The sequence below is a fragment of the Tursiops truncatus genome, chromosome 16 (assembly GCF_011762595.2).
Source record: "Tursiops truncatus isolate mTurTru1 chromosome 16, mTurTru1.mat.Y, whole genome shotgun sequence".
Classification (NCBI taxonomy): Eukaryota; Metazoa; Chordata; class Mammalia; order Artiodactyla; family Delphinidae; genus Tursiops; species Tursiops truncatus.
The window spans coordinates 40,267,069-40,339,157 of record NC_047049.1 but is presented as its reverse complement, the minus strand read 5'-3'; the positions used below and the strand labels follow the sequence as shown (position 1 = coordinate 40,339,157).

General features: G+C 39.4%; 1 protein-coding gene across 1 annotated transcript; it reads left to right on the top strand.

Annotated features, from left to right (window-relative positions):
* Positions 1-33,566: 33,566 nt before the first annotated feature.
* On the top strand, positions 33,567-36,864 carry MBL2 (mannose binding lectin 2). Its single transcript, XM_004331761.1, is given in 4 exon segments — positions 33,567-33,750; positions 34,147-34,263; positions 35,643-35,711; positions 36,491-36,864. Coding segments are annotated over 4 exon segments (744 nt in total).
* The last annotated feature ends 35,225 nt before the right edge of the window (positions 36,865-72,089 follow it).

Below are 72,089 nucleotides of genomic sequence, written 5' to 3'. Positions count from 1 at the left end.
AAGTCTAAGTGAATCATGGGAGTTCAGAGAAAGCATGTTTGAGGTAAGTTCTAGACGTGATGAGTTTGAGATTTATACTTGTTTCTCACTCTAGACTGTAGCTCCATGTGAACAGGGACCTTATTTATCTTGTTCCCATGATATCTCCATCATTAACCACAGTGTCTGGGATATAGTAAATGCTCAAAAAATATTTGTTGACTGAAAGAATTCAAGGGAAGATGCATGTAAAAGAATAGAAATAACATAACCAATAAGTGAATTTTTTCAATAAATTCTGGTAGGCCATATAATGCATCATCTTATATATATACGTATATAAAATATAATAGTATAATATTTAATAACAAAAAGATTCATGTCATAAGAAGTAGAAAAAAATAAGTAACAAAACTATATGTATTTAAGTACAATAAAATACTTTTTTTGTAAATAATTTATTAAATAGGCAGCAACATATAATGTTGTTTATATTTGGATGGTAGAATAATGAGTGGTATTTATTTTCTTGTTCCTGATCATCTCTATTTCTAAATGTTCACATAGGCGTACTGTTATGATTGACAGAGTTTTAGTTTCCTTTTGTTTTTATTAAAGATAAGCATAAGCCAAATTGGAATCAAACAGAAATACCTCTGTTACAGTCACTGGTTAATCTGCTAATGTTCTAAGCAACTAGCAAAAGTTGACTTTCGTTAATGCTATCCCCAAGAACTGGTAAGTGACTCTCTAAGGTGAAGCCACTTGCTTGAAGGGGAAACAATTCAGAGATTTCAGGTTTTGATTTTGTTGGTGTCACTTTGTTTAGTTTAATTTTGTCTTGTTTGGGCAGCAAATGGCTGATGAAATCTGCTTTATAGCATTAATTTGTTAGTCACAATAATAATGACGGCCCTGGCACAGATAGGATCTTACTTTCACTTATTTTTTTTATTTTTTTTTTTTGGTGGGGGGGGGTGTTGGGTCTTTGTTTCTGGGTGAGGGCTTTCTCTAGTTGCGGTGAGCGGGGGCCACTCTTCATCGCAGTGCACAGGCCTCTCACTATCGCAGCCTCTCTTGTTGCGGAGCACAGGCTCCAGACGCGCAGGCTCAGTAGTTGTGGCTCATGGGCCTAGTTGCTCTGCCGCATGTGGGATCTTCCCAGACCAGGGCTCGAACCCGTGTCCCCTGCATTGGCAGGCAGATTCTCAACCACTGCGCCACCAGGGAAGCCCTCACCAGCAGTTTTGTGATAAATCTTTGTTGCAAAAGGACTTTTAAAACACAATAAAAAAGATCATTTCTTCTTTCTTATATACTCAATAATTTTCTTTCCACTCTTCAGGAGCTTATATGACCTTAAATGATCTTATCATCTCTAGCTAATATTTTTTTATCCAGTCCTTTATAATTGGTTGATGGGACTCAAAACTGTAGGAGATAAAAATGAGGTTGCCAAATTCCAAAATATAGAATAATTGAGTCTAAAATGACCTTAAGGCTAATCTTAACCAACGACCTTATTTTATGAATGAGAAAACTGAGGCAAAGAGAGAGTAAAAGAAAAAATGCTGGTTAATTCCTACTTTACAAGTTAGTGCCTACATGACTAATTAGTGCCTTCTTCACTAGGTTGTTGCTACGGCTATTTCCTTTAGGAAGAGGAAATTAGTCTTTGTGAAATCCATATGCCAAATGCCAAGACCGTCTCAAAACTTTGAGAATGTCAAAGCTGAATTGCATTATCAAGCTCATTCTTTATTCTACGAAAAACATATTTTTAAACATTACCAACTAACTTTCAGCAGCCCCTATCATTCAAGTAGTTTTCCTACCTCCAACTGATGCAGAAGCAAATAATTGTTTGGTAGAAATTAAGCAGCCTTTCCCTTAAAATACACTTAGAAAGTTTTACCCGAGGAGTTCTACCAAAACAACAACGAAAAAATGTTTTTGAGCATGGTCCTGAATATTAACATTCTCAAGATAAATGAGCTCTCTGACTCTCCTACTCTTTGTTTCCTATAGGAAAAGACTGTCAAACTACACACAACAGAAATACTCAGAGAAGTAAGCAATATTATTAGGAGGTCCCAAAGAGTGACTTTAAATTCAAGGTTCCAGCTTCTCTGTTGGACAATATGATGAATAAAGATATTTAAAAACTTATCTATATTTCCCCAGTTAACACTCATATTTGACTATTTAAAATGACCCTGATATATTGCCAGTGTTATGATAGCCTTAACTGGCATTGAATAAATGGTACTTACAAGAAGAATTTAGACTTGCCTTAACCCTCTGTGAAATAAATGTACAGACCATAAAAGAGAGTCCTATTAATAACTGATCTTTTGCATTTAGCAGTAATAATGAGTGAATAAAATAGCTGATTTAACCTTAAGGTTCATAAAATTATAAAGCTGAATATAGAGATTAAAATGAATGACACTGTCATCATTTGTTTAATACCTGAAATGTTTGCTTTACTACCTAAGCTCTAAACTCTACCAACAGCCACATCTCTATTTGGCCATATTCTTTGCTACTACTATTTATTAAAAGTGCTACAACTGATTTTTAGATGACTAGCTAGAAAATCACTAGTACTATTCACTTGAAATGTATCGTGATACCAAAGCACTCAGGACAAAAACAAAAGGAGAGTTATTACCTGATTCTAAATGTCTGTGAATGAAATGGAATTCAGTGAAAGGAGGGAAAGGAAAGGGATTTTTCCCTCCAGCTCCATTGGTGAGACAGTGAGATTGTTAAAGGATAATTTTTTTTAAAGGTAAAATCATGACTCTCGTACAGATATAAGATGAACACATGACAATGATTTTATTTAACTCATTATAGAGAGCTAGGCATGTTTTACAACCAGCTCAAAGGAAAATCCAAAGAGAGGGACATATATAAACCAGAAACACTGACACAAATTTACAAATGGATGCAATACTGGCTTTTCCACAGGAGAGCTGGATTTGTCCCTCCACTGAACCAAATTATTTGCTTTTCTATGAAAAGAAATTATTTATTTTGCTATCTAAAATGTAAAGAGTTGTAAAATAGCTCAAAATCAATGAAAAGCACATATTCTCTATAGAATCAGAATCAGATAACTGGGAAGGTTGTGCTATAAAAATGCATAGTATTTGTAGAAGCACAATATTTTCCCTAGAATACATGGATCCTTTTCTTAAATCCAAGCACAAAATCAGCTTATCCAAGAGGATAAGGCAGTAGAAATTATGGAATGTTAAGTTGAAAACTGCATTGAGATATAGTTTATACTATTGTTTCTAACTATATTAGAAAATATCAGAGTCAATGATAGAAGGGCAATTAAATACCCTGCTGCATGATCTCCATTTAAATGAGATCTGCTTCTGATTGAAAGAAATTTGCAGGATTGGGTGAGGGGAGGTAAAAATACATCCCATCCTAATAAAAGGATAACATCAGGAAACCTGCATGAAGAAGATATGACATTACTTTCATGATATATGAACATTATGGTACTGCAACTCTGTTATGATTCCCTTTAATGGATTTTCAATCCCACTACTTCAGATTCTAGCTACTGGCTGATAGCAGCTTGCAAAACACCAGCATCGCTTTTACATAGGAGGATCGCATAACCCTGAATGCTATAAATTGAAAAGGTTTGGCTTTTTCACTCTATGTTTAAAGTATAACATGTTAGAAAATCCTTCTCAAAGAGGAAAAAGTCACTCTGTTGTAAGTAAACAAAGAATGTCTGAAATATAATTATCTTAAATAAATAAGGATGAAAGGAAATGGATGGCTGAGAAATATAACTTTTGTAACTGACTTTGCTGAGTTTTTGAATAACCAGTAAGCACTCACACACATAATATAATAAATGAATGAATGAATGAATGAGTGCGATACCCCTGTGCTCTGGCAGCTCACAATCAAGTTGAGGTGAGACACATGAATAAAAAATAATTAGTAATAAGAAAGGAAGCAAGACCAACACTCTATGGAAGACATGCTGATCACTATCTAGTACCATTAATTATGATGTTCTCACTTAATGGTTATCTGCAAGGGTCAGTCCAGGACCCAACAGGGTCATTTTTCATTGGTGATACATTTTACACATACAAGAACAGAAAGAGAACATAAGAAGCAGTTTCAAAAAATCAGAATTTGGAATATTCAAAAAATCTCCTGCCTATGTCTAGGGTATCATAAACAGAGTCTATTTTGATGAGAACACATACTTTTAAACTTATTTGGGGGGACTTCCCTGGTGGCGCAGTGGTTAAGAATCTGCCTACCAGTGCAGGGGACACAGGTTCAAGCCCTGGTCTGGGAAGATCCCACATGCCTCAGAGCAACTAAGCCCGTGCACCACAACTACTGAGCTCTAGAGCCCGCGAGTCACAACTACTGAGCCCACGTGCCACAACTACTGAAGCCCGCACGCCTAGAGCCCGTGCTCTGCAACAAGAGAAGCCACCGCAATGAGAAGCCTTCGCACTGCAACGAAGAGTAGCCCCGCTCGCCACAACTAGAGAAAGCCTGCACAGAGCAACAAAGACCCGACGCAGCCAAAAGTGAATTAATTAATTAATTTAAAAAATAAACTTATTTGGGAGAACAAAAGAAACATGGTCATATGTACAAGATACTTCTATCTGTACTACCTGAAATGGCTATAGAGTTTGCCTTCAAAAAGCAACTTTGATTCCTTACCTGGCCAATCGCTTCTCTTTTCTCTTCTCTTGAAGAGAAATCAAATTACTTCCCAAAGGTCAACATAGCCAGTCATTTGTGAATCTGAATCCTGGGCCTATGTTCATATTTTGCCTCACATAAAGCACTAATGTGCTTCAAGAAAAAAAATAGAGGATGTGTGACTTTTTGGTGTATAATATGGCTTTGGGGTTAGTCTTTAAAAAGCTTTCGCAGCAAGATCAGAGGTATTCATGAAAGTTTTAAGAAACTGACCAGCCCATGTCACTTGTAACAGGTACAGAGACAGGAACTGAACCAATGGTCCATGAAAGTAAGATGAAAGTTCTCTGAAGTTTTCATGGGTTTCTCTCACCTAGCTCCTAGGGACAAGAGCTGATTACTTAATTTTCAGGAATTTTATGAGCCAGTTGTTGAACAGAGCCATTATTAAAATTTTAATTATATAAACTTACCATCAAGTTAATTTTGTTAAAATCGAAGGTAATAAATACTCAAAACTCAGCACTTTGTAATTAGATTACTACATCTTACCAATATCTATGCTCTTGTGATTCATTACTTCTATTGTGTCTGTATGGTAGAAATACTATAAAACCATGTCCCACACACACAAATAATGTCCCACTTCTTAACTGCATGTTCAATAATGTCATGTTGATACCTTGATATCAGCCTTGATGGTAGTATTTACAGCATGAAAATCATCAAATAAATAACTCAAAGCTTGATTTATCATTTTGTTGATTGTCTTTGACTAAGAAAGTAATGGAAAGATGCAAGTTAAAGTTTAAAATGTGTTGTACCTGTAGCTGCATTGTGCATAGCACAAAAAATTGAGGATGTGTTATGGTATTCAAAAATTATATTTTGATTATTTTTAGCAAAGTCCCTTGCTTCACTGATGAATGAGTAAATTTCTGGCATACATCTTTGTTGTTTCATTTTCATCTTATTCATTAATGTAAATGAAAATATCAATCAACATTTATGTTGCAACTATTTTCATTTATCAACTGCAACCACAGTTTGGCAATGGATACATGAGTTTAGCAAAAACCGATGAAAGCTTTCTGGAAGAATCAATTGGCAATGTGGAATTTACAATGAAAACTTTCAGATATTTTATTATTATTTACGAATTGAGTGCTATACATGCTTTATATTAGTAAAATTAATAAAATTGGTAATGAGCTTATATATATATATGTGTGTGTATATATATATATATATATATATATGCTGTTGTTCATTTGAAGAGCCTGCACTCAGTTCATCCTCAAGGAATCTGTCTCTGGATCAGACAATTGTCCTTGGATGGGCATCATTCAAAAGAGTTTAAGAGTATGCACATAAATATCTGTTCTGGATTCTGATACTCTAGTTCCATGAAACCTGAGAAGTAAGGCAGCAACAGGCTAAAAACCTGGCCATCTCTGTTTTACTTGGCTGCCTTCTCCCTTTTTAGACCTACTTCATTCCACTTGGTGGAAAAAAGTGGGCCTGAGAACTACTGCAACTGCTGCTTCTAGCTGCCTCTGACCCTTCCCATTGAAGCAGGAAGATCTGAGACTAAGGGGTGGGTGCCAGGGAAAGGAAGTAGATGAGGTTGCATAACCTGCATTGATAAGAGACTTCCAAGCCTTCTCTTGGTATAGGCAGATTGTTTCTCTGTGTGCAATAAAGTTCTACATTGTGTTTTGGAGCCAAGGCTACAGCATAATGAAAAACGCTTTCTCCATCATTTTACTCTGGCAATATATATCCCCTTTGGAAACTTGGAGTACCTCAATTAGATTTTTTTTTTTAGTCTCACCCTCTTTCACCATTACAGTTCTCACAAATCATAGAAACAAGAAATCTTTTCGATTATAAGTGTGCCCATCTCCCTACCCTGAGCTCAGTCTTCAGTAACATTTGAACTAGAAAACAAAGTCTGTTTGACTCCAGATCTCAATGATCATAATATGGTTCCTTGAGACACGAAGAATGATAAATAAAGAACCATGAAAATTCCAGAGGTGGAAAAAGGAATTGTCAAAATCTCCATTAGCTCTGTAGTTTGTCATGGTGCTAAACAAAAACAAAGTCAAGTGCAAATTGTTCTTCAACAAGGCAAAAAACCACAGATTCTTTTTCAAGATAGAAAATTAAACAAAGCAAAAACTAACCATAGTGGGAGAATTTTGACAGTTGTCATCAGTACTTCCTATTGTTAGGAAGAACAACTGTGTCCTTGATGGTTCAGACAGTATCAGTGCCATAAAATCTACAAATGGGAGGAGAAGAAGTTTCAAGACATGAAGCACAGTACCCAGGAGCTGCTTTTGAATGTGGACATTTTTGCTCTATGGATGAGTGGATGTAAGAAATCCAGAAAGATACATTTCACAAGAAAATCACATGACTATTTCTGAAAACATATGATGCTCTTACTCTGGCTTTTATTTCCCCACTTTTGATGAGCAAGTTTTATAAGCAATGCTTTATTTTCCTTTTAGCCCTACTATAACAGAAGCAACTACAAGCATGATTATAAACAGCAACTAAAAATCTCATCAGAGTAAACATTAGAAAAAAGAGGATAATGTGGCAGACTAGAGAACTCTAAATGTTGCAGCTCTCATTCAATTTTATACAATTGTTGTATGTAGAAGTACAGGGCCAGTGTTGCCAGATCTTTCGTTATTTTACAGAGCCAGAAATACAGTTATTATTAGAAATACCTGAACTTTAAGTGTTGAGAATTGCCAATAATTAAAAAAAAAAACACAAATAAAAACTTTGTAGACCATAAACATGCAGCCTAAACAAAACCTACCTGAAGGTCAGTTTTGAGACATCAATTCGCAGCTGCTATTAGAAATTCATAAGGTATTCAAAAGGCCATGAAACTTATCATCTCATTTTACTACAAAAACTAAACACAAACTATTTATGAGGACATACAATGCTATGAATTAAGGATGATCGAAAGGAGTGAGCTCTTCACTACGTAGAATCACCTTTCCGACTTCCAAGTCGAATATGTTAATGATTTTCTACTGTTCCAAAGTGCCTGATGGCTTGATTACTACAGCTCAAATCAGGCAAAGCAGTGATTCAATTACCTGATAATGCAAGATGAGCTGGACATTCACAAAGATTTCATGCACTCCATGGACATTTTAATTACAAATTTGATAGATTCATTCATTGACACACCAGATAAAGGTATTCACACTTACCAGGCAAAACCATGGAGCTATGTAAATTCATCATGTGATATTTCAGGCAGCCAGTGTTTGTAAATGCCTTTCATTATGAAATGGGTATTTATTCTGATGGCCTAAAACAAAGAACTCTCTTATCTAATCGATCATTAGTATATAAGAAATGTTCACATTAATTACAACCAATTACTTAACCATGAAAGACAAGATTGAAATTTGTCTTCTTGAATAAAGTAAATCTTTGCATTCAGTACAAACAAACAAGCAAATCATTGACTAAATAATAAAGACAGATAAGGGTCTGTCCATCATCTGCTTCATTTTTACCACTGGCAGCCTGCTCTTGATACCGAGCAGGACCCTGTGGGGCTCCTGGGCACAAGAGCCTTCCTGTGTCCCCCATTTCTTTGATTACAGGAAATAGGCTTCATTCAGCCTCCATCACCTTCCCTGAATTCCAACAGTCAAGTTCAAACAGTTGTTAATTAGGGAAGGGAGAAAATGCAAGACAAGGGAGGAACAGTCAAGAGAAACAACGGTGCAGCCTTGGGACAAGGTCCTGGCTCTGCATCAAGGGATACACACAAGAATATCTTTGAGTTGTTTTGCAGATACTGAAACCCCCACCAGGTGGGAGAAGTTAATGGTTAACAAAGGTTTGCTGCCCACAAGCATGTAGACCCCAGACCAGTTGGAACCAGAAGGTTGATGATGCTGACTCCCTCTTGCCTCACCACCAAGCAATTAGATGAATGTCCACAAGCGGATCACACCCTCTTTGAACCAGTACTATAAAAACTCTCACCAAGCCCTCCAGGTTGGGACACATAATTTTGAGGGCACTAGCCTGCTGTGCCTCCTTTGCCTGGCAAAACAATAAAGCTTTCTTTTCTGTTTCACCCAAAGCTCTGTCTCCGAGATTTAATTTGGTGTCAGGGTACAGAGGCCAGATTCAGCTTTACTCTCTAATGATTTTAAACTTTCAGTAACTATATTACCAATAAAAACAGCTCTTCCTGATAAACTTAGAAGCCAGTTTTCAAAAGTAACACATTGCCACTTCTATACTACCCAATGAGCCTTTTTGTACTGTTCTCCTTCAATGGGAATAAGAAACACAAATGCAGAACAATGTTTCCTGTACTGTGAGGAGAATATTATTCAACACTAATGGCAAATATATTCACGTTGCCAACAGGTCTATCTCCAAGCTAAAACTATAAATGTTTGGCTAACTTCCAATGAAATATTTATAACAGTTTCCCCCTGAGAAATAATTGCAATCTCCATAAATGCCTGCAATAAGAAAATGTAGTTTGAGAATTATATGTTTCTTTACAGCTCAGCAGAAGTTTAGAATCAATCAGAATATCAGTGAACAAGGAGTTGTGGTCACTCCAACTCTATAGTCTGCACAGTAGTAACCCGAAAAACTTAAAGATCCAGGCTGCTATAAAAATTTGAATATCTTTCTTAGTGAAGCTTTCCTGTAGATTTTATGCTTTTATTGTTTCTGAAATCTAGCCATCATAGGTGAACTAGATCAAGATCACCATAAATTTTGGAAGGCTGAGCAAGAGTGTTTTCTAAGGCATATGCATTTATGACATTGATTAAACATAGAATACACAATGTCACCAGCATAAATGCTTATTTCTTGAATTCAGTGTTTACTCTCCTTGGGGTGGTAATAACTGATGTGTTATTAAACACATCAAGAGAGGCAGATTCTGGTAAAATTTAATTTAAAATTCCCAAAAAACAGAGGTGTGTTTAGCTAGTTCAAAGTTAACATACGTTTTCCCCAAAATGGAAAACGCTGTTTCTCTGGATATTTTTCAATACCTGAGGCTAGCTAGGGCTACCTTGTCAACACATGTACTTAAAACGTAAAAACTAAGTGAATCAGAGGAGTGTTTGGTACTTCATGTTATCAAATTACAGGTTCAGTTGATTTTTTTTTTACTGAAGTTGATTTCGGACGCATGCAGCAGTAAGCGGCAGCTTGCAGCAACCAACAGCAAGCAGTAGCTGGAAGCAAGATTTTAGTTGCCATACTGGGAGTCCTAACCACTAGACCACAGGGGCCAGCAGCTAGGGCCTGGGTCCCTACTTCTTGCCTGCCTTGTCAGGAAAGAATTCAGGCGAGGAGGCAGAAGGTAAAGAGAAAAGAAAAAGTTTATTGGAAAAGCAAAGGACATGTGGAAAGACGCATGGGCAAACTCAGAGAGAGAGAGTTGCACCTTCGGGAAGTTTAAATTCTTTATAAAGGGGCAGTTTTCCCCGTCTTAGTCTTCCTTCTGGCCAGTCATCTTGCTTTGTCCCCCCTGGCTAATTTGTCTCATGACCCTCCCCTTAGGTGCGCACGCACCTCTCAGCCAAGACAGATCTCAACACAAAGGATTCTGGGGGAAGCAAGACTCATTATGGCCTGGCGTTGTCCCCTGACTTTTGACCCCCGAGGAGCCTTTCTATGCAGGTGCAGTGTCTCCCTGGACCCAAAGATGGGAAATACGTGACCTCTTGATCTTTATTCAAACAGGGTTTAGCCCCTCTCCGTCCCTGCCATGACTATTATCGTAAGGTGTCCACAGGAGACAAAGCCTGGCTGTTTACCCTGTTTCTGTCATTGCTTCCATTTCAGAGAGCAAACAGGAGACTGAGTGTAAACGGCTGATCTGGAGCCCACTTATCTCCTGTCTCAGGAAATGCAAACAGGAGGCTAGTTGTAAGTGGCCTGAAGCCCACTCTTTTCTGCCTCATGAAATGTAAACGGGAGGCCAGTTGTAAATGTCTAACCTGGGGCCCATCTATCTCCTGCCTCAAAGTGACTAGTTGTTAAACACAATTTACTTAAATTGACTGGCAATTTAAACTGTACCAACATAATACTAAAATAGTTCAACTCGAAGGAAGAGTAAAATCAAGAAGATTGGTTACACACTTATGGGTGATTGACAGAACTTTTCACTTTTTAACCTTCTGTTGCAGTGTCTTAGAGACACAGGCCAAGCAGCAACCCCATAAAACCCCAAGAGTTGTTCTCAGAGAAAAGTGAATGTTCAGGATGAGAAGACAGAAGTTTTCCTCTAAGGCTGCCCAGGAGTTAAACATACCATTGGGAATATTTCATTTAGCTTCTCTATTCCTGCCCTCCTTATTATTGAGCCCTGCATACTAAGCAGAGAGCCTAGCCAGGTGAAATCTGAGGATGCTCAAGTCCCTTATATAAAGTGGCACAGTATTTGCACATAACCTACTCATATCCTCCCATCTAGTTTAAATCATCTCTAGATTACTTATAATAAGTGATATTTACATAGTTATAGTTGCCTGCATGGGGCAAATTCAAGTTTTGCTTTTTGGAACTTTCTGGAGGTTTTGCTTTGTTTTGTTTTGTTTTTATCTGTGGTTGGTTGAATCAGCAGATGCAGACCTGGGGATACCACAGGGCTGAATGTACTCCATTACTGAAATGAATACGTAGGCCTCATAAAAAGCATCCCTGGCCAAGCCACTGATATTGTAAAAACAAATTCCCTGTAGATGGCAAAGTACATGTCTCTTTCAGTCAGAACATCCTGTGTGGGTTTAATGTGTATGGGTTACTAATTAAGACAGCTCATCCTTGTCAGAATAAAAGTGATCTCCTAGACAGCTGAGCCAATCTTAACAAGAGCACTTCTGGACTTCCCTGGTAGTGCAGTGGTTAAGAATCTGCTTGCCAATGCAGGGGAACACGAGTCCTAGCCCTGGTCCTGGAAGATCCCACATGCCATGGAGCAATTAAGCCTGTGCACCGCAACTACTGAGCCTGTGCTCTGGAGCCCACGAGCCACAACTACTGAAGCCTACGTCTAGAGCCTGTGCTCCGCAACAAGAGAATCACAGCATACACGTATATATAGAATCTAAGATAAAAAATAAAAAGGTCATGAAGTAGCTAGGGGTAAGACGGGAATAAAGACACAGACCTACTAGAGTATGGACTTGAGTATATGGGGAGGGGGAAGGGTAAGCTGTGACAAAGTGAGAGAGTGGCATGGACCTTGGAGAGCAATTATACTCCAATAAAGATGTTAAAAAAAAAAAAGAGAGAAGCCACAGCAATGAGAAGCCCACGCACCACAACCAAGAGTAGCCCCCACTCCCCGCAACTAGAGAAAGCCCTTGCACAGCAAGGAAGACCCAATGCAGCCAAAAATAAATAAATAAATAAAAGAGCACTTCTGCCACCTAGCGTCCAAAGAGTGCAAAAATATTCTCAGCATTTGGAGAGAAGCAGCTCTTCTATCAGGCTTAATTTTTTTTTTTTTACTTTTTTATTGGAGTATAATTGCTTTACAATGGTGTGTTAGTTTCTGCTTTATAACAAAGTGAATCAGTTACACATATATCCCCTTATCTCCTCCCTCTTGCGTCTTCCTCCCACCCTCCCTATCCCACCCCTCTAAGTGGTCACAAAGCACGGAGTTGATCTCCCTGTGCTATGCGACTGCTTCCCACTAGCTATCTATTTTACATTTGGTAGTGTACATATGTCCATGCCACTCTCTCACTTTGTCCCAGGTTACCATCCCCCTCCCTGTGTCCTCAAGCCCTTTCTCTAGTAGTTCTGCGTCTTTTTTTTTTTGCGGTACGCGTGCCTCTCACTGTTGTGGCCTCTCCCGTTACGGAGCACAGGCTCCGGACTCGCAGGCTCAGCGGCCATGGCTCACGGGCCCAGCTGCTCCACGGCATGTGGGATCTTCCCAGACCGGGGCACGAACCTGTGTCCCCTGCATCGGCAGGCGGACTCTCAACCACTGCACCACCAGGGAAGCCAACATGACTCTTTTTGAATTATGGTTTTCTCAAGGTCTATGCCCAGTAGTGGGATTGCTGGGTCGTATGGGAGTTCAATTTTTAGTTTTTCTAAGGAACCTCCATACTGTTCTCCATAATGGCTGTTATCAATTTACATTCCCACCAACAGTGTATGAGGGTTCTGTTTTCTCCACACCCTCTCCAGCATGTATTGTTTGTAGATTTTTTGATGATGGCCATTCTAACCGGTATGCAATGATATTTCATTGTAGTTTTGATTTGTATTTCTCTAATGATTAATGATGTTGAACATTCTTTCATGTGTTTGTTGGCAATCTGTATATCTTCTTTGGAGAAATGTCTATTTAGGTCTTCTGCCAAATTTTGGATTGGGTTGTTTGTTTTTCTGATATTAAGCTGCAGGAGCTGCTTGTAAATTTTGGAGATTAATCCTTTGTCAGTTGCTTCATTTGCAAATATTTTCTCCCATTCTGAGGGTTGTCTTTTCGTCTTGCTTATGGTTTCCTTTGCTGTGCAAAAGCTTTAAAGTTTCATTAGGCCTCATTTGTTTATTTTTGTTTTTATTTCCATTTCTCTAGGAGGTGGGTCAAAAAGTATCTTGCTGTGATTTATGTCATAGAGTGTTCTGCCTATGTTTTCCTCTAAGAGTGTGAGAGTGTCTGGCCTTACATTTAGGTCTTTAATCCATTTTGAGTTTGTTTTTGTGTACGGTGTTAGGGAGTTTTCTAATATCATTCTTTTACATGTAGCTGTCCAGTTTTCCCAGCACCACTTATTGAAGAGGCTTTTTCTCCATTGTACATTCTTGCCTCCTTTATCAAAGATAAGGTGACCATATGTGCGTGGGTTTATCTCTAGGCTTTCTATCCTGTTCCATTGATCTACATTTCTGATTTTGTGCAAGTACCATACTGCCTTGATTACTGTAGCTTTATAGTATAGTCTGAAGTCTGGGAGCCTGATTCCTCAGGCTCCGTTTTTCTCTCTCAAAATTGCTTTGGCTATTCGGGGTCTTTTGTGTTTCCATACAAATTGTGAAAATTTTTGTTCTAGTTCTGTGAAAAATGCCAGTGGTAGTTTCATAAGGATTGCATTGAATCTGTAGATTGCTTTGGGTAGTATAGTCATTCTCACAATGTTGATTCTTCCAATCCAAGAACATGGTATATCTCTCCATCTATTTGTATCATCTTTAATTTCTTTCATCAGTGTCTTATAATTTTCTGTATACAGGTCTTTTGTCTCCTTAGGTAGGCTTATTCCTAGGTATTTTATTCTTTTTGTTGCAGTAGTTAATGGGGGTGTTTTCTTAATTTCACTTTCAGATTTTTCATCATTAGTGTATAGGAATGCCAGAGATTTCTGTGCATTAATTTTGTGTCCTGCAACTTTACCAAATTCATTGATTAGCTCTGGTAGTTTTCTGGTAGCATCTTTAGGATTCTCTATGTATAGTATCATGTCACCTGCAAACAGTGACAGCTTTACTTCTTCTTTTCTGATTTGGATTCCTTTTATTTCTTCTTCTTCTCTGACTGCTGTGGCTAAAACTTCCAAAACTATGTTGAATGATAGCGGTAAGAGTGGGCAACCTTGTCTTGTTGCTGATCTTAGTGGAAATGCTTTCAGTTTTTCACCATTGAGGACGATGTTGGCTATGGGTTTGTTATATATGGCCTTTATTATGTTGAGGTAAGTTCCCTCTGTGCCTACTTTCTGGAGTAAATCGGTGTTGAATTTTGTCGAAAGCTTTCTTTGCATCTATTGAGATGATCATATGGTTTTTCTCCTTCAATTTGTTAATATGGTGTATCACATTGATTGATTTGCGTATATTGAACAATCCTTGCATTCCTGGGATAAACCCCACTTGATCATGGTGTATAATCCTTTTAATGTGCTGTTGGATTCTGTTTGCTAGTAATTTGTTGAGAATTTTTGCATCTATGTTCATCAGTGATATTGGTCTGTAGTTTTCTTTTTCTTTTTTTTTTTTGTTTTTTTGTGGTACGCGGGCCTCTCACTGTTGTGGCCTCTCCCGTTGCGGAGCACAGGCTCCGGACGCACAGGCTCAGTGGCCATAGCTCCCGGGCCAAGCAACTCCGCGGCATGTGGGATCCTCCCGGACCGGGGCACGAACCCGTGTCCCCTGCATCAGCAAGCGGACTCTCAACCACTGCGCCACCAGGGAAGCCCCTGTAGTTTTCTTTTTTTGTGACATCTTTGTATGGTTTTGGTTTCAGGGTGATGGTGGCCTCACAGAATGAGTTTGGGAGTGTTCCTCCCTCTGCTATATTTTGGAAGAGTTTGAGAAGGATAGGTGTTAGTTCTTCTCTAAATGTTTGATAATATTTGCCTGTGAAGCCATCTGGTCCTGGGCTTTTGTTTGTTGGAAGATTTTTATTTAGAGTTTCAATTTCAGTACTTGTGATTGGTCTGTTAATATTTCTTCCTGGTTCAGTCTCAAAAGGTTGTGCATTTCTAAGAATTTGTCCATTTCTTCCAGGTTGTCCATTTTATTGGCATAGAGTTGCTTGTAGTAATCTCTCATGATCTTTTGTATTTCTGCAGTGTCAGTTTTTACTTCCCCTTTTTCTTTCTAATTCTATTGATTTGAGTCTCCTCCCTTTTTTCTTGATGAGTCTGGCTAATGGTTTATCTATTTTGTTTATCTTCTCAAAGAACCAGCTTTTAGTTTTATTGATCTTTGCTATAGTTTCCTTCATTTTTTTTTTCATTTATTTCTGATCTGATCTTTATGATTTCTTTCCTTTTGCTAACTTTGGGGTTTTTTTGTTCTTCTTCCTCTAATTGCTTTAGGTGTAAATTAGGTTGTTTATTTGAGATGTTTCTTGTTTCTTAAAGTAGGATTATATTGGTACAAATTTCTCTCTTAGAACTGTTTTTGCTGCATCCCATAGGTTTTGGATCATTGTGTTTTCATTGTCATTTGTCTCTAGATATTTTTTGATTTCCTCTTTGATTTCTTCAGTGATCACCTGGTTATTAAGTAGTGTACTGTTTAGCCTCCATGTGTTTGTATTTTTTACAGATCTTTTCCTGTAATTGATATCCAGTCTCATAGCGTTGTGGTCAGAAAAGATACTCGATATGATTTCAATTTTCTTAAATTTACCAAGGCTTGATTTGTGACCCAAGATATGATCCTAGAGAATGTTCCATGAGCACTTGAGAAGAAAGTGCATTCTGTTGTTTGTGGATGGAATGTCCTATAAATATTAATTAAGTCCACCTTGTTTAATGTATCATTTAAAGCTTTTGTTTCCTTATTTATTTTCATTTTGGATGATCTGTCCATTGGTGACAGTAGGGTATGAAAGTCCCCTATTATGATTGTGTTACTGTCAATTTCCCCTTTTATGGCTGTTAGCATTTGCTAGCATTTGCCTTATGTATTGAGGGGCTCCTATTCTGGGTGCATAAATATTTACAATTGTTATATCTTCTTCTTGGATTGATCTCTTGATTGTTATGTAGTGTCCTTCTTTGTCTCTTGTAATAGTCTTTATTTTAAGGTCTATTTTATCTGATATGACTATTGCTACTCCAGCTTTCTTTTGATTTCCATTTGCATAGAATATCTTTTTCCATCCTCTCACTTTCAGTCTGTATGTGTCCGTAGGTCTGAAGTGGGTCTCTTGTAGATAGCATATATACAGGTCTTGTTTTTATATCCATTCAGCCAGTCTGTCTTTTGGTGGGAGCATTTAATCCATTTACATTTAAGGTAATTATTGATATGTATGTTCCTATTCCCATTTTCTCAATTGTTTTCAGTTTGTTATTGTAGGTCTTTTCCTTCTTTTGTGTTTCCTGCCTAGAGAAGTTCCTTTAGCATTTGTTTTTTGTTTGTTTTGTTTTTTGTTTTTTGTTTTTTTTTTGCAGTACGCGGGCCTCTCACTGTTGTGGCCTCCCCCGTTGCAGTCCGGACGCGCAGGCTCAGCAGCCATGGTTCACAGGCCCAGCCACTCTGCGGCATGTGGGATCCTCCCAGATCAGGGCACGAACCCGTGTTCCCTGCATCGGCAGGCAGACTCTCAACCACTGCACCACCAGGGAAGCCCTAGCACTTGTTTTAAAGCTGGTTTGTTTGTGCTGAATTATCTTAGCTTTTGCTTCTCTGTAAAGATTTTAATTTCTCTGTCAAATCTGAATGAGACCCTTGCTGGATAGAGTAATCTTGGTTGTAGGTTTTTCCCTTTCATCACTTTAAATATGTCCTTTCACTCCCTTCTGGCTTGCAGAGTTTCTGCTGAAAGATCAGCTGTTAACCTTATGGGGATCCCTTGTATGCTATTTGTTGTTTTTCCCTTGGAGTTTTTAATATGTTTTCTTTGTATTTAATTTTTGATAGTTTGATTAATATGTGTCTTGGCATGTTTCTCCTTGGATTTACCCTGTATGGGACTCTCTGTGCTTCCTGGACTTGGTTAACTATTTCCTTTCCCATATTAGGGAAGTTTTCAACTGTAATCTCTTAAAATATTGTCTCAGTCCCTTTCTTTTTCTCTTCTTCTTCTGGGACCCCTATAATTCGAATGTTGGCGCATTTAATATTATCCCCAAGGTCTCTGAGACTGTCTTCCATTCTTTTCATTCTTTTTTCTTTATTCTGCTCTGCAGTAGTTATTTCCACTATTTTATCTTCCAGGTCACTCATCCGTTCTTCTGCCTCAGTTATTCTGCTACTGATCCTTCTAGAGAATTTTTAATTTCATTTATTGTGTTGTTCATGATTATTTGTTTGCCCTTTAGTTCTTCTAGGTCCTTGTTGAACGTTTCTTATATTTTCTCCATTCTATTTCCAAGATTTTGGATCATCTTTACTATCATTATTCTGAATTTTTTGTCAGGTAGACTGCCTAGTTTCTCTTCATTTGTTAGGTCTGGTGGGTTTTTATCTTGCTCCTTCATCTGCTGTGTGTTTCTCTGCTTTTCATTTTGCTTAACTTACTGTTTTTGGGGTTTCCTTTTTGCAGGCTGCTGGTTTGTAGTTCCCGTTGTTTTAGTGTCTGCCCCCAGTGGCTAAGGTTGGTTCAGTGGGTTGTGTAGGATTCCTGGTGGAGGGTACTATTGCCTGTGTTCTGGTGGATGAAGCTGGATCTTGTCTTTCTGGTGTGCAGGTCCATGTCCGGTGGTGTGTTTTGGGGTGTCTGTGACCTTATTATGATTTTAGGCAGCCTCTCTGCTAATGGGTGGGGTTGTGTTCCTGTCTTGCTAGTTGTTTGGCATAGGGTGTCCAGCACTGTAGCTTGCTGGTTGTTGAGTGGAGTTGGGTCTTGGCGTAGAGATGGAGATATCTGGGTGATTTTTGCCATTTGATATTACTTGGAGCTGGGAGCTCTCTTGTGGACCAGTGTCCTGAAGTTGGCTCTCCCGCCTCAGAGGCACAGCCCTGATGTCTGGCTGGAGCACCAAGAGCCTGTCATCCACATGGCTCAGAATAAAAGGGAGAAAAGAAGAAAGAAAGAGAGAAAGAAAAAGATAAAATAAAATAAGATAAAATTAAAAAGTTATTAAAATAAAAAACAAAAATAATTCTTTAAAAATTTTTTTAAGTAATTTAAAAAAAAAGAAAGAACATCCAAAAGAAAAAACAAATTCACCAATAATAACAAGCACTGAAAACTATACTAATACAAAACAAAACAAAAAAACCAGACAGACAGAACCCTAGGACAAATGGTAAAAGCGAAGCTATACAGACAAAAATCACAGACAGAAGCATACGCATATACACTCACAAAAAGAGAAAAAGGGAAACAAATATATATATCGTTGCTCCCAAAGTCCACCTCCTCATTTTGGGATGATTCGTTGTTCAGGTATTCCACAGATGCAGGGTACATCAAGGTGACTGTAGAGATTTAAGCCGCTGCTCCTGAGGCTGCTGGGAGAGATTTCTCTTTCTGTTCTTTGTTCGCACAGCTCCTGGGATTCAGCTTTGGATTTGGCCTTGCCTCTGACTGTAGGTCACCTGAGGGCGTCTGTTCTTCGCTCAGACAGGACGGGGTTAAAGGAGCCGCTGATTCGGGGGCTCTGGCGCACTCAAGCCGGCGGGGAGGGATGGGTACGGATGTGGAGTGAGCCTGCGGCAGCAGAGGCCAGCGTGACGTTGCACCTGCCTGAGGCGCGCCGTGCGTTCTCCCGGGGAAGTTGTCCCTGGATCACTGGACCCTGGCAGTGGCGGGCTGCACAGGCTCCCGGGAGGGGAGGTGTGGATACTGACCTGTGCGCACACACAGTTTTCTTGGTGGCAGCAGCAGCAGCCTTAGCATCTCATGCCTGTCTCTGGGGTCCGCGCTGATAGCCGCGGCTCGCGCCCGTCTCTGGGGCTCCTTTAAGCGGCGATCTTAATCCCCTCCCCTTGCGCACCAGGTAACAAAGAGGCAAGAAAAGTCTCTTGCCTATTCGGCTGTTCCAGACCTTTTCCCGGACTCCCTCCTGGCTAGCCGTGGCGCACTCTATGAAGCTTAATTAAGTTTTTACTTTCCATGGCAAGGGTCAATTCAGAGTTGCTTAGAAGTGATAGGAAACAGTAATACTTCTGGAAATAACTGTACCAATTTGTTCATTCTCATTCAAAGACCAACTTGGATTCTAATAAATTAAATCACTAACATCATGATTCATTTGTGTGATCCACATTCTGCTTAAATTTGTCTCCATAAAATAGCTTACCACACACCAAGTGTCTTTAGAGCCCCACACATGCTATAGGCAACAGTATGTGATTTCCATATAAAGTCAATAAATTTGAGAATTTTTGCTCTGACTTGGAGAATAGTCTGTACAGTTACAATAACTTTAACTTTCAACAAGATTTTAACTGTGAGAAGTGCAGTATTTTGCTGCTGAAATTCATATTTCATAAAATATAATTCACATCAAAATGCTCTGTCCCTACAAAATGCCTTTGGCTCACAGCTCAGAGGACTGAGCATCCCTATCTCCCCATGGGATAATGACAAAGATATTCAATCTCTCACTTTAGGTTCCTGAACAGAAAACGATAAGCCCTAACTTACTCTCAAAATCAAGGAAGTGATGAAAAATAGCTACTCCATGCCATATGTCTTATATTTTAAAAGATATGAAAGCACTGTGGGCTGAACCAATGCACTTTTCTCTAGCCAGAGTAAGAGTCATGGAATAATTAATGCATTAATTATTGAGTAATGCATTCAAAGAAAAGAGTTTAAAGTGATAACCAGAGCTTTCTTTTGACCCATACAATCATACACTTCTTTGTCAGAGATTTTTAAAAAGTAATTATAGCTAATGACTATCATGATAAGAATTTGCCAAAACCATCATTATGAGAGTAGTTTGCACTTACCCTTTCCCCTTGCGACTGTAGGAGAGCAAAATTTGCCACCCAAAAATGTGTCTCTTTGGCATGTGGATTATTTTACGCTGAAAACAATCAGGCCCAAAAGGCTCAGGAAGAATATTTGAAATTCCCCCTAACTACCTAAAAGTAGTTAGATAGAGTGCCTGTCCCCAGAGCTGCCACCAGCGATATCTGCAGAGACTATGGACTAGGTATGTAGGGGAACCTGGCAGGGCCTAGAGATCAGAGTTCACTCTGTGACCCATTGTCTCTGCAGGGCCCACACACATTTGTTTAGTAAACATTTGCTTTTTCATCTCCATGTGAATTACCTTCCTCCCCTTTGAAGTCCCCAACCACTACCCCCAACAGTCTCTTTTATCTTTAGCTGAAGATGGTATTCAAGGTGAGGGCTTGGGCCATTTTGGTGAGTTACTCAGTTTTCCTGGGTCTCATATGTATACATGTTGCTCAACTCTTGTTTAATTTTCTCCTGTTAATGTGTGTGATAGCAATTTAATTCTAAGACCAGAAAGAAGAATCTAGAAGGGTAGAAGAAAGCTTTTTCATCCCCAACACTACCATCATTTGCAAACAAAGAAAACTAAATATGAGCATCTATTGGGCATCTATTATATACCAGACATTTTGGTATATCTATATATCTCACTTAATATAAAACGTAATTACTTCCATTTAACAATGAGGAAACTGACATTCAGAGAAGTCAAGTAGCTACATCAAGATAGCACTGCCAGAAAATGAGTCAGATTTGAAGTCAAGCTCTGTTTGATGCCAAGATTTTTTTAAATTAATTAATTAATTTGTTTTTATTTTGGGGGGCTCTGTTGGGTCTTTGTTGGGGCTTTCTCTAGTTGCGGCGAGAGGGGGCTACTCTTTGTTGCAGTGTGCGGGCTTCTCATTGTCGTGGCTTCTCTTGTTGCAGAGCACAGGCTCTAGGCACAAGGGATTCAGTAGTTGTGGCACATGGGCTCAGTAGTTGTGGCTCACTGGCTTAGTTGTTCTGCGGCATGTGGGATCTTCCTGGGCTAGGGATCGAACCCCTGGTCCCCTGCATTGGCAGGTGGATTTTTAACCACTACGCCAACAGGGAAGCCCAATGCCAAGATTTTTTTTTAAATCTCACAGTTTCCCAATATCCAGGAAATCCCAGTATTCATGGGGAATAAGAAGAGCATTCAAAGTCCTAGATCTGGGCTTCCCTGGTGGCACAGTGGTTGAGAGTCCGCCTGCCGATGCAGGGGACACGGGTTCGTGCCCCGGTCCGGGAAGATCCCACGTGCCGTGGAGCGGCTGGGCTCATGAGCCATGGCCGCTGAGCCTGCGCATCCGGAGCCTGTGCCTCCACAACGGGAGAGGCCACAACAGTGAGAGGCCTGCGTACTGCAAAAAAAAAAAAAAAAGTCCTAGATCCTCCCTTTCCCAAATTCCAATCATTTTTTGCACCATAAGCTCCTTAGCTCTAGTTGCTAGAAAAAAAATCTTAAGGAATTTCAAGTTAACCCATATGTCTCAAACATTAACTTCTCTCTATTGTGTTTATATTGACAAGAAACAAAACATTCCTGATTAAAAAATATCTTAAGAAAACATTCAAAATATTTTCAGCTAATACCAGGATTTTCTCAAGGGCCTCCTAACACATATATTTCAGTTAATTAGGACTTCAGTCCAATCAATTCTGCTCGAGACTAAAATTTCTAAGACACTTATTTCTTCTGTGACTTAGATGTTCTAAGGCCTTCAATAGTTACCTGTGGTTTAGAATAAAATCCAAACTGCTTAACTAAGCATTTGAGGGGTTAAAGAGAAAAATCACAGTCCCAGAATGGTGTCACTTGGGCTAAAGCTCAAGATACCAAACCAAGATTTAATACCTGACCTACTTGCAGTTTCAGCCTTCACCAGAAATACAATCTTAATCAACTAGTCTGGAGTTTTCCTGGTTAGCACCTATGAGGTAATCTTCCATGTGGGCCCTCTCCATCCCCCAGAGGAAGAAGAGATAATCTGTATGATAAAACCCTTCCCAGTTCCCTTCTCTCCACAAAAAAGAAGGTGTCTAGGCCTAAAAATAGCCCTTTCTTTCCTTTTGCTAATAGCTCCCTTGCCCCACACTTCTACCTATAAAAACCTTCCATTTTGTACAACCCCTTCTAGTTGATAGATCAGATGCTACCCAATTCATGAATCACCTAATAAAGCCAATTAGATCTTGAAATGTACTCAGGTGAATTTTGTTTTTTAATAGAGGCCATCCGCAAACGAACTTATACTTAGCAGGCAGCTACTGCTATTCTCCACTTTACGAAACTTCGTTTCTAATCAGTCTCTTTTATCAACTTATCAGAACAGTCACTTGCTCACTCTTCTCTGCTCCTTTGTTTAAGAAATTCCCAAGTATAGAATAAGCTTCCCTACCCTGTGTGTATGTTCAGATGCTCCCATATTTGTAAAGCTGGTCTTTTTTGAAGGCTTTATCATGTTAGCTCTCAATAGTCACCATGTACTCTAATATCCTACAGTTTTCACTCTTTTCTTACTCATTTGTAGAGCATATTTTTATGTGCACGCACGTTTGTCCCCATTATACTATGTGTCCTTTTAGGGCAAAGATCTAATTCTATTTAATATAGCAATATATTTATTAAGCATCTACAGTTTAATAAGTAGGCACTGTTTAGGGAACCTCACGTTCCAATTTAAAACATATTACCTGACAAAGGGCCCAAAGAAGGTGATCACAAAGTATTTGTAAAAGAAGAAGAAGAAAAAAAGGAAACTATATTTTCAAAGGTACATTATGGTTCAAGCACTTTAGTAGATATTTTCATATACTTTATCTGTATTAGTTTTGATCTTTATTAAATCTCTTTTCCTATAAAGAAAGCCAATACCTGACTGAACGTGACAAGGCAGATATATTCTCTATTTATACATTCTCTGCACAAAGGTAGGAAAAAAGATAAAAAGGAAAGGTTGATTTTTTTTCTCTCATATGAAACTATATTGTGATCACCCAGTAGTGTTGTGTTGTGTGCACAGAGACCTCTCTAGAAATTTCATTTGTTGAGATAATCGCCCTCATCTGTTACTAGATGATGCTCCTTTATAATTTTGATAAGGTAGCTTTCCAAAACAATGCAAAAAGAATTGTGAATTACTTTTGTCATGTGGCTTTCAAAATGGTTATTTGTTCCTAGTTTGTCAAGTGTTTTTTATCATGAAATGGTGTTGAATTTTATCAAACGCATTTTTCGCATGTGGTTTTGTCCTTTACTGTATTAGTCCTTTGTATTGTATTGATAGATTTTCATATGCTGAACCAGCCTTACATTCCTGCAATAAATCCCACTTCATCATGGTGCATAATCTTCTTTATATGTTGCTGAATTTCTGTTGAGATTTTTGTGTCTACATTCATAAAGGATATTTGTCTAAACTTTGATGTCTTTGTGTGATTTTAGTAGTAGGATGATTCTGCCCTCATAGAATCTGTTGGGAAGAATTCCCTCCTCCCATTTGTGAAGTTTTGGAGGAGTTGGTGAAGAATTGATTAATTCTTCTTTAAGTGTTTGGTAAAATTCACCACTGACGATTTCAGGAGATGGACATTTCTTTATGGAAAGTTTGTTTATTACTAAATCAATCACTTTACTTGTTATAGGTCAATTCAGATTTTCTATTTCTTCTTGAGTCAGTTTTAGTACTTGGTGTCTTTCTAGGATTTTTTTTTTTTTCTATTTAATCTAAATTTCCTAATTTGTTGACATACTTTCTCACACTACCCCAAAAATTCTTTTTTATTTCTTAAAGTTTAGATCTAATGCCTTGTCTTTTATCCCTGATTTTTGTAATTTGAGTTTTTTCTCTTTTTTTGTTCAGTCTAGCTAAAGGTTTGTCAATTTTGTTGATTTTTTTCAAAGAACTAAATTTTGTTTGGATGATTTTCTCTATGTTCTATTTCATTTACTTTATTTTCTATTATTCATTCTTCTCTATTATTATTCTCTATTCTTTATTATTTTTTCCTTCTGTTTACTTTGGTTGTTTTTTCCTTCTTTCTCTAGTTTCCTAAGGTGGATGTTTAGATTATTGGTTTGAGATCTTTCCCTTTTTTAAAAAACAAAGCTATAGATATTCTTCTAAGCAATATTTTAGCTGTAATTCATAAAGTTTGGTATGTTGTATTAATATTTTCACTCATATCAATGTTAAGAAAATTTTTCTTGAGATGCTACTTTACATCCTCTAGAATGACTATAATAAAAAAAGATATGCATTAACAATTATTGCTAAGGATGTGGAGAAATTGGAACCCTCATGTCTTGCTAACAGAAATGTAGAACTGTACAGTCACTTTGGAAAACAATTTGGCAGTTCCTCAAAAAGTTAAACATAGAATTACCATGTGATCCAGCAATTCAACTCCTAGGTACATAGCCAAGAGTATTGGAAACATAAGTCCACACAAACGTTTGTACACAAATGTTCACTGTACCATTAATCATAATACCCCAATAGTGGAAACCATCCAAAAATCTATCAACTGGTGAATTGTTGGGAGTAGTCAGAGAAATCTTCATTCAGAATGAGATAGTTAATCAAGTCTTGAAGGATAACTAGTGTTTGGTTTGGAAGAATGAAAGGATGAATGTATCCTAGGCAAGGGGATGATGTGAGTAGAGGTACCACTATGAGTATCCATTGTGAGTTTGGAAGTTGTAGGGTCATGAGGTTACAAGTAACGAACACCTAATCTAAATTAACAGAAGTAAAAATGGAATTTATAGTCCACACAACTAAATACACACAACTGAAACATCTCCTGATATTCCTCCCAATCATTCCAAACTGTAAGTTCCAAAGTGTCAAAGGCAAATGCAGTTTTTATTTACATGGAGTCAAGATATTGGTATATGGTCAGAACTGTATCTCTTTCTATCTCTGAGCTCTTAATCTTTCCACATATTGACATCATTCTCAAATAGGCTTTTTCTAAGCAGCAGAAAGGATAGCTATTACCAGTCCAAGCCCGTCCTTTCCTTAGACTCCTTTCCTGGGTCCATGTAGCAAATCTTAGCAAATCCATGTAGCAAAGACTCGTCAACTTTTCCTGAGTGACTCACCCATCATTGAAACAATCATGGTGATCTAAAGGCTATAATATATGAGCTGAACACAAATATAACTCCACTTCTCATGCAGCAAAGGAGAAGCAGCCCAGTTGAACCATATGGAAAGGATTCATCAGAGAAAAGAGAATTTCATTTACTAGAAGTGGAAGGGAAGAGATCCTGGGGAAATAAAAACATCCAGTGCTCAGTACATAGAAGTCTGAATGGTCTGTCCTGCCGGAATGAATATTTTCAGTTTGTTTTGGAGTCACAAGCAATAAAGGAGGAAAGTTAATTCAGACTAGATTGTGGAAGATCTTGAAAACAAGCATGTTTTTATTCTACACTGCTTTTTAAAGGAGTAATGATGCTGTTAAAGTCATATATTAAGGAGATTCATCCAGCAGTGGAATAGATAGCAATGAGTGAGGGAAGACAAGCAGATGTCTTGGGTTACTTCGAACATCTAGGGTTGAGGTGACAGTGCTTATGGCTGTGAAAATAAAACTGAGAAAGAATATATGAGATGGTGCAAAAGAAAAACCGACATGACTTTTTGAAGTCTGGGTGAAAGATAGAGAGAGATAAGAAAAAATACTGGCAGGGAGACTTTAAGGAAAACACTAGATTGAACTGTGGGTTATAGAGTAAGGAATGTTTAACTTTTTTTACTTTTTATTTGACTCAAATCTGAATACAATGCTACAAAACTAAAGATCACTGTGGATGCATATGTAATTTTTATTTTTTTATATTCCCAGTGAATATCTCTAGGATATCGTTGCTATATCCAACAATTCCCATATACACAGCTTCACAAACTCCTGCCTTTTTTTAATCTGTGAATTTTTCTAACTTTGTAAATTCAATGCATTATACCAGACTAAGACATAAGAAATCTGGGAGGTTGGACAATATTAGTTATATCAGAAAATAACTTAAAACTCTAAGGGGCAAATGTCAAAAGCCCTTGCTTATGTTGAATGTGGATTTCTAAATTTACAAAAAAGAGAAGAGTCTTGAGAAGACGAATTTTACACACATATATTATATATGATACATATTTATCGATACTTGTAACACAGAAGTCGTGTGTAGTAAAAGACATAAGAGACAGACAAGAGATGAGGCCTTTGGCTCTCAGAAGAAGGTGTATAACAACAAAGCCCCCTACTTAAAAATGTTACGTAGTATCTGGAACAGGGAAGTTATGTTGTTCTCCCTTGTCTCTCAGTTCCTATCCCAGGGCCTGACACAGAGCAGCTTCTAGGAAGTAATGTACAGAATGAGTGAACAGGTACGGGGATGTGTGATGTCTCAGTGTAGCCCTTGGCACACTACAATTCTGAGTTTGGTCACTAGATGGCAGGGCTGACCAGTAATTTCTCTTTGGGACCTTAGAGGAGGATGATCCTCTGGGAACCTGTCCCTCACAGTGGTCCCTTGGAAGCCACACAAAGCAGCCTGAAGGACAGAATCCCCCTCACACCATCCCATCTCTCTTTAAATAGGGGAGTCAACTGGGGAGCCCGGTGTTCCTGGGTCAGTCTAACCTGGTTACTCTGGGCCTCCCATGAGTCTGTTCCCTCACGGATTGCAGGAAGCTCTCATTCCAGGTCCTTTTTCTCTGTCAGGGGAGTTATTTTCTCAAGGGCTAGGGGTCTCATATGCATAAAACACTCTGGCCTTCCCTCCAACATATTTCTGGTTTTTAAGTATTTTTTCTTATGCCCATGTAACAGCTTGAGGACTGAGACTTACAAGGTGAGAGCATTTGCCTAAGTCACAACGCTCAGGTCAGAATGGAGTAGAATCAGGTGTGTGTGCGTCCCCTTCCGTGACCTCCCTCCTGCCTTGGGGGGTTGGGGGCTAGGCACACAAAGGAAAGTGGAGGAGGGGCAGCTGGCATCTAGCTCAGCCATTCCTGGCAAGAACTAGCCTTTCCTTGGCCCTTCTAACGGAGCACATCTTCCTCAACCCCCTCTCCCTCCCATTTTACTGCCCAGCTACTTTCCTCCTCCAGGACTTTCCTATCCAGGACAGTCTCACCTCTTTACCCAACTTCCCATTCCAGAGAAGCGATCATGGGAATTGGTTGGGTTCCCCTGACCTAAGAGGGCTGTTAGTCAGCTTGGGCTGCCTCAGCAAGATATCACTGAATGGGTACCTTAAGCAACAGATATTTATTTTGTCACAGTTCTGGATGTTAGAAGCCCAAGATAAAGATGTAAGCAGAGATGGTTTCTGATGGTTCCTACAAGGCTATAGGTGGCCTGTTGCCTGCTTTCTGTGTCCTCTCATGGGCTTTTCTGTGTGAGTGCACAGAGAGATGCAGCTTCAGAACCCAGACGCAGCGAGACCCACACCTCTACCCTCCTTGGCTCTCAGGCTCTCCCATGAGTCTTGGCTGGAGGAATCCCTGATGCCACATATGTTGATAAAGGGCCCACTCAGGGCATTTGTGGACTCCCTGTGTACACTGACATGGACATGCAGATACACCTACCGTGCCAGTTACCAAAGGACTCTTGGCTACAGATTTACTCTTCCATATATGCTCTGTGATAAGCCACAAAATTCCTTTAAGCATTTCTCCTTTAATGTGAGCATGATCAGGAATGTAAATTAAGAAACTAAAAATAGAACTATCATATGACCCAGCAACCCCACTCCTGGGCATATATCTGGAGAAAACCATAATTAGAGAAGATGCATGCACCCCAATGTTCATTGCAGCACTATTTACAATAGCCAAGACATGGAAGCAACCTAAATGTCCACGACAGAGGAATGGATAAAGAAGATGTGGTACATATATACAATAGAATATTATTCAGCCATAAAAAAGAATGAAATAATGCCATTTGCAGCAACATTGATGGACACAGAGATTATCAGTAAGTGAAGTAAGTCAGACAGAGAAAGACAAATATATGATATCACTCATATGTGGAATCTAATTTTTTTTAATGATAGAAATGAACTTATTTACAAAACATAAACAGACTTACAGATATAGAAAACAAACCTATGGTTACCAAAGGGGAAACGTGGAGGGGAGAGATAAACCAGGAGCTTGGGAAGAACATACACACACTACTATATAAAAGATAGACAACCAACAAGGACCTACTGTATATCACAGAGAACTCTACTCAATATCTGGTGATAACCTATATGAGAAAAGAAACTGAAAAAGAATGAATATTTGTATATGTATAACTGAATCACTTTGGTGTACACCTGAAACTAATACAACATTGTAAATCAACTATAACCCAATAAAATAAAAAAATAAAATAGAATAAAGTGAGCAGGATAAGCTTTCACCATAGAGGGCACTAGAGAGAAGCTGAGAGAAAAAGGGACCCTCAGTTTCTCGATGCAGCTTGACTTGAGAATATCCTGGGAGCTCCGTCCTTGCCAAGGCCCCAACGCACAGTCTCTCCTTGAGTCAATGAGCTTGACCACAATCTTCCTACAGCCCTCTTGGCAGGGAATCCTGAGCCTCAGGCTTTTTTGCCTGCACAACTGACCTGATTTCCTGTTTATCACCCTCCCCCAGGTGTGTCTCCCCAAATCCTCCTGAAGCAAAGGCTCTTGGACGAGGACCAGCACCTTCTAGGCCTGCTACACCTGCGCCCCACTCCCCCTGCTAAAATTTGAGGCTCAGCCAGAATATGTGGTCTGCCTAAACTCGGAGTCATGAGCCCAAACCAAGCCTTCAGGTTCCAAATCTCAAACTACCTCTCAGCTGAGGTTGCCCAAGAACACTGCTTCCTACGGGAAGAAGGCTATTGTAACACCATCCTGGAGGCAATGAAGGCCTTGTCTTAAGCAGGATGGTATGATAAGCTGCATGCCGTGCACTCTGAGTGTGGATCGGAAGACGGTATATCACGGCATAGCCAAGGCAGTGTTGTCCTGGTCCACAGATGAAGAAACAGGATCTGAAGGAGACAGAACTTGGCCAAAGTCACACGGCCAGGAAGTGGCAGAGCTGGGATTCCATCCCATTAAAGGAAAGTGATGTAGAGTGGCAGGCAGTCCTCCTACAGGTCAGACAGGCAGCACTGTTGTCTGGTGGAGGTGTGCTGGGAAGGGCCTAAGGTCCAGAACAAATGCGTACAGCAGCCTTATTAGGTGGAGTGCAGACTGGGTAATCAGGGGCTGATGCATGTGGAAAGGGGTTATCTCATGATAGGAAAGGCCTGCTGCAGACTGTGGAGGATGGGAAGAGATTCAGTTGCATCCAGAGCAGCGGCTCAACTTTCAGATTGACTCTCCACCCAGATGTCCACCCCTTCCCAGCTCAGTTCCAGGAAGCTTCCTGACCTCTGGACTAAGTGTTCAATACAAACAAGCACAGTGATCAAAGCCAGAACTTCCAGTGTGACCTGGAGTCAGCTATCTCATTTTACCTCCTCCACTTTGGAGTAGGAACAAGGGGAAAGTCTGGATGCTGAAGAGTAGGGGAGAGAGATACGCAAGTTTCCAGCAGACTTTTTTAGGCCCTGGATGTCCTAGTCTCTGTCCTTTGCTTTAGGCACGTGGCTCTGTACCATCCTGCAGTTTTTTTCAGGCCCAGGGGATGGGTCAGCAGGAAGTAAGGAAACCAGACCTTCCACAAGCCAAGGACCATCTAGTTGGAAAGGACGTGGAAGGTAATCTCATCCATATTCCTTCTGGTGTTTGGAGGCCTCTACCACACCCTCACCACATGGCTCTGCAACCTGTCTGAAGCTCCTGTGACAGGTTCCCTCACCACCCTAAGCTAAAAAGGCATCTGATGACAGCTCTGTTAGAAATGTTGTCCAGAATTGAATACATTTTGCTTCACAAAGTTATTGTTCCAGCCCTTCTTGATCACCAGCACCTGATTCAAGCCATTTACTCACAAGATACCCATTACACCTCCTACAATAAGTTAACTGGCACCCAGATATTCAAGTCAGAAACTTGTATGCCCAAATTCCTTTTTTCTGCTCACCATTTCACACCCAACCAACTCCCAAGTTCTATCTGTTATACCTTGTAGATGTTTCTCAAATGTATCTAGCTTCTTGATCCAGCTGCCATTACCCTGATTCTGGCCACCATCATCTGCCGTTTAGACGATAGTAAGTACTTCCCTGCAGGTCAGCTTTTTTCCAGTCTTGCTCCCTTCCAACCTTGCTCCACATTTTAGTCAAAACAAGCTTTGAAAAATTCAAATGTGATCATTCCTCTTCTATTGGAATTCCTCTAATGATCCTTGGGAGGAGGTCCAAAGTCTTACACAGTTTATAAGTCATATCATCAATAGGCTTATGCCTTATCTCTCACCATTTGGATCTCACACTGTTAAGACCAACCAGACTGAACAGTACTATCCTTGGGAACCTGGCCTACTTTTTCTCACTTTCAAGCCATTGTACAGACTATTTCCATTGTAAAACTTGGACAAAGCACTGAAGGAAGCAGGGATAATCTTTAGATCACCCACAGCTTCCTTGAGACTCCCTTTGGAAACTTTTTCATGTGAAATAATTTTAATCTCACAGACAAGGTGAAAAAAATAGTAAAGAAAGGTGTCATGTCCTCTTCATCCATCATTCACCAATGGTAGGATCTAGCGTACCAGAGGGCAAGTGTCAAAACCAGGAAGCTGACATTGGAACAATACAACAATAAGATATGGATGTTATTTGAATTGAACTATTTTTTACCTGCATTTTTTTTCTTGGTGTATAGTTCTATGAAATGTTATCGCAATCACAGGTTTGTGCAATCACCACAATTAAGGCACAGAACTATTCCATCACCCACAATGAAACTTTCTTGTGCTATACCTTTATACCTTCCCTGAAGCCCTATTCCCTGCCAACTGCTGATATGCTCCCCATTATTCAATTTTGTCATTTCGAGAATATTATATGAAAAGAATAATACAGTTTGTAAACTCTTGATATTATATTTATTTTACTTAACATAATGTCCTTGAAATTCATCCAAGTTATTGTATTAATTAAGAGCCTGTTCCTTTTTTTCCTGTGAGTTTTCCATGGTTTATTTATCCATTCACTTGGTGAAGGACAATTGGGTTATTTCCAGTTTTTTTTTCTGCTAGTAAAAATGAAGCTTCCAAAATGTGGTATTTACATATAATGGAACATTATTTAAACTTAAAAAGGAAGGAAATTCTGATACCTGCCGCAACATGGATGAACCTTGAAGACATTATGCTAAGCGAAATAAGCCTGTCACAAAAAGACAAACCCTATATTATACCACTTATCTAAGACACCTAGAGTAGTCAGATTCATAGAGACAAAAAGTAGAACAGTGGTTACCAAGGATCGGGGGTGGGGCTGGGGGTTGGAAATGGGGAGTTATTATTTAATGGGTACAGAGTTTCGGTTTGGGATGATGAAAATATTCTGGAGATGGGTAGTGGTGAAGGTTGCACAACAATGTGAATGTACTTAATGTGGCCAAATTGTATACCTACTAATGGTCAAAATGGTAAATTTTATGTTCTTCATATTTTACCACAATAAAAAGTAGAAAAGTAAAGTAAATAGATGGAATATAACATCATGGAGTATAAGTAATATGAAAGAAAATAAAGCAAGTTAAGAGGACAGAGAGTGGGACCACTTAGATAAAGTGATCAACACAGATTTCTCTGAGACAGGAATGTGTCAATAGAAGAGAAACAGCCAGCCAGTGACATGATGGAGGGGACATTCAGGCTGGGAGAAAACCAAGTGTAAAGCCTGAGGCAGGAGTGGTCTTGGTATGTGGAAGGCAGCAAGGGGTGTGCCGTGCTTTCGTGGATGAGCGTGTGTGCACGCCTGCGTGTCTGCGTGCACGGTTAGTGTGCCCAAGCACGTGAACACATTCACAGGCGCCTCTGCGTTTCTCATTGCAGACAAGAATCTCGACACGATTAACCATGTGAGCCTGCTCATGCTGACTCAGCAATGAGGACTGCCCAAATGATGGCGATTTAAAGGAAGAACTGTGCAGTATTAAAGAAAACAGCCACCCAGCACTGCACCAGAAGCCCCTGGGAAATGCTCCTAAGCAGAGTTTAGTGCAGTTCTAAGAAGACTTATTAATCTGGGGTTGAAGGTCAGGCCCATACTGTCCTTGTTTACAAGCCTGATTGGACCTTGTGTTACTGAGTCCAGCCTCCTCCCTCTACCTAAGGCACCTGCCGGCACCCTGCTGGAGGGCCAGTTTCCTCATGACTGTATCCCTGCTTTGCAGAAGCCGTGGTAAGTCCTTTCTGGTGAATGGATCTGGGGTCCTGGATCAAATGTCTAGGGATTTGACTTGATCTTGGAGGCCTAGAAAAGACTTTCTAGGGTGTGTGGGGAGATGGCAGGCAGAAGCCATGCTGGAGGTATCTCTTTCTCTGCTTACCCTGGGGTATCTGTGACTTTCCGGATTCACCTGACCATTTGCAAATGAGACTGTGCCTTTGTTTTCAAAGGGAGCCGAGAAGGATTAGACCCTTGATGCTGGGCTGCTGAGGTTTCCTGGGGGAGAGACAGCTGGAAGAGGACTTTGAAGGACATAAAATGTCAGGCTTGAGAAATGAGTAGGGTATTCAAGGAAGGTGTTCTAATTGCCAGTGGTTTTGACTCACAGGACACACAGAATACCTGCCAGGAAGTAGAGAGGGATCTGGCACCCTGCCTGGGTCAAGATAGTGAGAAATTTCCAGAGAAAATTCTCTCCCTGGCAAGTCTCTCTTACAGTGGGAAATAAAACATCAAGAGGAAACAAACTCAACTTAACTCTGGCCAGGTTAGTAACTAGCAGTGACTCTTCCTCTCTAGATCATCAGCCTGCAGCTTAGTGAGTGCCACTGAGTAGATGTTGGTTAATCGGCACTGAGGGCAATGGACTGTCCAGGTATAAGGATGGGATGCAGGTGGCAGATGGGCCCAAATGTGAAAGGTGAGACAGAGAGAGCTGGGTCTCCATTCACGTTCACTCCCCAAGTCAGCAGGCATGAGTGAGCTGGCAATGTTATGCCTATCTGCTCTCACAAAGGACACAGAGAGCACACTCCTAGCCTTTTAGCAGTAACACTAGAGGCCAGGCACTGGTAACCCCTTCTCCCCGACAATGCAAGTTGAAGTAGTAATACAACGTCACAGGAGGATTTACTTTTCCAAATCCCCAATCTGGAGGGCAGGAATGGGTCATCCATCTCTATATCACCTGTGCCCAGTATAGGTTATAGGAAAAAGGGCAGCTTCAGTAAATATGTGTTGATTAACTGAACAGGATGAGATAATCTTCCTTGATTTTTCCCACACCAAGGTGAGGACCATGTCACTGTTTCCATCACTCCCTCTGCTTCTCCTGATTGTGGTGACAGCATTGTGTACAGAAACAGAAAACTGTGAGAATGTACAAAAGACCTGCCCTGTGATTGCCTGTGGTTCTCCAGGAATCAACGGCCTCCCAGGCAAAGATAGACATTATGGTGCGAAGGGAGAAAAGGGAGAACCAGGTACAGTTTGGGCTGTTCTATCTCTGTGACTCTTTATCTTCCAAAGGAAACTGCCTGGAGATGTGAGGAGGATAATGTCATATTCATGTAGCTTGTATTTCTCTCAACTACAAATTATAATTCAAAAGAGAGATACAGCTCTGACTCTGGCATCCCAAACTTCCACACAGGAACTGGTGACACGTGGTGGTCCTGCCGGCTCAGGAAGTTGACCCTCAAGGCAGACCATCCCATGGGACACAGGAGGCTTTCCTTCTATGGTCATTAGAAAGAGCGGTTCAGAATGTGAGCCCTGGATCAGTGTCTCCCTCCTCCTGGGAGGGGATTGGGCATCATGCTTTTGGAGAAATAGAGCAGGAACGCAAATACTGTCATGTTTCCTTGGTCCTCCAACAGGTCAAGGACTCAGAGGCTTTCAGGGCCCTCCCAGAAAGGTAGGGCCTCAAGGAATGCCAGGGCCACCTGGGTTACCAGGACAAGTGGGCCAAAAAGGAGACCCTGGAGATGATTTGGGTAAGGAATTTACTTCAGCAAGGTCTAGGCTGAAGGCCCCCAGCGTCTGGCAACTCTGAGTACCATGTGGGAGATGACCCTTCTCCTGCTGCTTCCTGGGAAGATGCCCAACTCTGCTTCCTGACCCAGCAGCCTCTAGCTTCCCTAGGTTACTTAGAGCCTCAAGGGGTTCCTATTAATGCCTGAATACAGACTCATAAACCCTTCAGAGCCAAACCCTCATCAGGTGCCTCCTGGAGGAGCTAAGCCTAGGCTCTCCTTCAGCTGAAACAATTCAATGTGAGGCTCTGGTCCAAAAGGGATAAAGTAGGTTATCTATGTGTTGGGCTTGTTATGCCTATTTTCACAACAATGGTAGATACATGGTATGCCAGTTATCTCTTATCTCATGAGAAACAAACAAAACACAGCCATTTATTTAAATCACGAATCTATGAATCAAGTGATTTCTTTGCTGGTCTCAGCTGGACTCACTCATGTGTCTGTGGTCAACTGATGGCCAATGGTCTCACTTACATGTCTGGCTGTTGTTTGGCCATCAGCTGGAGTGATGAGCGTAGCTGAGCCAGATCTCATCCTCCAATTGACTCACCTGGGCTTATTCACATAGAGATGATTACAGGATTTCCAAAAGAAGAAAGAACAGAAGCCTTAAGGCCTCCTGAAGGCTTAGGACACATACATTATTGCTTCTGCCATATTCCATTGGTCAAAACAAGTTACAAGGCCCTCTCAGATTCAAGGAGTGGGGAAATAAACTCCATTTCTTAATGAGAGAAGCTGTACCACACTGAGGTCATTTTTGCCATCTACTACACATAGCTTGCCTCATGCCCTCCCCTCTTGGATAATGGGCACCTCACAAAAATCCTGGTTTACTGATTAACTGAACAAAATCAGGGAAAAACAAAACAAAAAGCAACAACAACAAAACTTCCCCAAAGACAAAACCCTGCAATCTTTATAGTCAATATTCACCAACTCATAATAATTCCTCAAGTATTTTATTCCACAAGTTTACCCATGATAGAGCTATTTGTTTGGGGAAAAAACCAATTAGTGAATAGCTTGGCGCGTGGAGTGCTATAATACTCGGTCAACGGGGAGTGTATGTATGTGCGTGTGGGTGTGTATGCATGTACAGAGTGTCTTTACATACATTCAACAGATGAGTGATGTTTTGGGCTGGATGGAAACAGAGATACTTTTCCTTCTTTATGCTTAAAATATTTTTCCTTTTTCTTCAAAGAGCAAATATCAGTATAAAAGAAACTTTTATCTTGATTTTTTTTTTTTTTAGTTTGAAAAGGTACCCTACCCCCTTGTAGTTCTTAGATGCCTTTTCAACAATGCTCTTTCACCTTGTTTTAATTTTCTAGGTAACTATATTAGCCAGGCTACTTCAGAAAGAGCAGCTCTGCGATCAGAACTGGACCAGCTCAAAAAATGTAAGCCTTCTCTCTTACTTTTCAGGCAGCTTGAAGTTTGGGAAAGTGGAAAGCAACAAATATTTATTGAATACATGTAATTTTCTAGTACCTGGATAGGTGTTTTTCATATTCTGACCTCATGAAATCCTCACAACAACCTTTTGGTAGAAACGGAAGCAAAGGAAAATTACATAATTTGCTCAAATGCACAGAGCTAATAAGTGGCAGAGACAGTTTATAAATTGAAGTCAGTCTGATACCAGAGACCCTGATCCTTTATCTTTACTATCAGTGTACATATGTGTCACTGAAAATGGGACCTATGCCTCTTTCCCTTTGTTATGCTGTTGCTGAGAACTGGCAATGAGGCTAACCTGTTTCCTGGCCTAGGACAAATATTCTCAGACATTTAAATTTATTTTTAAGTTAATATTGGGGTAAAACTTAGAATTCCAATTATATGTATTCTAGAACTCTGGTCCAAAAAGCCAAAGGCCTTTGTTCCATTCTGTTTCTTCAGATTAGGGCTGCTAGATTTCACAAAGAAAAATATAGGACACCCAGTTAAACTTGAATTTCAGGTAAACAACAACTAATTTTTTTTTAGTATAAGTATGTCCTAAAAATTGCATGTGAGACACTTATACTAAAAAATTTTCATTGTTTATCTATAATTCAAATATAACTGGACATATTGTATTTTATGTGGCAACGCTACTGTTGAAGGCTTTGTCCAGAAAAATATCTTGAGCTGGACTTAGAGACAAGCCAGTGTCACCTATATTTTCCCATTTTAGGGCTGATCTTCTCTTAGGGCAAAAAAGTTGGCAAAAAGTTTTATTTTACCAATGGTGAAAAGATGACCTTTGATGAAGTGAAGACTCTGTGTGCCCAGTTCCAGGCCTCTGTGGCCATTCCTACTAATGCTGAAGAAAACAAGGCCATCCAGGATACAGCCAGTGGAGGGGCCTTCCTGGGCATCACATATGAGGAGACTGATGGCCAGTCTGTGGATCTGACAGGAAAGAGGGTGACCTACCAAAATTGGCATGATGGTAAGCCCAATAACGCTGGTTCTGAGGAACATTGTGTGACACTCCTGGTGGACGGCACATGGAATGACATCACCTGTTCTGCCTCCTTTTTGGCTGTCTGCAAATACTCTGCCTGAGGGAGCGTGACCCTCAGGCCCTCCTGTCCCTTTGCTCATCTCACAGGTTGACAGTCTGGTTTGAAAGATAAATCTATATCAATTTCCCATACCCAGTATTGAGTTGCCCCTTTGAGGGGAATCAGAGACAATGAGAAGAATGGACTGAGAATGATGAGATGTGGGAGTGAAAAGTGAGAAGAGACTGATAGTGGCCTAAGAGTTTCTGGTTCAGACTCAATCACTAATAATAATCACTAACAACAATAACTACAAAATAATAATAGTAATAATAGCAGCAGCAGTACTAGTAGTACTAAGAACAAATTTTTAAATGTTTACTATGAGTTAGGCCCTACATTATGTGTAGTACATTAACTATCTAATTTAATTAGGCTGCTAATTTTTGTTTGAGTAGTGTTATCTAAGGTACAAAACTAAAATGGATTTATTTTTCCCTTTACTCTAAACACTTGTGTTCTGTTGAGCCTTTCTTTCTCTTTGGGTCGAGAGCTCCCCTAAATGACATCTTCCCAGCCTAATTCCATAGCTTTTCTGCCAGTCTCAGGTATTAATAGGATCGATCCCTGATCAGGGAACTAGATCCCACATGCCGCAACTAAGAGTTTGCATGCCACAACTAAAGATCCCGCATGCTGCAACTAAAGATCCCGCATGCTGCAACTAAGGATCCCACGTGCTGCAACTAAAAAAAAAAAAAAGAGATTCCCGTATGCCACAACAAAGATTCCTCACACAGCAACGAAGATCCCGTGTGTTGCACCTAAGACCTGTCTCAGCCAAATAAATAAATCAATAAAATAAATATTAAAAAAAAAAAAGAGAATACGTCTGAGAGGCCCCCTAGTCCTACCTTCTCTCTGCCTGCTGCCTGACTCTTTCTTTACTATGTTTACAGGAAAGATAGCATTTAGATAATATAAAAAATATGTTCAGACTTCTTGTTTCAGCTCCAACATGTGATGGATTTGAAAGTCAAACCCCCCATTCTCACAACAGCAAAAAAAAGCTAAACAAACTTAAAATAAATGACTTTTCTTAGACCCTTCAGAGAATTGAGTTCACAAGGCAAACTGCCTAAGGATGAAGTCCCTATCCCCCTGTAGTAATTCAAGACTGAAAAATTTATTTTAATTTTTCCTGATGATCCCATTTTTCATTTTCTGATTCTGCTCAGGCTGAGCCAGAAGGGTGTCACTGACATCTTGTGGAGCCTGAGCCCTTCTTCAGCAGCCCAGCCTAGACCACCTGCCCTTTAAGTGGATGTGACTCCTCCAGCCCCTGTAAGTCAGGACTGGTGACACTCCAAACCGCCCCCCCCACCCCCACTCCACAATTCCATGCTTTGAGGGGTTGGAATGACTTATAAAAAGGTCACAAGCCACATCCGTGAATATGAAAGAACTCCACATAGAAGCAGTAACTAGAGGCAGAAGCATACAAAAAACAGAAAAGAAAAACCCTCTCAAACCCATTTTCACCATGGTGACACTCAATCAGTGACAGTGCTTAGGCCACACTGAATTTAAACACATTTGGGGAAATTTTCCCATTTTTCGGTCATTTTTATCAGAGTTCCTATTTCTCAGGGACAAATCAGCTTCAAATACTGCCTTTTCTCTCAGCGAGTGGCTTTTGAGATGCTGTAACATTTGAGAAAAGTTAACATGTTAGGTCCTGAGATCCTAGCCTTTGTTTTCCTGTGACCACACCCTCCCTGTATAACCCTTCACCCATATTTGAAATCTCCTAATCTCAACTTTCTCTTTTCAGTGCAAAATGTGGCATGGGGTCTTTCCGTGAGCAGCCTCCACTCTCTCTAGAGGGCAGGACATCCCACACAAAACATGGGGCAACCCTCCCAGTAGAGTTCACGGCTTCATCCTTAGATACAATGGCCTCCTTTCTCTCAGTTCCCACCTTGCAGATCCCATACCTACCACAGCCCGGTGCCGTGGAGCCACTGCCGCTCCCTCCCCTTCCATTATGCTCTAAGCCTGTGAAGCCTGTCGCCTTGATGAGGCTCCCTTGAGTCCACGCTGGTGTCTGCCGGACAATTATTCTCAGGGACCTGAACTGTTACTGCCGCTGCGGAGGCTTCTGAAGCCTGTGCTTCCAGAGCCCTTGGGGAGGACGTGCAAGCTTTCTGCCGTGGGATCTCTCCAAATCTGCTGTCTTGCAGCTTATCAAAGCCTCATTTGACATCAGAAATGTTCTTTTCTGTCATACTGTTTTCTGTTTCCTTTTCTCTCTCTCTCTCTTTCCCTCTCTCTTTCTTTCCCTCATCTCCCTCTCTCCTGTTTAAGTTTTATTGCGTAATACCTGAAAAGAATCCTGGTTTATACTGAACAGATACTCTTTGTGACTTGGGGTTAGGCAAAGTTTCTTAGAAAGATCAGAGAAATCAATAATCATTAAAGGAAAACATGATAAATTCCATCTCATCAAAATTAAAGGTTGATTTAATTTCTCAAAAATTAAGAAAACATATAAGAACAGCATGGCCTGGAGAAAATATTTGCAAAACATATATCTCAAAGAATACCCAGAAACAACTCCTACAACTCAATAATGAAAAAAACAAAAATGGCGGGGTGCTCAGGGACCAAAGGGTAAGAAATGAAGCCAAGGGCAGGATGTTCTTTGTGTCCTCAGCCAGTGATTCCCATTCCCTCATGTTGTGAGTTGAACTGTGTCCCCCAAAAAGACATGTTCAAGTCCTAACCCCCAGACCTATGTATGTAACCTTATTTGGAAAATAGGTCTTTGCTGATGTAATAAAGTTAGGATGAGGCAATACTTGATTAGGGTGGGGCCCAATCCACTGACTAGTGTCTTCATAAGAAGAGGAAATTTGGGGCACAGAGAAACAGACACACACAAGAGAGAATGTCATGTGTCAAGGGGGATAGAGTGATACATCTACAAGCTAAAGAATGCCAAGGATTGCTAACAACCATTAGAAACTAGAAAAGAGGCAAGGAAGAGATTCTTCCTCAGCACCTACAGAAGGAACCAGTCCTACCAATGCCTTGATTTCAGACTTCTAGCCTCTAGAACTGTGAGAGAAGAAATTTCTGTTGTTTTAAGCTACCCAGTTTATGTAATGTATTATGGCAACCCTAGGAAACTAATACACTTAGCAACTCAGGATACTTATAGTGTCAACATGACAGTAGACTAGAGTGTTACCTGGTGAACAGCATCCTGAGTTTCAATCTTTTGGTGAGAGAGAGGGAGGGAGGGACAGAGAGAAAGAGAGAGAGAGAGAAACACTGAGATATTCAGTGAGCTATTTATCTTTGTCATACGGCAGGAGACTCTGTTAGATGCTTTCCAGGACCTCTAGAAACAGTCACCCCTGGGCCTGGGCTCACAGGTCTGACCACAGTCAGGGTACCTCCCTACCTGGGGATTCATGAGAAGGGAGTGGGCTACTGGAGACCATGTGATTCAAGGGCTAGGACCTGCCAGCGCCCACCAGGATAATGGTGGCTTTGACTTTGACCCCACATGAGGATGTTTTCATAGAACTAAAGGTCTGGACAAGAAGCTGCAGGTCACCCTCAGGAAAACCTTAGGCTTTTAACAAGAGGTGAAGGGAAGCCCTGGGGTCCAGGGAGTCCATGTAGCTCACAGCAGGACTCGATCGCTTCAAACAGAGTAATTAGTGGGGAGTCGGCTGGGAGGGGACCAGGAAAGAGCCAGAGGTGTTCACAGCTTGGATGCCACATAATTTAAATCTTTATAAAGGATAGAATCAGGAAGGGACAAAAAGTGAAAAAAATTCTATCTCAGCAGAGGTAGAAGAGGTTTCTGAGCACCTATTACGTATCACATTCTGTCCTCAGGAGGTTTGTACCATGTCCTCATATAACATTACTTTACAGATGAGGAAAAGAGAATCTGACGGGTTGGGATACTTGCAGAGGGCACACAGTTACTATGATGCAGCTTTAGGAAGCTGCAAATTCAGAGCTTACTCCAAACTCATTTCATCAAGCATATTCTCCATGTTATTTCATACCCCAGGGTCACAAACAGATTCAGATGACTACTCTCATTTTTTTAATCCCAGTTTCTGGTGAGTGCTATGTTGTAGACAGGACCTTCCTTTCAGAGCTCTCTCTACAGGGTCTTCTATTTCATGTCCCACTCAACTTAGCATCACTCAGAGATGCCAAAAGAGGAGTCACAGAAGACACTGATGAAGACAGGTGGCCAAACTCACAAGGAAAGACAGCATGACACATACAAAAGATGATCAGGCAGACCCCTACACACACACACACCCAAGAAATACTCAAGGAGACAAACACACATATACAACAAACATGCATACACATACACGCATAGATGCATAGACACCCACAGACCCTGATCAAAACCCAAAGTTTGGCCCCTGTGTTCTCCAGCTCTGACCTTGCAGGATTACATGGTCATGGTGGGAAATAGGGCCTTTGTCAGCAAGAGACAGTTGTTTGGCAGCCCAGTGAGAACTGTGTGTCCATGTTGGTACTACCATTGCCACCTTGTGAACGTAGAGGAGAACACAGACATCATCAGCTTCTTGAAGAAGGTTAACACTCATACTTACTTGGGACTGAGAGTGGAGTGGCCCCACATCCAGAAAGTTCCTCAACATGGTTGGGACCCATGTGCACCGCATCATTTGGTACCCAGCAGTGCCTGGTGGAAGGAGAAGAGAAAAGTGTGTGGAGATTTGTCATGAAAGGACATAAACTGTATGTAGTCCCATCTCACTCTCTTTGAGTTCCACATGTATCAGGAGGGTCAAGATAGTTAATGTTTGTCCTGAGAAGGGACTCTCTCAGGCCCTCCCTCAGGGCACCAAAATCTGAATGGTAATTTTCAGTTTGAGTCCACTTAGTCTGGACAATTTCATGTGATAAGTAATGAAGTGAGCTGAATTATGGCCCTCAAAGATATATCCATGCCCTAATCCTTGGAACCTGAGAATGTTACCTTATATGGCAAAAGAGTGAATAGTACCTCATATGTGATGTGACTAAGTTAAAGCTCTTGAGAGGAGATCATCCTGCATTTTCTGGGTAGGCTCTACATGTAATCACATGTATCCTCATGAGAGAAAAACAGAGGGAGTTTGAAGACAGACACCCAGAGGAGAAGACACACAGAAGAGGAAGAAGCAACGTGTCCACAGAGCAGAGATTATAGTCTGCAGCCACGAACCAATGAATGTCTGCCGCCACCAGAAGTTAGAAGACACATGGAACACATTCCCCACTAGAGCCTCTGAAATGACTGCAGACCTACAGACACCTTCATTTCAGGCTTCTGGACTCAAGAAATGTGAGCAAATAAATTTCTTTTAAGCAATCTGGCTTGTATTATAATATTTCTATGCATGGGAGGATTTCCTCAGGCAGGACTGGGTGAAGAAACTACAGAATTCTGAAGAATGCATGAGGCCTGTCCCTGGGACATCTCTACACAGTGGCCACCAGCAGCAGTGACCCCCCTCTAAAGGCTGCCTGTGAGCTCTAAGGCAACCTCCAGTCCCTCTTCTCTCAGGAGCCATGAGGTCACCTTGGAATGGAGAGATGAGGGCAGGAAGCCTTGAGCTTGTGAGCACAGGAATTCTCTCATTCCTGGAGGCCTTCAGCCAGCTGATTCTTTTCTGTGCCCTCTACCATTCTTGTCCACTCATATATCTACCCTGAAACGTGGCCTTCTTGATAATGGTCCCTTAACCTCTGTACCTGCTTATGTCCACACTTAGTTCCAGGTCTTCAACAACAGCATCTTTATCAACTGTATTAGCATGGATGGTTTGTTTCCCTCTTATGTTTGCAATATTTTGATTTTGATCCTGCTCCCCTGCCAAGAGTGGTTTCTCTCCCCACTTTTGTTAACCCAGCAGCTTAGCCAGCATCTCCATTCCTGTCTATGCTGTGGTCTTCATCAGAGGTCTCAGCTATGGAGTGGCCACGGGAAGAATAAAGAACACACCCATTATACTCATTAATGAAGAGGTAACTTGTAAGGTGGGGGCTGAAAATGGATACAAATGTGTGTGCACACATACACACACACACACACATACACTGACACACACACATCTCTTGCCACATTTGGCAGAAAAATATTCCAATTGAAATTTCTTACATAACATTATTAAGCTTCCCTTTCTGATTCTGAACCAGCAACATTAGAAGGGATATTTTAGAGTGAAATCAACAAATATTCCAGTAGCAGCAGAGCCAGGCCACACTTCTCAGTACAGTCCAGAGCTGGCACTCAGGTACTGACAATGTGGGCATTAGGGTATCCTGCCTGGGTGTAGAGCATCCTGATACTGTTAATATGCAAGCAGGGACTAGAACATCTTATATATGACTGAAACAGAGCACTGGATGTTTGAATTGTTAAAAGTAAACTGAGACAAATGACATTTTATGAGTTTATTTGAGCAAACATTGATTTGAACAGGGTAGCACCAAACCGAAAGTAGTTAAGAATGCTCAGTTGACAGAACGTAGGGGAAAGGCTTTTTTAAAGAAGATGTAGAAGCAAAGCAAATAAATTATTTGATTGGCTACAGCCTAAGAAGTTGGTTATTTGGGAAAGCCTAGTTGGCTGCTTGTTACTGGTTCTTCTTAAGTTTTGTTTTCTTGGACTCAAGTGCAATGACCTTTTCTTAGGTTTTGGTTTGCTTATGTAGGCTGCCGAAGCATTACAGCCATCCCAGTCCAATTCCCTCCTTGTTTAATTACTTTAACTATACTTACCAAAACTAAAAATGATTTTGTTTTAATCAAAATCCTACATGGAAAACAAATATATACCAGAAGTTAAGGAGTAATTTCATCAGAAAATGATGATTTCATTTTGGATTTGGAAAGCTAAAATTTATAGCTTTATAAAACATGAGACAGAGTACTCCAATAAACTTAAAAAGTTTGAAATCCAAAGTTATTAATGATAGTTACCATCTTATGTCAGCTTCTAGCATTCAATTTACTTTAAAAAAAATATCTGTCGAGATACATCAGAAATACATCTACACGTGGAACAACTGCAGAATACCCACTGAACGCTGGCAGAAGACCTCAGACCCCACAAAAGGCAAGAAACTCCCCTCGTACCTGGGTAGGGCAAAAGAAAGAAGAAAAAACAGAGACAAAAGAATAAGGACGGGACCTGCACCAGTGGGAGGGAGCTGTGAAGGAGGAAAGGTTTCCACACACTAGGAAGGGCCTTTGTGGGTGGAGACTGCTGGTGGCGGAGGGGGCAGCTCCGGAGCCACGGATGAGAGCGCAGCAACAGGGGTGCAGAGGGCAAAGCGGTGAGATTCCCGCACAGAGGATCGGTGCCGACCGGCACTCACCAGGCACTCACCAGCCCGAGAGGCTTGCCTGCTCACCCGCCGGGACGGGCGGGGGCTGGGAGCTGAGGCTTGGGCTTCGGAGGTCGGATCGCAGGGAGAGGACTGGGGATGGCGGTGTGAACACAGCCTGCAGGGGGTTAGTGCACCATGGCTAGCCGGGAGGGAGTCCGGGAAAAAAGTCTGCACCTGCCGAAGAGGCAAGAGACTTTTTCTTGCCTGTCTGTTTCCTGGTGCGCGAAGAGAGGATTAAGAGCGCTGCTTAAAGGAGCTCCAGAGACGGGCGTGAGCCCGGAGCCGCGGCTATCAGTGCGGACCCCAGAGACGGGCATGAGATGCTACGGCTGCTGTTGCTGCCACCAAGAAGCCTGTGAGCAAGCACAGGTCACTATCCACACCTCCCCTCCTGGGAGCCTGTGCAGCCCGCCACTGCCAGGGTCCCGGGATCCAGGGACAACTTCCCCGGGAGAACGCACGGCGCGCCTCAGGCTGGTGCAATGTCACACCGGCCTCTGACGCCACAGGCACGCTCCACATCCGTACCCCTCCCTCCCCCCGGCCTGAGTGAGCCAGAGCCCCCGAATCAGCGGCTCCTTTAACCCCATCCTGTCTGAGCGAAGAACAGACGCCCTCAGGCGACCTACACGCACAGGCGGGGCCAAATCCAAAGCTGATCCCCGGGAGCTGTGCGAACAAAGAAGAGAAAGGGATATCTCTCCCAACAGCCTCAGAAGCAGCGGATTAAATATCCACAATCAACTTGATGTACCCTGCATCTGTGGAATACATGAATAGACAACGAATTATCCCAAACTGAGGTGGACTTTGGGAGCAAAATATATTATTTTTTTTCCCTTTTCCTCTTTTTGTGAGTGTGTATGTGTGTGCTTCTGTGTGAGATTTTGTCTGTATAGCTTTGCTTTCACCATTTGTCCTAGGGTTCTGTCCGTCTGTTTTTTTGTTTGTATTTTTGTTTTTACTTTTTAATTTTTTTCTTAATAATTATTGTTTATTGTAATAACTTTATTTTATCTTACTTTATTTTATTTTATCCTCTATCTTTCTTTCTTTCTATTTTTTCTCCCTTTCATTCTGAGCCGTGTGGATGAAAGGCTCTTGGTGCTCCAACCAAGAGTCAGGGCTCTGCCTCTGAGGTGGGAGAGCCAACTTCAGGACACTGGTCCACAAGAGACCTCCCAGCTCCACGTAATATCAAACGGGGAAAATCTCCCAGAGAGCTCCATCTCAACACCAACACCCAGCTTCCCTCAACGACCAGCAAGCTACAGTGCTGGACACCCTATGCCAAACAACTAGCAAGACAGGAACACAACCCCACCCATTAGCGGAGAGGCTGCCTAAAATCATAATAAGGCCACAGACACCCCAAAACACACCACCAGACGTGGAAGTGCCCACCAGAAAGACAAGATCCAGCCTCATCCACCAGAACACAGGCACTAGTCCCCTCTACCAGGAAGCCTACACAACCCACTGAACCTGAACTAACTTTAGCCACTGGGGACAGACACCAAAAACAATGGGAACTATGAACCTGCAGCCTGCAAAAAGGAGACCCCAAACACAGTAAGATAAGCAAAATGAGAAGACAGAAAAACACACAGCCGACGAAGGAGCAAGGTAAAAACCCACCAGACCTAACAAATGAAGAAGAAATAGGCAGTTTACCTGAAAAAGAATTCAGAATAATGATAGTAAAGATGAACCAAAATCTTGGAAATAAAATAGAGAAAATGCAAGAAATGTTCAACAAGGACCTAGAAGAACTAAAGAGGAAATCAACAACAATGAATAACACAGTAAATGAAATTGAAAATACTCTAGAAGGGAACAATAGCAGAATAACTGAGGCAGAAGAACGGATAAGTGGCCTGGAAGATAAACTACTGGAAATAACTACTGCAGAGCAGAATAAAGAAAAAAAAAAAAGAATGGAATAATTAACAGGGACGAGGGGAAGATGGCGGAAGCGTAAGACGCGGAGATCACCTTCCTCCCTACTGATACACCAGAAATACATCTACACATGGAACAACTCCTACAGAACACTTACTGAATGCTGGCAGAAGACCTCGGACCTCCCAAAAGGCATGAGGCTCCAACGTACCTCGGTAGGGCAAAAGAAAAAACAGACGCAAAAGAATAGGGACGGGACCTGCACCAGTGGGAGGGAGCTGTGAAGGAGGAAAGGTTTCCACACACTAGGAAGCCCCTTCACGGTCAGAGACTGCGGGTGGCGGAGCAGGGGAGCTTTGGGGCCATGGAGGACAGCACAGCAACAGGGGTGCGGAGGGCAAAGCAGGGAGATTCCCACACAGAGGATCAGGGCCGACCGGCACTCACCAGCCTGAGAGGCTTGTCTGCTCACCTGCCAGGGCGGGCGGGGGCTGGGAGCTGAGGCTCGGGGCTTCGGCCGGATCCCAGGGAGAGGACTGGGGTTGGCGGTGTGAACACAGCCTGAAGGAGTTAGTGCGCCACGGCTAGCCGGGAGGGAGTCCGGGGAAAAGTCTGGAGCTGCCGAAGAGTCAAGAGACTTTTTCTTCCCTCTTTGTTTCCTGGTGTGCGAGGAGAGGGGATTAAGAGCACCACTTAAAGGAGTTCCAGAGACGGGCGCTAGCCACGGCTAAAAGCACGGACCCCAGAGATGGGCAGGAGATGCTAAGGCTGCTGCTGCTGCCACCTACAAGCCTGTGTGCGAGCACAGGTCACTCTCCACACCTCCCTTCCAGGAGGCTGTGCAGCCCGCCGCTGCCAGGGTCCCCGGATCCAGGGTCAACTCCTCCTGGAGAACGCACGGCGCGCCTCAGGCTGGGGCAACATCACGCCGGCCTCTGCCACCGCAGGCTCGCCGCACACTCCATGCCCCACCCTCTCCCCAACCTAAGTGACACAGAGCCCCCAAATCAGCGGCTCCTTTAGCCCCATCCTGTCTGAGCGAAAAACAGACGCCCTCCGGCGACCTACACGCACAGGCAGGGCCAAATCCAAAGCTGAGCCCCTGGGAGCTGTGAGAACAAAGAAGAGAAAGGGAAATCTCTCCCAGCAGCCTCAGAAGCAGCGGATTAAAGCTCCACAATCAACTTGATGTACCCCGCATATGTGGAATACATGAATAGACAACGAATCATCCCATATTGAGGAGGTGGACTTTAGGAGCAAGATTTATGATTTTTTCCCCTTTTCCTCTTTTTGTGAGTGTGTATGTGTATGCTTCTGTGTGAGATTTTGTCTGTATAGCTTTGCTTCCATCATTTGTCCTAGGGTTCTATCCGTCCGTTTTTTTTTCTTAATAATTATTTTTTATTTTAATAACTTTATTTTATTTTACTTTATCTTCCTTCCTTCCTTCCTTCCTTCCTTCCTTCTGACAACGAATCATCCCAAATTGAGGAGATGGACTTTGAGAGCAAGATTTATAATTTTTTCCCTTTTTCCTCTTTTTGTGAGTGTGTATGTGTATGCTTCTGTATGAGATTTTGTCTGTATACCTTTGCTTCCAACATTTGTCCTAAGGTTCTATGCGTCCGTTTTTTTTTAAAATTTTTTTCTTAATAATTATTTTTTAATTTAACAACTTTATTATATTTTCCTTTATTTTATATTACTTTATCTTCTTTCTTTCTTTCTTCTTTCCTTCATCCAGCTGTCCCTCCCTCTCTTCTTTCTTTCTTTCCTTCTTTCCTCTTTTCTTCTTTCTTCCTTCCTTCCTTTCTTTCTTCCTACTTCTACTAACTCTTTCTCTCTACTTTTTCTCCCTTTTATGCTGAGCCGTGTGGATGAAAGGCTCTTGGTGCTGCAGCCAGGAGTCAGTGCTGTGCCTCTGAGGTGGGAGAGCCAAATTCAGGACACTGCTCAACAAGAGACATCCCAGCTCCACATAATATCAAATAGTGAAAATCTCCCAGAGATCTCCATCTCAACGCCAGCACCCAGCTTCACTCAATGACCAGCAAGCTACAGTGCTGGACATCCTATGCCAAACAACTAGCAAGACAGGAACAAAACCTCACCCATTAGCAGAGAGGCTGCCTAAAACCATAACAAGTCCACAGACACCCCAAAACACACCACCAGACGTGGACCTGCCCACCAGAAAGACAAGATCCAGCCTCATCCACCAGAACACAGGCACTACTCCCCTCCACAAGGAAGCCTACACAACCCACTGAACCAACCTTAGACACTGGGGACAGACACCAAAAATAACGGGAACTATGAACCTGCAGCCTGCAAAAAGGAGACCTCAAACACAGTAAGATAAGTAAAATGAGAAGACAGAAAAACACACCACAGATGAAGGAGCAAGATAAAAACCCACCAGACCTAACAAATGAAGAAGAAATAGGCAGTCTACCTGAAAAAGAATTCAGAATAATGATAGTAAAGGTGATCCGAAATCTTGGAAATAGAATAGACAAAATACAAGAAACATTTAACAAGGACCTAGAAGAGCTAAAGATGAAGCAAACAACAATGAGCAACACAATAAATGAAATGAAAAATTCTCTAGATGGGATCAATAGCAGAATAACTGAGGCAGAAGAACGGATAAGTGACCTGGAAGATAAAATAGTGGAAATAACTACTGCAGAGCAGAATAAAGAAAAAAGAATGAAAAGAACTGAGGATAGTCTCAGAGACCTCTGGAACAACATTAAACACACCAACATTCGAATTATAGAGGTTCTAGAAGAAGAAGAGAAAAAGAAAGGGACTAAGAAAATATTTGAAGAGATTATAGTTGAAAACTTCCCTAATATGGGAAAGGAAATAGTTAATCAAGTCCAGGAAGCAGAGTCCCATACAGGATAAATCCAAGGAGCAATACTCCAAGACACAGATGAATGGAACTGTCAAAAATTAAATACAAAGAAAGCATATTAAAAGCAGCAAGGGAAAAACAACAAATAACACACAAGGGAATCCCCATAAGGTTAACAGCTGATCTCTCAGCAGAAACTCTGCAAGCCAGAAGGGACTGACAGGACATATTTAAAGTGATGAAGGAGAAAAACCTGCAACCAAGATTACTCTACCCAGCAAGGATCTCATTCAGATTTGATGGAGAAATTAAAACCTTTAAAGAAAAGCAAAAGCTGAGAGAGTTGAGCACCACCAACCCAGCTTTACAACGAATGCTAAAGGAACTTCTCTAGGCAAGAAACACAAGAGAAGGAAAAGACCTACAATAACAAACCCGAAACAATTTAGAAAATGGGAATAGGAACATACATATTGATAATTACCTTAAATGCAAATGGACTAAATGCTCCCACCAAAAGACACATTAGCTGAATGGATACAAAAACAAGACCCATATATATGCTGTCTACAAGAGACCCACTTCAGACCTAGAGACACAGACTGAAACTAAGGCGATGGAAAAAGATATTCCATGCAAATGGAAAAAAAAATAAAGCTGGAGTAGCAATTCTCATATCAGACAAAATAGACTTTAAAATAAAGACTATTAGAAGAGACAAAGAAGGACACTACATAATGATCAAGGGACTGATCCAAGAAGAAGATATAACAATTGTGAATATTTATGCACCCAACAGAGGAGCACCTTATTACATAAGGCAAATACTAACAGCCATAAAAGGGAAAATCGACAGTAACACATTCATAGTAGGGGACGTTAACACCCCACTTTCACCAATGGACAGATCATCCAAAATGAAAATAAATAAGGGAACACAAGTTTTAAATGATACATTAAACAGGATGAACTTAACTGATATTTATAGGACACTCTATCCAAAAACAACAGAATACACATTTTTCTCAAGTGCTCATGGAACATTCTCCAGGATACATCATATCTTGGGTCACAAATCAAGCCTTGGTATATTTAAGAAAATTGAAATTGTATCAAGTATCTTTTCCAACCACAACACTATGAGACTAGATATCAATTACAGGAAAAGTTCTGTAAAAAACCCAAACACATGGAGGCTAAACAATACACTACTTAATAACCAAGTGATCACTGAAGAAATCAAAGAGGAAATCAAAAAATACCTAGAAACAAATGACAATGGAGACACGATGACCCGAAACCTATGGGATGCAGCAAAAGCAGTTCTAAGAGGGAAGTTTATAGCAATACAAGCCCACCTTAAGAAACAGGAAACATCTCAAATAAACAACCTAACCTTGCACCTAAAGCAATTAGAGAAAGAAGAACAAGAAAACCCCAAAGTTAGCAGAAGGAAAGAGATAAAGATCAGATCAGAAATAAATGAAAAAGAAATGAAGGAAACGATAGCAAAGATCAATAAAACTAAAAGCTGGTTCTTTGAGAAGATAAACAAAATAGATAAACCACTAGCCAGACTCATCAAGAAAAAAAGGGAGAAGACTCAAATCAATAGAATTAGAAATGAAAAAGGAGAAGTAACAACTGACACTGCATAAATACAAAAGATCATGAGAGATTACTACAAGCAACTCTATGCCAGTAAAATGGACAACCTGGAAGAAATGGTCAAATTCTTAGAAATGCACAACCTGCCGAGACTGAATCAGGAAGAAACAGAAAATATGAACAGACCAATCGCAAGCACTGAAATTGAAACTGTGATTAAAAATCTGCCAACAAACAAAAGCCCAGGACCAGATGGCTTCACAGGCGAATTCTATCAAACATTTACAGAAGCGCTAACATCTATCCTTCTCAAACTCTTCCACAATATAGCAGAGGGAGGAACACTCCCAAATTCACTCTACGAGGCCACCATCACCTTGATACCAAAACCAGACAAGAATGTCACAAAGAAAGAAAACTACAGGCCAATATCACTGATGAACATAGATGCAAAAATCCTAAATAAAATACTAGCAAACAGAATCCAACAGCACATTAAAAGGATCATACACCATGATCAAGTGGGGTTTATTCCAGGAATGCAAGGATTCTTCAATATACGCAAATCAATCAATGTGATAAACCATATTAACAAACTGAAGGAGAAAAACCATATGATCATCTCAATAGATGCAGAGAAAGCTTTTAACAAAATTCAACACCCATTTATGATAAAAACCCTGCAGAAAGTAGGCACAGAGGGAACTTTCCTCAACATAATAAAGGCCATGTATGACAAACCCACAGCCAACATCATCCTCAATGGTGAAAAACTGAAAGCATTTCCACTAAGATCAGGAACAAGACAAGGTTGCCCACTCTCACCACTCTTATTCAACATAGTTTTGGAAGTCTTAGCCACAGCAATCAAAGAAGAAAAGGAAATAAAAGGAATCCAAATCAGAAAAGAAGAAGTAAAGCTGTCACTGTTTGCAGATGACATGATACTATACATAGAGAATCCTAAAGATGCTACCAGAAAACTACTAGAGCTAATCAATGAATTTGGTAAAGTAGCAGGATACAAAATTAATGCACAGAAATCTCTGGCATTCCTATACACTAATGATGAAAAATCTGAAAGTGAAATTAAGAAAACACTCCCATTTACCACTGCAACAAAAAGAATAAAATATCTAGGAATAAACCTACCTAAGGAGACAAAAGCTGTATGCAGAAAATTATAAGACACTGATGAAAGAAATTAAAGATGATACAAATAGATGGAGAGATATATCATGTTCTTGGATTGGAAGAATCAACATTGTCAAAATGACTCTACTACCCAAGGCAATCTACAGATTCAATGCAATCCCTATCAAACTACCACTGACATTTTTCACAGAACTAGAACAAAAAAATTCACAATTTGTATGGAAACACAAAAGACCCCGAATAGCCAAAGCAATCCTGAGAATGAAAAAAGGAACTGGAGGAATCAGGCTCCCTGACTTCAGACTATACTACAAAGCTACAGTATTCTAGACAGTATGGCACTGGCACAAAAAAAGAAAGATAGATCAATGGAACAGGATAGAAAGCCCAGAGATAAACCCATGCACATATGGTCACCTTATCTTGATAAAGGAGGCAGGAATGTACAGTGGAGAAAGGACAGCCTCTTCAATAAGTGGTGCTGGGAAAACTGGACAGGTACATGTAAAAGTATGAGATCAGATCACTCCCTAACGCCATACACAAAAATAAGCTCAAAATGGATTAAAGACCTAAATGTAAGGCCAGAAACTATCAAACTCTTAGAGGAAAACATAGGCAGAACACTCTATGACATAAATCACAGCAAGATCCTTTTTGACCCACCTCCTAGAGAAATGGAAATAAAAACAAAAATAAACAAATGGGACCTAATGAAACTTCAAAGCTTTTGCACAGCAAAGGAAAGCATAAACAAGACCAAAAGACAACCCTCAGAATGGGAGAAAATATTTGCAAATGAAGAAACTGACAAAGGATTAATTTCCAAAATTTACAAGCAGCTCATGCAGCTCAATAACAAAAAAACAAACAACCCAATCCAAAAATGGGCAGAAGACCTAAATAGACATTTCTCCAAAGAAGATATACAGACTGCCAACAAACACATGAAAGAATGCTCAACATCATGAATCATTAGAGAAATGCAAATCAAAACTACAATGAGATATCATCTCACACCAGTCACAATGGCCATCATCAAAAAATCTAGAAACAATAAATGCTGGAGAGGGTGTGGAGAAAAGGGAACACTCTTGCACTGCTGGTGGGAATGTGAATTGGTACAGCCACTATGGAGAACAGTATGGAGGTTCCTTAAAAAACTACAAATAGAACTACCATATGACCCAGCAATCCCACTACTGGGCATATACCCTGAGAAAACCATAATTCAAAAAGAGTCATGTACCAAAATATTCATTGCAGCTCTATTTACTATAGCCCGGAGATGGAAACAACCTAAGTGCCCATCTTCGGATGAATGGATAAAGAAGATGTGGCACATATATACAACGAAATATTACTCAGCCATAAAAAGAAACGAAATTAAGCTATTTGTAGTGAGGTGGATAGACCTAGAATCTGTCACACAGAGTGAAGTAAGTCAGAAAGAGAAAGACAAATACCGTATGCTAACACATATATATGGAATTTAAGAAAAAAAAAAATCATGAAGAACCTAGGGGTAAGACAGAATAAAGCCACAGACCTACTAGAGAACGGACTTGAGGATATGGGGAGGGGGAAGGGTGAGCTGTGACAAAGCGAGAGAGAGGCATGGACATATATACACTACCAAACGTAAGGTAGATAGCTAGTGGGAAGCAGCTGCATAGCACAGGGAGATCAGCTCGGTGCTTTGTGACCGTCTGGAGGGGTGGGATAGGGAGGGTGGGAGTGAGGGAGATGCAAGAGGGAAGAGATATGGGAACATATGTATATGTATAATTGATTCACTTTGTTATAAAGCAGAAACTGACACACCACTGTAAAGCAATTATACCCCAATAATGATGTTAAAGAAAAAAAACTCACATGAGCTATAAAGAAATAAGCATAAAGAACATTTATATTTTCTCCTTAATATTCATGATAGTGGTTTTAAAAGATGACTCCACTGTCATACCTTGATTTCATTTTATTATTATTAAAGTCATTATTATCATTATGATGATGATGAGGACAATATTATTCCAGTTTCCATGACCACCTCATTTGTGGTGACATTTCTTTTCAAGACAGCAGAGGGTGCTCTTCTATTAAGATATTACACTATCCACCAGGTAATCTGTTTCAAGACGTTTATGGAATAGCAAGAAATATATTTTAATAAAATTATTATCTTTATGGTTTTCTTCAATTTGCTATTTTCAAAGGAGATCATTTCTTGAATTTAGGCATCAGTAGTATTCCTGTCCATCCAATCATCCTTTAAAATGTAGTGAAAGCTACAGATCTGCTAAGAAAAATGATCTACTCACATATACATTAAAAAAAAAAAAATTGATGAAGAATTTAAGGAGATACTAAAAAAAGTTGGAATTTTTACCCAGTAATTTTTCAGAGACAGTTTTAAAAATAATATTTTTCTTATAGAAAATTTCAAACATAAAAAAGTAGAAAAAATAAAATGATGAACTCATAATCCCTCATTCTTCTCCACTACCAACCCCCCTAAATACACACTGGATGATCCTGAACACAGTTCCAATCACCATATTAATCGTGTCATAAATTTTGTATATATCTAAAAAGGATAAGAACTTAAACAAAACCATAACCAGATAGTACCAGTATCACACCTTAAAAAATGAACAATAATTCCTTAATATTATTAAACATCATTATAATTTTTCACAATTTTTTACATTTATTGGTTCAATGTATCTAGACAAAGGTGTACGCACTGCATTTGATTATTATGTCTCTGAGTCACTTTTAATTTATAGGTCACTTCTCTCTTTTATTTCCTTTCAAATTTTTTTAAAGAAATTAAATTTACCTTATTGAGCCTTGCTACTCAAAGTGTGGTCCATGGACCAGCAGCATTGATAACTCCTGAAAGCTTATTATAAGTAAGAATCTCAAGCCCACCCCAAATTACTGAATCAGAATTTGTATTTTAACAAGGTCTTTGGGCAGCTTATACATATGTTAAAGTTTGTGAAGTACTTCTGTAGAGTTTCTTACAGTACAGATTACAGTGTATTAACAACTTTGATGTCATTTAGCATGCTCCTCTGTCTCCTGCATTTCTTGTTAACTGTAATTAAATTTGGAAGATTGAACTGATTGAATTTTAACTTCTTGACAGGACTACTTCTAAGTGTTTTGTGTATTTTACTGGGAGGATCATAATGTTCAATTTTATCACTTTTTTTGTTAGCTGTCACTGATCATCATTGCCTTTGCCTATTAATTTATTTAAAGGTTTACAAAATGATACGGTAATTTTATCATTCTTTCTTTTATTAACTGAGATAATTTTATAAGGAGAAAATTTTTCCACATCTACTATGTTATTGCATTTGATCTAACATTTATACAGAAAATATAAGTTAAGTGTTTACCCTCTCCCTTCCCCCCTGCTTTTTAATCAGTTTTCAGAATAATAAATTAGTCCTCAAGTATGTTCCAAAGATGTCCAAAATTGGTGTGTGTTTTTTTGAAGTATAATTATGAACTCATAGGATTGTTTAAATTATACTGGATGGATTAATTGACCAAATGTTATTATTATTGATTATTCAGTCATTTTCTTAATTTTTCAGTTGTTAGTCTTACCGATTCTCAATTTGTCCCAATTTTTGCTACTGAGATACACTTCATGCTGTCTCCTGATTCCTTTTGACATGATGATGCTCTCAATATTCTTTGATAGTTTTCCTTGCTTTCTGTTATCACAAAATATTCCAGGCTTATCCTGTACATTTCCTGTCCCAGTCCTGAAATCAACCATTTTTCCAGGGACTCTTAGTTTGACTTAGTAGGAAATGGTATTTAGAGATCAGAATCTGAGCACTAATGGTGCTCATGGCTACTGAATAGCCATTGTTTATTGTTTCTAGGATGTTTTACTGAACAGTACAAAGAAATGCACATTTATAAGAATATATATCTTGAGTTTATACAAATAATTTCAAATACAAATTTATTAATACAGAATTTTTGGTTAACTTCTCTAATTTTATATTTATACCCTTTTTATTATGAAAACTCAATTCTTAATGATATTAACATAATCATTTATTGTTTTATCCTACTACACTTACAAAATTATATTAGAATAATAATACAAAATTATTACTAATGATATAATTATTGAAAACAGTTTTAAGTTTTTTTGTTTTCTTTTAAAGTTATTTTTTTCTTAGGGTATATCCTACTAAAAATGTACGGTCAAATTACCATGCTTTAAAGTAATCTGAAATAATTCCCATTTATGCAATTATGCCATCAACTGAACACAGGTTTATTTATTTCATTTTGCTTTTCATTTTTAGGAATGTTTTTTATTTTCATTTTGATTTAATTTTGTCTTACGGATGTAGATAATTTTCACTGTTCCAAAGTCAAATAACAAAACTAGATATATTCTATTTTTAAAAAACATATTCCTGGGTTGATTTTACAACACAGGACAACAGCTAAGTCAGGTCAAAAGTGTACATGTTCCAGGGCAAAATGCCGCCAAAATAGGAAACCTGGGCTTTTTTCTTGTTCCTTAAAATGAGATGCAGGACAGCTAAACTTATTTTTTACAACATACACTAATTATTTTAGAAGGTATTTGTGTATGTAATTTACAGTCTTTTGCTAGGCTGTGAACAAACCATGAGACATGCTGTGAACAATCCTGCCACACTGATGGGGGCTTAGTTCATGAAGGGAAGAGAGGCAAGTCTATATTATGTATATCATACTTAATGAATACATTATATATAATTATTTCATCTTTCTATTTATTCTTTTTCTCTTCATTAAAATGAGAAAGTTGAGTCACATGATCTTTTAAATCCTTTTCAGCAGTGAAATTCTGCTCTATTCTAACTGTGGTAGGCAGTTTCCAAAGATGGCCACCATCAGTGCCTTCCCTCCCTGTAGGAGCATACTGCTCCTTGTACTGAAATGGAATCTAATTCCTTTCTCTTTGAAACTGGGCTGGCCTTAGTGACTTCCTTGGCCTATAGCATATGGTAGAAGTCAAGTTCTAGTACTCCCAAGGAGGAGCCATAAGAAACCTTTCAGCTTCAGCCTATGACTTTGCGATACGCGGGCCTCTCACTGTTGTGGCCTCTCCCGTTGTGGCGCACAGGCTCTGGACGCGTAGGCTCAGCGGCCATGGCTCACAGGCCTAGCCGCTCCGCGGCATGTGGGATCTTCCCGGACCGGGGCATGAACCCGTGTCCCCTGCATCTGTAGGCGGACTCTCAACCACTGCGCCACCAGGGAAGCCCCAGCCTATGACTCTTGAAACACTAGTCTGGAGGAAGCCAGTCTCCAAGTAAGAAATCCAGTTATCCTGGGACTATCCTGCTGTGAGGAAGCCCAAGCAAGCTGCATGGAGCAAATACATGGAGAAACAGAAATGCCCAGCCAGCCCTCATCTGTTCCTCTCATCTCAGCTTAGGCATCAGACATGTGAGTTAAAAAGCCTCATTATCTATCAAGCTTACTCAAGCCTTCAGATGACTCCAGCCTCACCTTCCATCAGACAGCAACCACATGAGAGACTCCAAGCAATAGCTGTGCGAAAGATCCTAATCAACCCACAGAAACACAAAAAACACTAATAAATTATTGTTTTAAGCACTAATTCTTGGGGTGAAATTGGTGTAACAGTAGACAAGCAAGATGACATATGATAATTGCTATAAGAAAAAGTAATCAAAATGCACAAAAGAAGACAAGACTAATTTTGACTGTGGGGAATGAGGACTATTTTTTAGCAGAGAAGGTATTTGAGTTAGGTCTTGAGGGTAAGAAAACACCTTGAGGAAACACATGGGGACAGAAGTATATATAGAATTTCTGGTGAAGGCTTATTATCAAAAGCCCTTTAATATAAAGTTTAAAAGTAAAATATATGACTATTTCTTATTGTTTCAAGAACATACCATAAAATTAAAAAAAAACTCAATGAAATCGAAATATAGTCTAATTGCATATTCATTTCTTTATGGTGGGTCTGATTTTAACTAAGAATAGCATGTAGAGTATTGAATGCAGAGGACTGTCCACATAACTTTCAAATAGTTTTTTAATTCATGCTATTTCTCTCAGCCCCTCCCCTTTATAAGAGACAGAATTGGACACTTGCCTTGAGTGCTGATATTCTAGTTTCACATGCTTAGAATCCAGATAAGTAGGTATAAATTGCTTATATTTTGGAAGAAAATCACTGAGTCTGATTAAGCTCCAAGAAAGACCACCCCATCTCTGCCTGGACTAGGATGTGAGAGATAACTTTAGGTATCAACTTTTGTTTTGCTTTGTTTTGTTTTAGTTTATCAGTGTATCCTGCATATTTTTCATGTCATTAAATGTTGTTGTGAAAAATGATTTATATTGGCTAAGTATTATCCCATCCTTGTGCCTTTATCACATATAACCATTCCCCCATAGATGGACATTTAAATTATGAGTTTTTCTTTTTTTATAAATAATTTGTGATGACCATCCTACAGCAAACAAGTCGTGCACATTCATTATTTTTTCCTTAGGAAATTAATAGATGATCTCAATGTACCTTTTAATCCTGAGTGTCTATGAAAAGAAATAAAAGGCATAAAATAATAAAATTGGCTATAGTTGAGGATAGATAGTAATTTAAAACACAATACCACCACCTTTTCCCCTAATCATTATTTTTCTTCCACTTGGTTCCAGACATAGTGCTATAAATCTTAAAATAAAAAAATAAAAAAAATTTGAAAGAGCCGAATTTTAAAAGTTCTGAATTATAGATTCTACAATCTAGAGTCAAACTTTGTAATAATTACTCTGAAATACTTTTAGGCAGTTTAGTATACAGCACATTCTTTCAGAACTACTGGCTTAAGACCTAACTATACTGGAGCCCTGATATATATATAAATATATATATGGAACAAAATATTTAGGTAAAATTTCCTAAATAATTATAGCCCACACACTATCCTTAGTATTCTCAAAATTGATGCTGATAATTATAGATTTATCACCCTGTGTTTTATTTCCAGGTCTCTGACACAGGGACATTTGCTGTGTTTTCTTTCTTTCCCTTTTTTTCTCCTATGCACTGATTTTGCAGAAATTGCCTTCATCTTTATCACTCTTCACCATATGCAATTTTCAAGTCTTATTCTGGCAATAAAAGTATTTCATGCAGGTTTTTAAAAAAATTAAGTTCTTTGTTCAGAGTTCTTCAAGACATAAATTCAAAGGAATGATACAGCTGGTGATTTTAGGCTTTAGACATATTAGTTGGAACAGATGATTTGGAGCCAGTTGGTATTTAGAGCACATCATGAAGAGAGGACAAACTCTGCAAAAGCAAAATGTTCCAGGTCCTTAGAGCTAGAAAAGAAATGATTCTTAGGACTTACTTTCATCAATGGTCCATGATATCCAATATCACCTAGAACTAGGCACTCAAATTCTCCAGCATTCACTCTCCTTTTTTAATTCAGTAGATATCTGGAGACCGTGATATCAAGTTTTAACAATTTCATATTATTATCCTAATTTACTAATAAGAAAGCTAAGGTTAGAGCAGGGGTCCCCAAACCCCAGGCCACAGACTGGTACCAGTCCATGGCCTGTTAGGAACCGGGCCGCACAGCAGGAGGTGAGCAGCAGGCAAGCGAGCAAAGCTTCATCTGTATTTACAGCCGCTCCCCATCACTCACATTACTGCCTGAGCTCGCCTCCTGTCAGATCAGCACTGGCATTAGATTCTCATAGGAGCGTGAAACCTACTATGAATTGCGCATGCGAGGGATCTAGGTTGTATGCTCCTTAGGAGAATCTAATGCCTGGTGATCTGAGGTGGAGCTGAGGCAATGATGCTAGAACTGGGAAGTGGCTGCAAATACAGATTATCATTAGCAGAGAGGTTTGACTGCACTGAGACCACAATAAATCAATTGCTTGCAGACTCATATCAAAACCCTATCAGTGAGTGTCAAGGGAAAGCAAGCTCAGGGCTCCCACTGATTCTGTGAATTGTATAATTATTTCATTATATATTACAATGTAATAATAATAGAAATAAAGTGCACAATAAATGTAATGTGCTTGAATCATCCCCAAACCATTCCCCTTCCCTGGTCTGTGGAAAAATTGTCTTCCACAAAACTGGTCCCTGGTGCTAGAAAGTTTAGGGACCTCTGGGTTAGAGGGTCTAAGTGACCACCCAAGTTCACCAACTAGCAAGTAACAGAGTCAGACTTGAAGTTAGGCCATTCTGACTCCAGAGCCTGAACTCAGAAACTCTACTCTCTAAACACTCTGATCCAGGCTCCTCAATCATTGCCTAATGTGCCAGAACTTAATGTCTTAATGCCAGTCAAAATTAAATACACTAATTTAAAATCTGTTATTTATTGTTGTTGTGTTAAAATAAATGTAAATTGGTGGAAATTGACAGTTTTTCATGTCTTAGATGTTTTTTCATTATTTAAAAAAATCTAAAATAAGCTGCATTGAGAAACCAACATTTGAAATGAAACATAAAAATCAATCATTGTCAGTACTGTATACCAAATGCTATTTACCTTTATCTATATGCTAGAAAAAGTAATCTTGAATTACCAACATGGAGTTGAAAAATAAGAAATAAAGGACTTTAGGAGCTTTTTAGAACAATGACATCATCAACAACAGCAATCTAATTTACTGATGTTCCACAGTATTTTTTTAGTATCTTTCTTCATCGTTATGGTAAAATTTATATCACCCTAACAATATAAACCTCCATTATTACTGTACCATAAAATAGAAACTTTAAGTGCTTTAAAATTAGTCAAAAAGCCAAAGCTTGTCTTATCATTTACTTTTAATTCAGTATGCTTTAAGAGTAATTAACCTAAAGGCAAATTTTTGGTTGGCATTTGCCATCATCATTATCTACTTTCATCAAAAATATTCATAGGTCTTCGCTGGTGGTGCAGTGGTAGAGAGTCCACCTGCCGATGCAGGGGACGCGGGTTCGTGCCCCTGTCCGAGAGGATCCCACATGCCGCAGAGCGGCTGGGCCCGTGAGCCATGGCCGCTGAGCCTGAGCGTCCGGAGCCTGTGCTCCACAACGGGAGAGGCCACAACAGTGAGAGGCCCGCGTATCGCAAAAAAAAAAAAAAAAAAAAATATATATATATATATATATATATATATTCATAAAATGTACAGGCTGACCTTCATTCAGTATTTAAATATAGTCATTTATTCTGGGATTTTCTTGTTTCCATGAGAATTAATTTCATTTAATGTTCTTCTTTCCTGATATACAGATATATCCCAGATAAGTATTTGTAATATCTGAAAAAAACATCTTAGTCGTAATTTCCTCTCTAGTTACTTTGTATCTCTTTTAAAATATACTGCTGTAGTATGTGAGCAACTTTAACAGAAATTTTCAAAATTCGGTTCTATAAGCATCGTATCACTTATTAAAATCTAACATATGAAAGTTATGGTATCATTTTTTAAAAATCAATGTTGACAAATGTAAAATAGCTAGCTAATGGGAAGCATAGCTGCATAGCACAGGGAGATCAGCTTGGTGCTTTGTGACCACCTAGAGGGATGGGATAGGGAGGGAAGGAGGGAGGTGCAAGAGGGAGGGGATATGGGGATATATGTATACATATAGCTGATTCACTTAGTTATACAGCAGAAACTAACACAACATTGTAAAGCAATTATACTCCAATAAAGATGTTAAAAAAAATCAAGGTTGAACCACCAGAAAAATGAATTTTAAGGGACATCTGTGTCAAGAAAAATGGGATAAAAGTACTTTTCTCTATTCCTTCTGTTAAGTACAGCTAAAAACCCTGAACATTATATGTAAAACAAACACAAGAAGACTCTGAAAGGTGGAGAGAAAGAGGCCAGCCAGCTAGGAAACTCAGTGACCTACAGAACAACACAGCATTAAATTTCCTAAGTTTTCTTTTTGTTTTGTACTTTCTGGACAGGGTGCCAAAGAAAATGACACCCTGGAAATGCAAATGAGTACACCAAAAAGCCCCTTCAAAAGTCAAATGATCTGAGACAAAGGATCAGGATAGGGGTAGCCTAGCAAGACAGAAAATTTTTAGACAAATAACTGCTCTATTTCAGCCAAACACCACAGAAGAAACAGGGGCTACACCCAAAAGCCAAGGCCAAGTAGGAGTTTAGACTGCTCCCTTTCTCGGCTACAATGAGATGCTCCAACCTCTCTGCTGGGGTGGTGTCAGAGAAAATCCAATAGAGACCCAGAATTTTCATCCCCTTGTGACAGTAATAAGCTCAAACATCCAAGGTGTCAATGGAGGCCACATGGGGAGCCTGGACTTCCACTCCTCCCTTGTAGTAACAAAATGTGTCCTCCCTCTCCTGCCAGGATGGTATCAGAGGAGGTCTAATGGAGAGTCAGAACTTTTACCATTTCTAGCAGTAGCAGGGCCATCTTTACCACATAGTGTCAGTGGATGGCACATGGCAGCCTTGACTCTCCTCAGAGATATCAGCAGAGGTTTACTGGGAAGCCAGAAGTTCCACTGCCATCCAGTAGCAACAAGGAAATCCCCTGGAAGGTATAAATAGAGGCTGAGCTAGGAACTTGGACTTCTACCCCAATTGGCAATAAGAGGTGTTGTCTACTCTTCCCTTTACCAGAGTGGTGTCAAAGGAGGCCTGCTAAAACAAAACATTAAAATAAGACCTTGAGTCTCATAAAATAACACCACGAATGCCCAGGTTTCAACTGAAAATCACTCTTCACACCAAGAACCAGAAAAATTCTAACATGAATGAGAAAAGACAATCAACAGACAACATCAAAATGGTACAGATGTTAGAATTATCTAAGAAGGATTTTTGCAGCCATAATAAAAATGTTTCAATGAGCAATACAAACATGCTTGAAACAAATTTTACCAAGAAATAAAAAGTCTTAGAAAAAACAGAAGATATAAAAAGAGCCAAATGAAAATTTCAAAAATGGAAAAATATAATAACTAAGATTTTTTTAAAAGCTCTCAAGGAATGACCTCAAAAGTGGAATGCAGAGTTTAGATGAATCAGGGAACTTAAAGATAAAACAACAGAAATTACCCATTCTTAACAATATAGACAAAATAGAACAACAAAGAAAGAAAAAAGACTTAGGGAACTGTGGGACCACAACAAAAGATCTAACATTTATGTCATCAGACTCCAGGAAGGAGAAAAATAAAAGAGAAGAGATGAAAAGATATTCAAAGAAATAATGGTTGACAATTTCTTAAATTCGACAAAGACATAAAAAACGAATTCAAAAATCTGAATGAATCCTAAGCAGAATAAATCAAAGAAATCTACACTAAGGCCATCATAGTCAAACTTGTCAACACAAAAGACAACATAAAAATCCTGAAAGCAGGGAAAGAGAAATGATACATTATCTATAGGGGAAAATAATTCGATTTTTCATCAGAAACCATGGATACCAGAAAGAAGTGGCACAGCATTTTTTAAGTGCTAAAAAATCCAACTTTTAACACTGAAATCTATATCCAGTGAAAATACCCTTTAAGAATGAAGAAAAAATCGGGTCTTCCCTGGTGGCACGGTGGTTAGGAATCCGCCTGCCAATTCAGGGGACATGGGTTCAATCCCTGGTGCAGGAAGATCCCATATGCTGTGGGGCAACTAAGCCCGTATACCACAACTACTGAACCCGCGCTCCACAACTACTGAAGCCTGCGTGCCCTAGAGCCTGTGCACTGCAACTACTGAGCCCATGTGCCACAACTATTGAAGCCTGTGTGCCCTAGGGCCTGTGTGCCACAACTACTGAGCCCACGTGCTGCAACTACCGAAGCTCGCATGCCTAGAGCCCATGATCCGCAACAAGAGAAGCCACTGCAATGAGAAGCCCACGCACCACAACGAAGAGTAGCCCCGGCTCGCCACAACTAGAGAAAGCCTGCACACAGCAACGAAGACCCAATGCAGCCAAAAAATAAATAAAATTTAAAAAAAAAAAGAATGAAGGGAAAATCAAGACTTTTTCACATGAAGCAAAGATAAGAGAATTTGTCACCTAAAAGAATGACTAATATCTGTTCTCTAGACAAAAGAAAAAATTTTAAAAATCTTAGGACATCAGGAAGGTAGAAAGAAAAACAGAAAAAGTAAAAATGCATTTCCTCTCCTCTTGAATTTTTTAAATGATGTTTGATGGTTGAAGCAAAAATTATAATGCTGTTTGATGTGGTTCTCAATGTATATAAAGGAAATACTTAAAATAATTATAAATAGGGGAGGGTAAAGAAAGGTAAGGTTTCTACATTTTACTTAAATTGATAAAATATTGATACCAATAGACCATGATAAGATATGTATATACAATGTAATACCTAAAATGCTAGATAAATCAAAATGGAATTCTAAAAAAAAGTTCAGTTTAATTCACCAACAAGAAGGCATGAAAACAAAGAAATGAAAAAGAGAACAGAAAATAAAAGAGATAATAGCAGATTTAAAACCTAACAAATCAATACTTACATTAAATGTAAATGATGTAAATACAATCAAAAGACAGTTGCAGAGGTTGCAGGTTGTATTGAAAAGTATCACCTATCTGTTGTCTACAGAAAACTCACATCAAATGTAATGATATAGGCAAGTAGAAAGAAAGATAATAGAAAAAGATATATCATGCAAATATTAATTTTAAAAAAGCAAGAGTGACTAGATTAATAGCAGGTAAAGTAGGTATCAGATTAAAAAAAAAATACCAGAAATAGTGAGGGACATTACATAATGATAAAGGGTCTATTCATCAATCATACATAGCAATCCTAAGTGCATTTGCACAAAACATCAGAGCTACTATATGTGAGGCAAAAACTGATAGAACGGAAAGGAGAAATAGACAAATCCACAAATCAACATCCTTCTTCAAACAACTGATAGAACAACTAGACAGAAATCAGCAAGGATACAGAAGTACTCAACACCACCATCAACGAACAGGGTCTTATCAACACTTATAGAACAATCCACTCTAGATCAGCAAAATGCACAGTCAGTCGTCCCTCAGTATCTGAGGGGTATTGATTTCAGGACCACCCATAGATACCAAAATCCAAGGATGCTCAATTTCCTTATATAAAATGGTGTAGTATTTGCATGTAACCTACATATCCTCCTGTCTACTTTAAATCATCTCTAGATTACTTAAAATGCCTAATACAGTGTAAATACTATGTAAATGGTTGTAAATAAAATGTAAATGTTACATAGATAGTTGTATATACAAAATAAATTCCATGTAAATAGTTGCTGACAAGAGACAAATTCAAGTTGTGCTTTTTGGAAATTTCTGGAGTTTTTTTTATTTTTAATATTTTCTATCTAAAGTTAGTTGAATACATGGATGTGGAACCCCCATGGATAAGGAGGGCTGACTATACTTTTCAAGCACCCAAAAGATATATATGAAGATAGGCTGTATTCTGGGTCATAAAACAAACCTTAACATTTAAAAAAAAATTGAAATCATACAAAGCGTGTTATTCAACCACAATGAACAAATTGGAAATCAATAGCTAAAGAGTAACGGGAGGGACTTCCCTAGCGGCCCAGTGGTTAAGACTTCGCCTTCCAATGCAGGGGGTGTAGGTTCAATCCCTGGTCAGGGAGCTAAGATCCCACATTCCTCGGGGTAAAAATAAACACCCCAAAACATAAAACAGAAGCAATATTGTAACAAACTCAATAAACACTTGAAAAATGGTCCACATCAAAAAAAATCTTAAAGAAAAGAATAATGGGAAAATCTCTCAACACTTGGGCAAACAAATATTAAAAGCTTGGTGAATATGTTCATGTCTGTTACTGTTTTCTGTTATGTTTAGCAAGTCCCAGAAATGTCATTTAATTTTGAAAATTAGTGCATTTATTCCTATATGATAAATTTATGTGTTCATATCATTACATTAAGTAGTAAATTTGTTACTTTATATCTATGGCTATTAAAATATATATAACTATATTTTATCAAAGTCATCTAAGTAATATACAAGGAGTACTGTAGTACAATGTGTTAAGTACTGCTTAAGATGCATAGGATACCGCAGTGGGGAATATAAAAAAAGGAAATCCTTGCTCTTGAGGGGCTTGTATTCCAGTGGAGATAATGTGACTATCAAATTCATTAATTAACTGATTCATTAATTAATAAAATGGTAAGATAGATGATGATAGCAATATGGAAAAATTTAAAGAGCAGGGGATAGAAGCAGGGAAACAGATTACAATATTAAAATAAAAGTGGTCATGGTAGGCTTCCTTGAGGTGGTAAAATCTGAGCAGAAACTTGAAGGAGGCGTAGATAATTAGCAAGCAGTTTATGGGGGGTGAGTACTCCAATCAGGGGCTTGGCATCCAGACAAGCAGGTAGCCTGGGGGGCAGAATAGATGGATTGAAATGGGTCAGAGGAAGAGGAGATGAGGAGGTCAGGAAGGCATAGGCAGTCAGATGTTTTAGGCCTTGTTAGCCTTTGAAAAGACTTTTACTTGGCTTTTACTCTGAGGTCAAAGGGAAGCCATTACAAAGTTCTGAGGCAGAGGACTAACACAATCTAAATTACATTTGAAAAGACACTCTGGTAAGATTAGAAGCAAGGGAACATGTCAGGAGCTCCTGCAGTTAATCCCTCCCCAGGGATGACGGTGGCCTGGACCAGTATGAGGACACTGAGGTAGTATAAGTATACTACCTTGTATAAAACAAATATGTTTGAAAATATAACGAAATTATGAATTCTACGAAAAAAATTGATAGTTTTACTTTTGCTGTGGGCAAGATGCAGGTAGGCTTCCAAAACTGATTCTGAATTCTAGGTCTAGTTATCTGTGCAAATGTAATGTCTCTACACTTTATTTGCATAATCAGTTAAATGAGAATGTTTCCTGAGGGGTTTCTAAATTCCCTTTCAGCTTTGAGATTTACAAAATAGGTTATTATTCGGAGTGAGCCAAAATTAACTTTAGTCAGAATAGATGCTGTCAGGCAACTCTGTAATTTTTCATTCTTTTAGTACTCATTTATAGCAGACTATGAACCTCTTGGAAAAGTGAGGAAAATATACAGAAAATATTGGCCTTCTTTTCATAGTACTAGACATTAGGATTGTCCTGTTTTGAATAGGCAATGGTCTTTCAACTTCTTTGTTGCTCTGTCATAAAATTATGATTTATTCCTCGTTTGCTATCTCTGTTTCCAGTATTATGTTTCTCAAAACGTTATGGTCAACATGGATCAGAAGTGGAAGATTTAATGCTAAGTAATATTTTAGTGTAACTAGAAAAATGTACAAAGCACTAATTTTGTCATGTTCTCCTCCAGACATTCTCATGGTTTTCCCCATTATGTGAGATCTATTTAACTGAACAAGCTAAGTGTAACTAAAACTGTTCATCACTCAGCAAATATCTATTGAATCTTTATTATGTAGCAAGCACAGTCCTAATCAGTAGGGAAACTATGCTGAGCTGCAATCCCTCCTCTTAAGAATCTCACTGTGTGATCAGGAAGACAATTTAATATACATCTAAATATAATGTATGTGATTAAGTGCTACTCTAAGAGGCAGTACAATGAAAGTGAGCCCCAGCACTTAGATGTGACAGTGTGCCATGCATGCAACTTCTCCAGGCCTCAGTATCTTCACCTAGAAATAAAGAAAAATAAGGGTTCTTTCAAGATTGAATGAGAGTACTACGTGCATGGCCCATAATAAGTGGTCAGTAAAATTGGTTATTGTTATTATTATTATATTATTATTTTAATAGAAGTTTAAGACCGACTGTCTGTGAAAGTACAGAGGCAGGATCATTGCCCTCTTGAATGTGTAGACACTACATCCTCATCAGGCAACAAAGCCTGAAGGAGGCAGAGCGGATTGAAAGTTTAGAATCAAGTAAAGCGAAGTGTTCAAATCTCACCCTGGCCATAGTTTCTGTGACCTTGGCAACTTACTAAACTTTTCAGAGTCTTAGGTTTTTTCCTGTATAAATGGAGACAACCTACCTTGAAGTGTTTAGGAGAATATATGCAAAGATATTATCTAAAGTGCTTAGTATAGGGCCCAACATATGACGAGTTTTCTATAAAAGGCAGCAAATCTGATGATGATGATAATGATGATGATGAAAGTAGGTAAGGCATAAATAAGGACTCCAAAGTCTAATGCAAGTTAAGTGATAATTCATTTACTTCTAGGTGTATTAAATCTTGACTCAGTATTCAATTGCTTTACAGGCTCATTTGTTTCTCAAAGTCTCCATTCTTATTCAGATTTAATCACTGAGAGTCTTACTATAGACCTTGCTTCACTTAGGAAGGAAGGGACACTGAAGAACAAACTGAGTAGAACAAAATCCCTGTATATTCCCCATTATTGGCACAGACAACTTCTTTTAAACCCATATCATACTGAGTTTTACCTTTTGAATCTTAAAGTTAGAAGTCATAAATTCTTATCATCTGTCTCCATGTTCAAATACTAAGACTGTCACGTTGCCACATTTCTGGGAGGAAGGGGCCCTTGGGTTATTGTAAAACTAGAAGGTTATGATGTACAGTTTACGCTAATGAAGGTAGGCTTCCAGTTAGGAAGTGGAGTCACTCCCTGCGGTGAGGCCGTTAAGTAGCCAGCAATGAGACATGTCTATAATTAGAGAGGCATTAGGCATTAGTGATCCCCGTGACCAGGGCGCCTGTACCCAATGGACTAGTCAGACTGGCTGGCTACCCACCCAAAGCTATTTCCTCCATTATTCAAAGTCAGAAGCAGTGTAATGAAGGGTGGGCTAACAAATTCCATTGAGCTGAACTTATCCTGTCAAAAAAAAAAAAAAAATACCGTTTCTGAAAAATAGACTTGAAAGCTGCATATGCTTAGAGCAAAACTATAACAAAACAAAACAAAAATCCATGGTATCTAGGAGAGCAGCAGTTTGATAAGGTAAAACAAGGCAAAAACAAACGTCAAAACTGTGGGTAGCATATCATAGAGTATTATCACACCATTATTCATTTTAATCCTTTCTAGGATCTGAAAATAGAAAAGCTAAGAAAACTTGTAAGTCATTACATTTTTATGGAATATATATTTGTTAAAAAATGCAGAAACTGTTCATTGTTAGGGATCCTTGTGTAATCAGCAAGGCTGATAAGCCTAGAATATTTTGAAAATATGAGCTCTGGAAAAGATGGCAGAAATGCTAGTTTACCTTCATTGTTTTACAGATGAAAAACTTCAAAGCTGAGGAGGAACCGAAGGAGAATTAATGTAACCACAGCTATTATTAATTAAAATACATTCTGTACATTTTTAGTTTTATTTAATTTCCATTCTTTGCCTTATTTGACCCTCAGTCCAATTTAATGAAGCAGTGACTTACCATTACTCACATCTTATACATGAGAAAACTAAGTAACAGGATGAGTAAATTCTAAGTGCCCATCTTTGGAAGCAGCTACCTCTGAAGTGCTCCTAATAACTACACAGTACATGCCTTGTCTAATAACTCATAGCTACTGAGTATTGGTAGAGCCAGTATTACGACTCAGGTTCTCTGGTATCAGGCCTTGTATTCCATCCAGTAGGCTAGGCTGCAATCCTATAAATTCTGAATTCACCTCTGTGGATTGTTTGCTTGTAGTTATTAAAATTCAATGATACTAAAAAGGAAAATCTCTTGTAAGAACTGAGTTCATCTAACATCTGTCCACTGGGTGCTATAGTAATGTACTTATTTTTTGTTCATATATTTTATGTGGGTTTTTTTCCATTGGCTTATTTAGCCTCATTGCCTAGAACAGTGCCTGGAACATAGCAAATGCTTAATAAATAGTTGTTAAAATGAGTGACTTTATTATGTGTCTACAATGTGCTGCTAGACGTTGCTTGAGGGGCTAGGATAATAGTGAAGAAATACAAGTTCTTGCAATATGGTTGAGAGAGATATCAAGCAAGCATACAAATACATAAAATAATTTTTAAAACAAGGCTATGAAGAAAATAAAACAGGACAATGTGATAGAGTGTGATATGGACGGGGGAGGTTGGGAGAGTTCTTTTTGAAGTGCTAACATTTGAGCTGAACCCTGAATATCAAGAACACAGCCATATAAAGATCTGGGGGAAAAGAATTCCAGGTAGAGAAGACAGCAAGTGCAAATTCTCTAAGGCAAGAATAACTGATTTTGAGGAAGAGAGAGTGTGGCATGAGCTTAGAGAATGCATGGGAGAGTAGTAGGATGGGAGAGAAAAGGTGTAGGCAGAGCAATGGAGGCCGGTGGTCTCTGGGACACTTTAAAAATACTGATGCCTTTTTTAGATTCTACATATAAGTGAGATCATACAGTATTTGCCTTTCTCCATCTTATTTCACTTAGCATAGTGCCCTCAAGATCCAACCATGGTGTTGCAGATGGCAGGATTTTCTTCTTTTTTATGTCTGAATAATATTCCATTACATATATATATTATTTATTTATATATCTATCTCATTTTCTTTATTCATTCATCCAGACACTTAGGTTGTTTCCCTGTCTTGGCTATTATAAATAGTGCTGCAATGAACATAAGGTGCGGATATCTCTTCAAGACAGCGATTTTGTTGCCTTTATGTCAGAGTTGAGGGGTGGGGAAATGGAGAGATGTTGGTCAAAGGGTACAAACTTGCAATTGTAAGATGAATAAGTTCTGGGGATGTAACGTATAGCATGCTTGCTATAGTTAACAATACTGTATCACAGACTTGAAATTTGCTAAGAGGGTAGATCTTAAATGTTCTTACCACCCATACAAAAATGGTAATTATGTGAGGTGACAGATGTGTTAACTAACCTTATTGTGGTAATCATTTATATATATATATATATATATATATATACACATATAGATATACCTCAAGTCATCACGTGGTGTACCTTAAATGTACAGTTATATCACTGTATAATGATATACTACATTATTGTGTAGTGATGTATATCAATGTTAATTATATCTCAATAAAGCTGGAAAAGAATACTGATGCCTCCCCAACTCCTGCAATAGTGATTCAGTTGTTTTAGGGCCCTCAACAAAAACTATTGTTAATTACTTCAAGTTACATTTACATGTACCTTGAAAACCATTGATGAGAGTGGTTTTAGGCCATAGTAGGAAGTGCTTAGAGTTTGATAATGAGGTTAAAGGGAAAGAAGTAAAGATTTATTCCTCAGATGTGTATAAATTCATTCTCAATGTGGTCACTTAGCTCAATGAGACAAAAAACACGTGCTCTCTAATTTCTTGCAAGTCACTTCTTAATTACTAAAGATTGTTCATTCCTATATGGATACTACTCTTGGAGCATTTTTACTTTTATTTATAATTTAAAATTTTAGATTTATAATTAACCAGTTTAAACTGAGCTATGCAAAAGAGCATTTTTAAACATGTTTTGTAATTTGGGGGCTATCTACACAAGCAAAATTCATTGGAGAACTGTCTAACTCATGAATTTGGTAACTATAGCTAGACAGGACTGGTAACTCATACTAATTACTGTACATTTTTGGCTGGCTGTATGTGTGTGTTTAATACACTAATGTGCATCAGCATCTCATTTTCTCCACTGGAACATAGTCTTTTCCTATTTATTTTAATGTTTTTGGTTGTTGTTTGTAACTATGATATTATGTTTCTGTTGATTCAATTTTAAAAATCCTACTTCATTAGATTACAAAAAAGAAAGCACCTTCAAATATTTAGATTAAAGCATCCTGTGTAGTAACAGTCTGATTGTCAATTATAGTGAACTTTGTATGAGGAAACAGAGATCAACAGTAAAACCACAGAAAATGTCAATCCCCCAGCCTCTCCTTAAGTGGGTGTGGTTTCCTTTGGGGCAGTCATAATAGACTTGTCAGCCAATCCTCCCGATTACTGACGCTGCGATGCAGCTCACCCATCACAATTTATTTCACAGTCCTGTTTCATCAGAGAGAAAGAACTTTGATTTACTGCTAATTAGAGTAGCCATGTTTCCTCAGGCACAGGCAATATTGAGTGATGATGTAACCAGAAACCAGGTTTTTGTGATAAGTCAGTACAATTTAATGGAATAGAGAAGGCATTATTTTCTCTGTGAAATACACGCTATCACTTCTGTATCAGACAGAAAGACTGAAAGCACTGGAGATACTTTTCTTAGATTGTAAAGATGGAGAGACAGGAA